The sequence below is a fragment of the Lissotriton vulgaris genome, chromosome 5, assembly GCF_964263255.1.
Source record: "Lissotriton vulgaris chromosome 5, aLisVul1.2, whole genome shotgun sequence".
NCBI lineage: Eukaryota > Metazoa > Chordata > Amphibia > Caudata > Salamandridae > Lissotriton > Lissotriton vulgaris.
In genome coordinates, this window is record NC_141693.1 from 110,898,390 (window position 1) to 110,970,478 (window position 72,089).

A 72,089-nucleotide genomic window follows, 5' to 3' on the forward strand; every position below is an offset into this window, starting at 1 on the left:
GAGCAGAACAAAATACTGGATGGAGGGGGGAATGAGAGAGGGAAAGAGAAGGGGCAGTCAGCATGCCAGGGTCTTTTTTGGTACAGCTCTCTCAGATATGACAGCATGGGAGGAAGCAGTGGCGGCTGATACTGAATAAGGGTGGTGGGCGGGGTGTTGAAAAAAGGAATCTCACTTACCTTTGTAAGGCCACCGACTCTCCACCATCGTCGTATCTCATCCACTTCTCTTTGGGTCCCGAGTCAGGAAGCATACAGGCTCCCCTAAGCCAATGACAACACTGCTGTTAGCAGAGTATTGATTGGTCTGAGCACCGTGGTTCGGCGCTCAGACAGGCAATGAGAGCCTGTGCATGTTTTCCACCCAGGCTGTGTATTACAGCCTGGTGGAGAACATGCTAAGTGCGCATGACTGTTTGGCCGGCCCAAGACGGCTGGCCAAACTGTCATGCGCACTTAAGTGCTCATATTTCCTCCTCTCTTGCTGGTTGTGATGATAGGCAAGCCCTGCACCCAATGATAACATCGTGTTGTTATCATTTTATTTTTCCTTCTTTGCATAGCTAATAAGCAGTGGGGCGACGCTCCTCTGGCTTAGCGGAGGAACAGAGACTGAAAGGAAGTAGGTAATACGCAACTCCAACACCAGGTCGAGGTAATTCTGCACAGTGAAGATAACCAGTTAAAAGGTACAGCAAGAGCTACACAGCCAAATCAGGATCCAAGAATGACGGCCAATGAAATGTGCTAGTAGTCTTATAGCTGAGGGAACTGAAGAGGGAGATGTAGATGAGGGACATGGTGCAACATGGAAAGTGGCCAGGCAGCTTCCTATCACCATTTCTCTGTTTAAGTAGTGCTACTGCGTTCAATAACCCAGAAGTGTCAACCGCTGTGCTTTTTCACTGTAGTAATCATAGCTCTGCTTCCTCAAAACGCCAGTCTGGCTGTCTCATAGCGAAACATTTTTCCCTTAACCCGTCGGCTGCTTCTGCTTTTTTGCGGCAGTGCGGCCGTTTTAAAAAACAGGCGCGGTCGCGTCGGCAATTGGCCGACGGCAGCACCAGCGAGGTAGTGCTACCATCGGCCAATGGCCGACGGCAGCAGCCAACGGGGTAATATCCACTTTCCCTTGGGGTGATTCCAGTTCTTGAAGTTCTTGCCGATTCCTGACAGTAGTTGTCAGTAGCAAAATTCCCACTGCGCTGCTAGAATTGCCCTAATAATGGAGGTCCATCAGTAAAGCCAAAAATAGTAGGAGTGCACAAAAATAGGAACTGACGTCCGTGCGCATGGGTGGTACCTGTATGCTCCCCCCCCGCCATGTCCAGTGGGGGACAGATGCAGGTTGATCGTGCCACCTATCACTGCCTGTAGCGAGTATAAGATTTTTCTTGATCTGGTCTGGCACCTAGGTGGATTAAAGGTGAGGAACCAGTGGGCAGGTAAGTATCCCCCAGGCTATCCATTTACAGAGAACTACCATAATTTGGAGGTGATCTTTGCGGTGATTGTAAAAAAAAATTGAAATCAAGATTTTCACAGGTTATATTAAAGTTGCGATGTGTTGTATTGTATGACAGTGTTTCTTAAATGTTTGACTTCTGTCAACCTCCACTTAATCATTATTAAAGTTCGAGAACCCACACTGAGACATTAATGGAAGCTGGGGACCCCGACTTAAGCAACTTGGATCATTTGAATCTCAAAACAATACAAAAAAATACAGAAAAAAGCTTTTGTCAAACAAATTCCCAATAGCGCAAATGATGATTTTTTTGATTTAATACACAAACATACAAAACAATCAAACATTGTCTAAATACAACTGAGGCCACCCATTGTCCATAGTACATCCTGTTTTCTTCATTCGTCTTAGGAGCTGTGTGATATCCCTTCCAGCAATGTCATCAAGGTGAAGGACATGTGATGTCACGTCTCTTACTCCTAAATGTAGAAGGGAGTATAATACTAGATGGTGCACTGTAACACAGAGGACATGTGTTTATTGTTAATGCAGAGAATGTCGTTTTCAAAGAGAGGTGATCACAGAAGCTTACGGTCAGCATAGGAGATTTTTATATTAAAATGTCTAATTGCATCATTATTATTTCAAAAGTACAAAAAAACAATAAAGAAAAGTTAAAGTGTTTATTTGGGGCTCTTAAAGTTGGCAGCCTCATGAAATATCATCCCCCGTCTGTCAATGTCCTAAGCGGCTGTCTAAGGCGGTAGCAGAAGAAATCACTAAATTGCATGTACAGGAGGTAGCATTTGAAAAAAACCCTCCAAACACATCTTTTCCAAAAATATACACTCCAAAACATAGACCACCAAAGTCTCAATATCGCCTATGCAAACTTCTTGCCCTCCATCTAATCCCACTACCAAACACTAACCGCCAAATATATTAGAACCCATATTAGAATAGTAAATTAACCACTTTCTTTACAATGAAGGAAATACATTTGTCTCAATGTGTGAATTAAAAACATTTTTGTGGCATTGAGATGTTGACGTTCTTTATATTGGCTTTTAGATTCTTGCAACATATATTCTGCAGTTAATTCTCTGATAAAGACATGAACAAAAAGCAAACATTCCCTGTTGTAACTGGAGAGAGGGGCAAAATGCCACTTTACGTAGTGTAGCAAACATTATTGTGATACGTGGGTAAATGGGTGTACAAATTCCTTTTCTTCTGTCCCAGTTCACACCCTCTCGCCATATAATACCTGCTTTGCCCTTTACGAGCGTCCGTCCCCGCCTCACCAAGGCTCCTCCTGGTTTGCACTTTATTGAGCGGTCTGATTTACTTCTTTAAGTGATGAATATTAGTACTCTGACCTTTTATTTCCGGGTCACTGTTGTGTGCCTTCTTGTCATAAATCAAAATGGCCGACAACTAAGGCCAGAAGCTCGCGGGGGACCCGGGCCAGGAGTGCAGCACCTGTGCGGACCATGTACCCTCCACGCATGCGCCTTTGTACCTTTGCCCAAATCTGCGCGCTCCTGGTCGTTTCGAATGTGACTCCTGGCACATGGCGATTTCTCCCGAAGCTTATAAATTTCAGCTGTTGCCCTGATACAGCAGATGTTGGTCCTGTATGTCTGCTCGATTGGTCCCCGGTGACAGGAGCCAATCGACCCGTTTTCCTCCACCGCGGACGGATTACCAGGGTGATAAATGGCGGGGAATTGATTTGCTCTTAATTGACAATTTGGTGAACCTGCTTTAAAATCCCAAGGTTTGGCCGCAGAGCTGCGTATTCATAGGTAATTTATAGCCTGATCAATAGCTTGGCCCAACATCCCGCAGACTTAGCTAAGAAGGCCGGGGAGCTGTCACAACGCAGCCGGCGCGCGCGTGAGATGTGTGTCTGGGCCCGGGCGAGGCCTCGCGCCGGGCAACAGAGGGCAGTGCGGCGCGCGCGGCGCGGCCAAACACTGTTTGACGTCCCTGATCGAGTCGCGTTTGAAAGGAGAAGTCAAACGTGGCAGCAGGGCCTGTTCTGAATGGCACCGCGCGCCGATTGTTAACCGGGTGACATTGAAAGTCGTGCCCCTTGAGGACAGGCAGACATTTCCACTGCTTGGACAATAGGGACTGAACGAACAGGATTTGTCACACTGTACAGTTTTGCAGAGACGGGTGGCAACATATTAAGCAAATTGTTTTTGCAATGCCATTGACTTTGCAGCATGGCTTTAAGTGGGATGAAAAACCTTGGGGGGTGGGGGAGGGGGCCTCTCAAAGGGGCATGGCCAATGTAATTAAGGGGGTTGCTTAAAACACGAAAGCAAAAAACATCTGTGCTTAGCATAGTGTGCCGCCCGACTGGAATTTTGCTACTTTTCTCATTGCATCCAGATATATAATGCAAGTAACATTACCCCTAGAACAATCCAGGACTATTGGCTTTGTCAATGGCTATTAGTTGCATAAGATAAATAACAAACTACAGCTTTGTTATATATAATACTAGCAGCCCGTCCCGACGTTGTCCGGGTATGAATTGCTGCCGGCCAGTAGTATATTGTTTTGTAGGATTTCGTTTTGATAGCATATCTTATCTGCGACAGGCCTGTGAAACGCTCCGATTCACAGTGCACTGCTGATGCACTTAAGAGTGCGCGTTCATTAGTGTGTGAACTCGAGTTTCCCTACTTTATTTTTCCTTGCAATATTATATAGCGCGAACTCGACAACATGGCATGAGCACAATTTACATTACAGAAGAACACATTCATTTGTGGTAGGCACGGGGAGACTAAGCGATTTGCCTGGAATCACAGGATGTTGAGCTGATGCCGAGATTCGAACGTAGCTCCCCAGCTCTAAAGTTCGCAATTCTAGAACTTGTGGCAGAAGGTGTGTCTAAAAGTGTATGTCGGTGCTGGCCATCAATGAGAGAGACCTGTGCATTTTTCAAATGGGTGGTCAAAAAATATGAGTATGTTGCTGGAGATGTGGGCCGCCGTGCCACCAATGTACTTACCGGGGGGGGAGGGTAAACACCCATTATTCCGCAACTTTCTTTCCGCATACCATCACTCCGCATACTTCCATTACGAAAGTATCTGACTCCGCAATGCCATTATAACGCATGGCATTACATTTTATATGCTTTTACCACGCATACCTGTACAACGAAATTCGTTGTAAATGCATGAATGGTAAAAGCATGTTTTTAAAAAAATGTTTGGATAAGGTAAGTATGGGTATAGGGGTATATGTTTTGGGGTACTTAGGTATATGTTTTGGGGTGTTTGGGTATTTTAAAGGTTTAGATATAGTTTTGGGTTAAGGGGTACAGGGTTAGTTTTAGGGTTTAGGGATAGGTATGGGTTTTGGGGTACAGGGGTATTTTTAAGGTTCAGGGCTATGTTTGGGTTTTGGGGTACAGGGGTATTTTTAGGGTTCAGGGGTAGGTTTGGGTTTTGGGGCACAGGGGTATTTTAAGGGTTCAGGGCTAGGTTTGGGTTTTGGGGTACAGGGGTATTTTTAGGGTTCAGGGCTAGGTTTGGGTTTTGTGGTACAGGGGTATTTTAGGGTTCAGGGGTAGGTTTGGGTTTTGGGGTACAGGGTTATTTTTAGGGATCAGGGCTGGGTTTGGGGTACAGGGGTATTTTTAGGGTTCAGGGGTAGGTTTGGGTTTTGGGGTACAGGGGTACAGGGGTGTTTTAAGGGTTCATGGCTAGGTTTGGGTTTTGGGGTACAGGGGTATTTTAGGGTTCAGGGGTAGGTTTGGGTTTTGGGGTACAGTGGTATTTTTAGGGTTCAGGGCTAGGTTTGGGTTTTGGGGTACAGGGGTATTTTAGGGTTCAGGGGTAGGTTTGGGTTTTGGGGTACAGTGTTTTTTTAGGGTTTAGGGCTAGGTTTGGGGTGCAGGGGTATTTTTAGGGTTCAGGGGTAGGTTTGGGTTTTGAGGTACAGGGGTATTTATAGGGTTCAGGGATAGGTTTGGGTTTTGGGGTACAGGTGGTATTTTTAGGGTTTAGGGATAGGTTTGGGTTTTGGGGTACAGGGTATATTTATAGGGTTAAGATGGGTTAGTGTTTAAGGGTGTTGGGGTATTTTAAGGAGTAAGGGTGGGTTATGATTATGGGTGCAGGTGATAGAATTCACTTTTCGATGCCCCAAATGCCCCTTCTCATATGTAAGTTAGCATCATATGGCTAACTAATGAAGTTCGTATATGCACCTGTGTTGAATTATTCTGCTTGCTACTTTTATTATTCAAATGTACGTGTGACCATATTAGTTCCTTAGCTTAGCCTGTGTGCCACCATTTTGTGTATTCCTTTGTGACCACGAGCTTTACTCGCTCATCTACCCCTCCCGCAGGAATAGAGAATTTCCCTAAGACAGCAGTTTTCGTTTCTCGGCTTACTGTGGCCGAAACTAACAAGTCTCTTTATCAGTAATGTTCTCATGCACCAGAGACGCTGAAGCCTAGCTCCATGGCCTTGAGTAAAGATAGCGATGTATCTCTTGCAGGTGCAGATGCCTGCTGTATGATGGCATTGTCCGCTGGTCTGGGTTTCAGTAATTTTCCAGAAGGGGCGTACCCTAATGAACTGTATTGCATTATAATGTATTGCTGTGATGCAGAGAGTCAGTCCTCTCGTTCGCACTCCTAGGAGTGAGGTCGGACAGGGCCCTCTCATATGAGTGTTGTTTGGCCTAATAAAGACTTTTGTTTATTCTTCTCCACTGTCCGGCTGACTTCCTATATAGTGACTATAGGTGAGTGCGGTAAGTCACTCGGGTGGATTTGAGCCACGCTTATCAGATGGCGCCCGAATAGGGACCCCGCGATAAGGATCTTTCTCACCCGTAAGGGGGTAGCAGAAGACCGGGGACCCGCTGGTCGGCACGGTGGGCCCGGGTACCCATCTGATGCCGAGCTTGGTTCTCGCAGCGCTGCCCCACCCTGCTGATCGGGAGAGGTCCCGGTTCGGATCTTACGACGGGGTCCAGAAGGCGGAACTCGAAGCTGACCGTGTTGGTCCTGGCAGCCGGAGGTGGAGAACGGTAGAGGTCGGTGCCGCCTACGGAAGGTGAGTGGTCCACCTGTGATTGTTTCAGGAACTGGAGTGTTCCGGGAGACTAGGGTGTCTCCAGTGGTTTGAGGAGCCAGTGTGCTCCTGGGGCTAGTGTGCTCCGGGGAACTCAGAGTGCGAGCAGGCGCTCTGACAGACTTGACGAGGTTGGGGGAACGTCTAGATATATTGTTTGTAGTGATCCGACCGGGTGGTACTGTGGTGAAGGCGTGGCTCATTGCGGGTGGACTCCGGTGCTTACCCTGAACTCCTAGAGTGGTGGTTCAGTGGAGGTGAGACCTGGGTCTCCCGTGGTAAAGTGCGCAGTGATCCATAGTGCCGCGTGGGGAGCGGATTTGTTTCCCCATCCTCAGAACAGTTAGTGTACTGTTCGGTCTGCGGTAGAGTCCAGGTTCCCCAGGACTTGGTCGACGGGCCTTGTCCCATTTGGTAACACGTGTTTGGAGGTATAGTATATGTGCGTGTGTGATTTCCCAATGCATAATTACATGTGTGTGTGAACGAGCTCGAGCTAAGTGATTCAAGGTAACGAAGTTTGTTGACAGAGAAGTGTTTTAAAAATTCCGTGTTTTAGCAAGTTACGATGTTTTGGATGTTGTTGTCGACCCTCAGATACTAGACTGGCCGAGAGCCAACCTGCACCCCCTGAGGGCACTCCAAGCTTTGATATGTACGTCAAGCATGGATTGGTCCCGCTTTTGTTTGGTACTTTGTGGCACCGGTACACCGCTGACAATGTGGATTTACAATGGCCCTTGACGGGTTCCTTTGATGAAGCAAAGTTGGATTATATACAGGACAAATTGTTTGCTAGGCGTAGCCGTCAAAGCATGTTTGATTCTTTAAGGGTGTGGCAGAAAGAAGCCAGGCAGCGTAAGTTGAGAGACGAGAAAGAGGCTTTTAAAAAGTCCGCGCAGACTATGGCACAGAAAGCGAGAGAACAGGTCGGGAATGAGAACGCGCTGCGTTTAGAGCGCGCAGATAGGCTTTGCAGGTTGAAAGAAAATAAAAGTTATGTAGTACGAGAGGATGACCCAGATGAGATGGAAGACATTTTGAATACCCGACCCCCTCCCCCTTACGCCCCGCAGTCTTTGTATCCCTCCTTGCCAGCTCCGGACCCTACTAGTGGGGTCCCAGGTCCATCAGCGAGTGCCCCTCAACTTAGCGCAGTTTCCTCGCCCCCGACACCTCTTGTCTCTTTACTCCAGGACACTTCACCTGCACCCTCCCAATTCTCTTTAGCACTCCCCACTGTTTCCGCTAGTACCACCCCCAGTCAAGAGATGTTAACGCCGAGCCGAGGCGCAGGGAGCGGATTATTCACACAGGTACGAAAGTTGCTAACGCGTTCTACAGTTGGTTTAGATGAGAAGAGTATAGTGGCTAATCAGGCATGCCAGTGGGCGAGGAATAATATTTACTCGTTTGAAGATATTTGGTCCACAATGAAAGATTTTTAGCCCTTGATGCAACAACACGCTTTGTGGCATATGTCGAATGTATTGATACCGCTATGGGAACAGGGGTATGGAGGTGTGGCTCCGGCGACTTTGCGAGACATACAGAGTGGAGCTTTCAGAACGAATACTGGGGTAAAGGAGGTGATGCGTAGTTTAAAGGCTCTACTACAGTATAGAAATGAATTGCCCTTTGCAGGTACGCACCATTTTCCAGGTATACACCCGATGCGTGAAGTGCACCCTATTTTTCATCCCGAGATCCCCGAGATGGTAGATCCAGTCTCGAGAGCTGTCACCAGAAATAGGGTAGATGCACATTTCCAGGAGCAATGGGTGTATACGCCATGGAAGAGAAGTGAGGTATTATCATTGAAGGCTCAGCTCCCAGATTCTAGGAAGAATCCGACTGCCTACTACAAAGAACTAACGGAAGCCGCGTCTTCCACTGTAATGACTTTGGCAGATGTTGAATTGTTTTTTGGGCTTTTGGTCCCAGTTGATGTGTGGCGACAGGTAAAAGGTACAGATCATTCGGAGGAGTTAGGAGGTACGTGGCAAGAATTACAGGACTGGGATAAGGAACGTAAGCCAGGAGAAAAGCCGAAAGCTGAGATTTTGGCCTTGCCAGGGCGCATAATAAAATACATGCATTCTCTCATTCCCCCGAAGAAGGTAGATTGGGACAAGTTGACGGCTTGTAAGCAGAAAAAGGATGAGGCAGTCTCGGACTTCTTTACGAGGTTTGAAGAAACGTTTATGGACTTTAGTGGGCAAGATGTGTCACAGGATGGAGGGTTGCGGCTTTTTGTCAATAGGTTTGTCATGAACTTGTTGCCCGAAATTGCAACGAGATTGCAAGCGTCGGAGAGCACGTGGACAACGTCCTCTCCTTCAGGTATCCTCAGTATGGCACAGTATTATGAGCACAGAGAAAATGAGAGTAAGGACAAGCAGGAAAAGAAGGCTAAGGATTTAAAGACAAGGGTTTTGTTGCAGCAAGTGGCTAGAGGCAGAGGAAGAGGTGCGGCGCCGAGTCGCGGTGGCGGCTTTGGGAGAGGTGAGAGTAGGGAAAGGCTGGGACCGAATCAGTGCGCGAAGTGCAAGCAGGAGGGGCATTGGTGGAGGGATTGCCCACTGTTTCAGTCGAATGCTGGTCCAGGGCGAGGACGAGGAAGAGGTGGTGGTGATTTTGGGAGACAGACTACACGATCGGAAGGAGGCGGGAGACCGGGAGGCAATTACTTTGACAACAGTGGGGACAGACAACAGTTGCAGAGGGGCGGCGGTCAGTACTACAATGATGATTACTCAGTAGACGATCTGACAGGGTTCTCCCACAACTAGGACAGCGTAGGACAGAGCAAGGGACCAGTACCTGTGGAAGTTGATCAAAGGGGACCCTATGTCGAGGCAGACTTATTGGGGACTCAACAAAAAATTCTAGTGGATACGGGTGCAATGAAAAGTTCGGTGGCTCATTCTCGAGTCCCTGGGGCGGCTCTGTCTGGCAAGAATAACATCTCTGTGGGTTTTGCAGGTACCCCGGTGATTAGCCCCATTTCTAAACCCCTCACGTTAACGATTGGTCCTTTCACTGTTGATTCACCGTTCCTATTGACATCGAATTGTGGAGAAAATTTGCTGGGCTTAGATTTACTGAAGAGGTTGCACGCTACCATCTATTGTTCTCCGGATGGCGTGTACCTCACATTGGGCCCGAATGTCGCTCGCCCATTACAGTGTTTTTCTAAAGATGACCCATTGCCACCTGAATTTCAAGGGATTCCCGACAGTCTCTGGGCTGTAAACGACACAGATGTAGGGAAAATGGATATAGCCCCGGTGACAATAAGAGTAAAGGTGGGAGCGAAATTGCCCAGGGTTCCACAGTACAGGATTCCTAGGGAGGGAGAAAAGGCCCTGTTACAGATAATACAAGATTTGATTCGGTCTGGTGTAGTGGAAGAGACGGATTCGAACATATGTAACAGCCCTATTCTACCTATCCTTAAAAGACGATCGCCAGATGCTACAGATAATACTCCTGATGTATATAGGTTCGTGATTGATTTGCGTCACATGAATAGAGTAGTGGAGCCACAATACCCGGTGGTCTCGGACATCACTACGATATTGACGATGATTCTCCCTTCTGCCCAATATTTCTATGTTCTGGATCTGAAGAATGCTTTCTTCAGTATTCCAGTCCATGAGGACAGCCGTTATCTCTTCGGATTCTCATTGGCTGGCCGAAGTTTCAGGTTTAAGAGAATTCCACAGGGGTACACTGAAAGTCCGAGTATATATAGTCAGGCTCTGAAGGCACAATTGGATGAACTGGAGCTTCCACCTGGCAACGTCATGTTGCAGTATGTGGGCGATATCCTGATAGCGTCAGACGACGAAAAGGGTTGTCGGGATGCTACTGTTAAATTATTACACCATTTGGCAAAAAGGGGGCATAAAGTGTCCCTTCCAAAGTTTCAATACTGTCGAACGGAGGTCACCTACCTCGGTCACCTCCTTTCGAAAGTGGGGAGGAGATTGACGCCAGAACGCATAAAAGCTATCACTAACATGAAGGTACCTAACACGCAGCGAGAGGTGCGCGCGTTTCTAGGCATAACATCGTATTGTCGCCAGTGGATACCTAACTATGCGTTACTAACGAACCCCTATTGTATCTGACTACCAAAGAAGTGCGCGAACCCCTACCCTGGACCCCTGCATGTCAAGAAGCGTTTGATTTACTAAAAGATGCTTTATGTTCTTCGCCCGTTCTTGGAATACCTGATTACCAGAAGCCTTTTGTTCTTTACGTACATGAGGTGGAAGGTTGCGCGTTGTCTGTTTTAACTCAGTGTTTTGGGGGGAAACAGAGACCCTGTGCTTATTTTTCCGCAATGCTTGACAATGTGGCAAGAGCACTGCCGAGTTGTCTGAGAGCCACGGCGGCTGCTGCGGTCTCTATAAGACAATCGGCAGGGCTCGTATTGGGGTCAGATCTCACAGTAATGGTACCGCATGCTGTGGACATTTTGCTAAACAGAACACAGACGCAGCACTTAACTAGTGCTCGTCTTACCGGTTACGAGATGACTTTCTTTGCACCTCATGTGACGATCAAAAGGTGTGCTACATTGAATCCTGCCACATTGTTACCTATCCCCACAGATACAATGGATGATGACATACATGACTGTCTGTTTAGGACAGAAGAGGAGACAAAGGGGAGGGTGGATCTGACAGACAGGCCTTTAGACGAACCGGACGGGGAGTTGTATGTGGATGGGTCTTGTTTTAAATTGCCAGATGGTGCATCGACAGCAGCATATGCAATAACAACGTTACAGACAGTAGTAGAGACATCTAGGATTCCTTACAATTCTGCCCAAGCTGCTGAGATCATAGCCTTATTGAGAGCATGTGAATTGAGTGAGGGACTGGATGTGAATATTTACACTGACAGCCAATACGCCTTTGGCGTGGCTCATAATTATGGGCGACTCTGGGCGGAACGGGGATTTTTGCCTTCACACGGCCAACGCATACAACATGGCCCACTGATACTACGACTGTTAGCGGCACTGACGTTACCCAAAAGATTGGCTGTGATAAAGTGTAGCGCACACAAGACAATAGTGGATGACGTAGGGCGAGGCAATGCCTTTGTAGACGAAACTGCAAAAGAGACTGCTCGGACAAAATTACCACGGATGTTTGTGGCAGGACCAGCTAGATGGGTCCCAGATGTTAATATGTTTTCAGATACTGTACAGAGTGTAAAGAATATACAAGAAAAAGTGACAGAAGATGAATTGAGGGCATGGAAGGACGGGCAGGGGCGATTGGATGCGGATGAATGTTGGACAGATGTGACCGATAAGAGACGATGGCTGCTCCCAAATGCATATGTCCTCCCAGTAGTGACAATGGCTCACGGGCCTGCACATATTAGCGCGAAAGGCATATGCAAATTGTTGGACCCAGTGTGGAGCAATAAAAATATCTCCAAAGTGGCGACCCACCTGGTCCGACAGTGCATGGTGTGTTTGAGGCACAATCCTGGGAAGGGTACCCCTGTCCCAGCTGGAAATTTTGCACCTCCCTCTTTCCCTTTTGAGGTGATTCAGATGGACTATATTGAAATGGAAAGGGTCAACAACTTAAAATATGTTCTTGTGGTTGTATGTGCTTTCAGCAGGTGGGTGGAGGCTTTTCCAACTAAAGACTGCACGGCCATCTCTACGGCAAAAATGTTGATAAAGGAGTATTTTTCTCGCTTTGGATTACCTAGGGTGATCTGGAGTGATAACGGTACGTCCTTTAATGCAGAATTAGTCAAACAAATATGTAAAGGCTTACAGATTTCCCAAAAATTCTACTTAGCCCTACACCCTCAGGCAGCGGGTCTTGTGGAGCGGTTTAATGGAACGCTCAAATTGAAAATGGCCAAAATAAAGGAGAGTACAGGTCTCCGCTGGCCAGATGCCCTTCCCTTAGCCTTGCTTTCTGCGAGAGTCACAGTGAATTCGAAAACGGGTGTCTCCCCCCATGAAGTGATATTCGGCCGTCCGGCCAATATCTGGGGAGTGCCCAGGCCTAAGTGCTTCTCAGAAATTCAGTACCCTTTGTTGACAGATTACTTGTATGCTTTGACTAAAGATCTTCGTTCTATTCATCAGCAGGTAGCAGACACCCTGAAGCCGTTGCCGGAGGGCCCCGGACACTCCATCAACTCAGGCGATTGGGTCGTCGTCCGAAGATATCAACGGAAATCTTGTCTGGAGCCCAGGTGGTCGGAGCCGCGTCAGGTGCTCCTCACGACGCGTACGGCGCTTCGGGTGGAAGGAAGGAAGGCGTGGACCCACCCCTCACACGTGAAGAGGGTCCCGCTGCCGTTACCCTATGATCAATGGGTAAAGGAAGGCATTGCTGACGAGGAACATGCGCAAATACCCAGATATGTTCCCTTCTCGGATGCTTCACTGATTGGAGAAGAGCAAAGCGGAATTGAGAATTCAGTGAGCTCTACTACTCCCGTTGCTACTAGTGAAGAGACACCAGAGAGTCCAGCATCTGCCATTGATACACCTGGTTTGTTCATTGATCCAGAAGTGCCAGGGAGCACTCGCTATAATCTGCGGCCCCGAAGAAAATAAGTGAACGTGACAAATGTGATGGACTAAACACTGGAAGAAGGGCTTAGTGAACTTTCTAAATATGAAGATTTAGTGGTAGGGATGGACTTGTAAGAGCCCTGGTGTTTAGCCGAAGATTGTGTTCTATGAGACTATAGAGTGGTGCGGGGCCCAGATTAAGTGCTCCCCTGTTTTCAATTGCTGTGTGTTAGGCGACGTTGGAATAAGGTATGGACGGTAAAAGCCTGCCTGTGAGGCTTTGAAGGACACAGGGAGAAGATCCCTTTTTAGGGTTGAAGAACCCCTCTGGCCGGTTTTGGCGGACTGTCTGGGACTATTTTTTTAGTAGAAGTGTTTTCTTTTTTTCTTTTTACATTTTGATATATTTTTTTGAACGCTTTTGAGAATGTATCCTTTTGGCCGCCCCATCCCTGATGAGGAGCAGCCCTTTGCGGCTCCTCCGAGACCTGTGCCTGATTCCCCTTGGTTAGCACTTTCCCGGAAAGGAAAGATAGTGGTCATCATCGTTGTTTTAATTGCTTTTATAGTGACACTTGGTATATTGTTTTTCCTGGATAAAGCCTACCCCGTTCATGTGTTTGCACCCACACCTACTGCTGTTCCTGAACATAACATGATTACTGTGGATTATGGTGAACGAATGTTGAGGAAGGGTTACAAAGAAAATGTTTTTATTAAGACTTTGCACCATGCACATGCCACCACCAATTTGACTGACTGCTGGGTCTGTGGGCTTCTCCCTTCTGCTGCCTACAAGAAAGATAGTTTCCTAGCACTTCCTTTGACCCCTGTGAATAGTTGTGTGGGGTGGTATACCCTCATAGGTCTTGTTAAATATTTTCAGCAGCCAGATTTCCTGACTCCTAGGCTACAGAATAGGGGGTCAACTATGACAATGCGAGTGCGACCTCTGCCTCCATCTTCCCTTGGACGTGTATATACTGACGGGCGTTTTGACCAGACATTTATAGAGACGTGTGAGAAAAAGTTGGGCCGGTTTCTGATACCAAATGATACTGACAAGGTTCGAGAGAGTTTCCTGAAATTGAGTTCCTCATTGTCTTACAGACACCCCCCAAAGGGAAATAGCAGTGTTAAGTCTCCGATACCCCTGGCTGTGGTGGGTCCTTCACCATTTTTCTGTATAGAGGGAAGGGGCCCAATAAAGGTTGGTAATAGCTCCTGTAATGTGACTGCATTGATACGTTTGCCCCTTAGCCCCTCTTTGGTTGCACCCCCCAGTATCTATTTTGTATGTGGAGATAATGGATACTTATGGTTACCCGAGGGTTGGGGTGGGGTGTGCTATTTAGCCTATATGATTCCTCCTGTATATGTGGCCCCTTCTGATTATCACAGAACTCATCGTAGATTTCCCAGTCCACAAGAGCAGCGTATAAGGAGGGAGCTTCAGGTAGATGACGTTGACCAGACAGACACTTCGTACCAGCAATGGACTGATTTTTCTAAGGGCCTGCTACCTTTCTGGGGTCCGATATTTAACAGTAGAGCCATTCGACGACTGTCCAGGGTAATGGAAAAGGTAGTCCTTACTGAAGCTGACATTGCTACTAACATGTCCGTTGAGATTCAGGCTATGAGATTATTTACGATTCAAAATAGGATGGTGCTTGACGTCATCCTGGCAGATAGGGGCGGGGCTTGTCGCGTCATCGGGACGTCTTGCTGTGTGTATATTCCTGATTCAGCTCCGACTGTTAACTTGGCAGTACAGAAATTACATAGATTAGCGACTGAACTACATCAAGATAACGGGACATGGTCCTTACAGGGGTGGCTCTGGGGTGCCTTCTCCTCCTGGGGTTGGAAAATATTGATGGGTTTGGTTGGTGTGGTGAGTGTCATACTGACATGTTGCCTCTGTGTATATTGCCTCCCTCCATGTTGCTCAATGTGTGCTACAAATTTGCGTGTCGGCTCAATATGCTACTTCGATGATTACTGAAATTCCTGCTGATGCAAGTTGGTTGATGTTTATTTCAGAGGATGTTTTAGACTAAGAAGAAAATGAAATTATACTGTGTTCTGCCCCTAGAATGGATATGCCGGCACTACCTTTTGGCACATAAATGTGGCCGCAGTTAGCCAATGATGCTAAAAGGAGGGTCTGATAGAATTCACTTTTCGATGCCCCAAATGCCCCTTCTCATATGTAAGTTAGCATCATATGGCTAACTAATGAAGTTCGTATATGCACCTGTGTTGAATTATTCTGCTTGCTACTTTTATTATTCAAATGTACGTGTGACCATATTAGTTCCTTAGCTTAGCCTGTGTGCCACCATTTTGTGTATTCCTTTGTGACCACAAACTTTACTCGCTCATCTACCCCTCCCGCAGGAATAGAGAATTTCCCTAAGACAGCAGTTTTCGTTTCTCGGCTTACTGTGGCCGAAACTAACAAGTCTCTTTATCAGTAATGTTCTCATGCACCAGAGACGCTGAAGCCTAGCTCCATGGCCTTGAGTAAAGATAGCGATGTATCTCTTGCAGGTGCAGATGCCTGCTGTATGATGGCATTGTTCGCTGGTCTGGGTTTCAGTAATTTTCCAGAAGGGGCGTACCCTAATGAACTGTATTGCATTATAATGTATTGCTGTGATGCAGAGAGTCAGTCCTCTCATTCGCACTCCTAGGAGTGAGGTCGGACAGGGCCCTCTCATATGAGTGTTGTTTGGCCTAATAAAGACTTTTGTTTATTCTTCTCCACTGTCCGGCTGACTTCCTATATAGTGACTATAGGTGAGTGCGGTAAGTCACTCGGGTGGATTTGAGCCACGCTTATCACAGGGGTATTTAAAGGGAGCAGGGTGGGATTAGCACACGATATGAGACATGGCATGAAGGGCGGAACGTACCACACACCCCCAGCATTTGTCACGCCCCCCAGCACACGCCCACAGCACAACGCTGACACACCCGCAAGGGACTACTTTGCTGACACTGTTCTTTTACCTTTTAAATGTATATGGTGGACATCTGCATAGCCTATGTCCTTCTGCTGCAACTGCCCTTTCCAACGCTGTATTGGGTGTTGTGATTGGTGCTGTGGTTCCTGAGATTACCCGCCTCAAAGGTTTGGGCTCTCTCTTTATTATATTAGTATGGATATGGATTAAAAATGCTTCAGTTCTGACATGACTAGACTGCGAAAGAACTATAAAGACATGATGAGACTGTGAAAGAACTAAAACGAGTCTCTTTTAAGTTTCCTCAAAGGCGGTGAAGTGTGGTACTGCTGCAGAGTTAAGAATTTTTTTCACCCTGAGGGTGAGGGCAAAAATGGAGAGCCCGATGGAGACCCGTTTTAGCACCTGCTTTTTTTAACTGGCGGTGCTGAGCACCGACAGGACCCAGCCCACTTAAAGCCCTACTAAGCAGCATTTACATAGTAAGGAACATAGCAGCTACGTTTTTTAATCACTTCCAATGCGAAATATGGAGCTAAGTTTCAGATTAGTGGCGTTATGATTACTGTCATCCAGAGAGGTAATGCCAAGGGCTCTGCACCCCCTACCGAAGAACAAATCAGCAGCAGCTTCTCTGCTAAGGTGGAGGAGTGTTTTGCCCACTGCTCTCTGAGCAGTGAAACCCCCCCCCCCAAAAAATGATAATAACACAATGTTATTCCCATTTTATTTTTCCGCTCTAGCTCAGTTTTGTTGCATTTTAGGTGCAGGACTGGGCTGTCATCACAGCCAGCAGGGGAGGAGTGGTGGAAACTTTCAAAGTGCGCATGGCGGTTTGGCCAGCTGTCTTGGGCCGGCGAAACAGTCATGCGCATTTAGCATTTCTTCACCTGGCTGTATTGCACAGCCGGATGGAGAACATGCACAGCCCCCCACTCCCTGTCTGAGCGCCGATCCAGGGTGCTCAGACTAATCACAACGCTGCTGTTATGTTGATGACAGTAGCGTTGGGATTGGCTTGGGGAGTCTGGGAGCCTGTGTGCTTCCTGCTTCGTCAACAGAAGAAGGACGGAGGAGAGGCGGCGGCAGGTAAGTCAAATATATTTTTTTTAATTCTGCCCCCAGCCCCCACAACCTATTCATTAGCAGCTGCCATTGCCTGTCATATTTACAGATCCCTATGTGCCTGGTGGGTTCTAGGTGCTGTAGACTCCGCTCACCGTACTGCAGGTGTCTCAAGTAATTATGAGTGGAAAATCCGTTCCGCTCGCGGAATTTGCGGATTTTCGGCAATTTCGCGATCCGCGAATCTCGCGAAATTGCTGAATAATCCGCTCGCGGGCGTATTTCAGTTAAGGCAGGTGCTCGAGTTGAAGAAAGCTAACTTTGTAACCATTTTAGAATGGCGCCGGCAAGCTGCCAGAGTTGCAACTTGCAAGTAAGCAACTCTGGCAGCTTGCCGGCGCCATTCTAAAATGGTTACAAAGTTAGCTTCAACTCGGGCACCTACCTTAGTTAACTCTGTATGTGCTTCCTGTGGGCCAAAAATTAAACCTCAACAGGAAGCACTTCCAGATATAAATAAAGCAGGTGCCCGAGATGAAGCTCAAATTCAGTAACGTTTTAATCAGCCCAAAACATTAGTGAGCACGGTCGAGGCTGGGCAAGTGTGCTTTAACCCCATATCTGCTGTCGTAAATTAGCTGTAATACTCGAGGAAGGTCTTTGCATCCATGAGTTTCTCGAGTGCAACCCCCGTGTAGTTCCTGTGACCAGAAGGCTGCTTTCTCCTCACCTGCTGCCCGGCTTGCTCTCTGACCCTTTATACACAAGAGGCATGTGAACATACATAGAAGCCCCGCCTGTTTGGCCCCGCACCACACACTAGTGGTATCAAACGTCTTCCCGCCCTTTCCCAACTATGATGGACAGCTCACTCAAGGGACCTCGGCGCCTTTTGGTGCGGTGGCAAAGTTACAGGCACACATGGTCAGTGGAGACAAATCTTCTGGCCCTTTACGCAGCTGCAGTTTAGGAAAAACACTGTGCATTTACCCAACGAGGTAGCACTTACTGATTAGCCAGTAATAGTACTCCAGTTGAGTAGTGGTATTGCACAAAACGGTGGCATCTTCGTGGATAACTATGCAGGGCAGGATTCATTCTGGCACGAGGCTCCTGTCACAAAAATTAAACCTCAACAGGAAGCACTTCATATAAATAAAGCAGGTGCCCGAGTTGAAGCTCAAATTCAGTAACGTTTTAATCAGCCCAAAACATTAGTGAGCACGGTCAAGACTGGGCATGTGTGCTTTAATCCCATATCTGCCGTCAAAAATTAGCTGTAATACTCGAGGGAGGTCTTTGAATCCCTGAGTTTCTCCAGCGCAACCCCCTTGTAGTTCCTGTGACCAGGAGGCTGCTTTCTCCTCACCTGCTGCCCTGCTCGCTCTCTGACCCTTTATACAGAAGAGGCATGTGAAAACACATAGAATCCCCGCCCGTTTGGCCCCGCACCACACACTAGCGGTATCAAACGTCTTCCCGCCCTTTCTGATGGGCAGCTCACTCAAGGGACCTTGGCGCCTTTTGGCGCGGTGGCAAAGTTACAGGCACACATGGTCAGTGGAGACAAATCTTCTGGCCCTTTACGCAGCTGCAGTGTAGGAAAAGCACTGTACATTTACCCAACGAGGTAGCACTTACTGATTAGCCAGTAAAAGTACTCCAGTTGAGTAGAGGTATTGCAAAAAACGGTGGCATCTTTGTCGATAACTATGCAGGGTAGGATTCCTTCTGGCACAAGGCTCCTGTCACAAAAATTAAACCTCAACAAGAAGCACTTCATATAAATAAAGCAGTTGCCCAAGTTGAAGCTCAAATTCAGTAACGTTTTAATCAGCCCAAAACATTAGTGAGCACGGTCGAGGCAGGGCAAGTGTGCTTTAACCCCATATCTGCCGTCGAAAATTAGCTGTAATACTCGAGGGAGGTCTTTGAATCCCTGAGTTTCTCGAGCGCAACCCCCGTGTAGTTCCTGCGACCAGGATGCTGCTTTCTCCTCACCTGCTGCCCTGCTCGCTCTCTGACCCTTTATACTCAAGAGGCATGTGAACACACATAGGATCCCTTCCCATTTGGCCCCGCAGCACACACTAGCGGTATCAAATGTCTTCCCGCCCTTTCTGATGGACAGCTCAGTCAAGGGACCTCAGCGCCTTTTGGAACAGTGGCAAAGTTACAGGCACACATGGTCAGTGGAGACAAATCTTTTGGCCCTTTACGCAGCTGCAGTGTAGGAAAAGCACTCTACATTTACCCAACGAGGTAGCACTTACTGATTAGCCAGTAAAAGTACTCCAGTTGAGTAGAGGTATTGCACAAAACGGTGGCCTCTTCGTGGATAACTATGCAGGGCAGGATTAATTCTGGCACGAGGCTCCTGTCACAAAAATTAAACCTCAACATGAAGCACTTCATATAAATAAAGCAGGTTCCTGAGTTGAAGCTGAAATTCAGTAATGTTTTAATCAGCCCAAAACATTAGTGAGCACGGTCGAGGCTGGGCAAGGGTGCTTTAACCTCATATCTGCCGTCGAAAATTAGCTGTAATACTCGAGGGAGGTTTTTGAATCCCTGAGTTTCTCGAGCGCAACCCCGTGTAGTTCCAATGACCAGAGATGCTGCTTCGCTCTCTGACCCTTTATACACAAGAGGCATGTGAACACACATAGAATTCCTGCCCGTTTGGCACCGCACCACACACTAGCGGTATCAAACATCTTCCCGTCCTTTCTGATGGACAGCTCACTCAAGGGACATCAGCGCCTTTTGGCGCAGTGGCAAAGTTACAGGCACACATGGTCAGTGGAGACAAATCTTCTGGCCCTTTACGCATCTGCAGTGTAGGTAAAGCACTGTACATTTACCCAACGAGGTAGCACTTACTGATTAGCCAGTAAAAGTACTCCAGTTGAGTAGAGGTATTGCACAAAACGGGGGCATCTTCGTGGATAACTATGCAGGGCAGGATTCATTCTGGCACGAGGCTCCTGTCACAAAAATTAAACCTCAACAGGAAGCACTTTCAGATATAGCAGGTGCCCGAGTTAAAGCTCAAATTCAGTAACGTTTTAATCAGCCCAAAACATTAGTGAGCACAGTCATGACTGGGCATGTGTGCTTTAACCCCATATCTGCCGTCAAAAATTAGCTGTAATACTCAAGGGAGGTCTTTGAATCCCTGAGTTTCTCGAGCGCAACCCCCGTGTAGTTCCTGTGACCAGGAGGCTGCTTTCTCCTCACCTGCTGCCCTGCTCGCTCTCTGACCCTTTATACACAAGAGGCTTGTTGACACGCATAGAAGCCCCGCTCGTTTGGCCCCGCACCACACACTAGCATTATCAAACGGCTTCCCGCCCTTTCCCAACTATGATGGACAGCTCACTCAAGGGACCTCGGTGCCTTTTGGCGCGGTGGCAAAGTTACAGGCAGAGATGGTCATTGGAGACAAATCTTCTGGCCCTTTACGCAGTTGCAGTGTAGGAAAAGCACTATACATTTTACCCAACAAGGTAGCACTTACTGATTAGCCAGTAGAAAGTACTCCAGTTGAGTAGAGTGCAAATCGCAAAAAATCAGCGATTTCGCGGGAAAATACTCGAATTCGCAGATTTTTGGGCGATTTCAACATCTACTTGACAAACTTTTTGTGTTTTGAGTAAACAAACTCCCAAATGGTACTGTTGACAAAACAAGAAACACACGCACAACAGTTTCCCCTGTTCATGCCGATCATTCTATATGGCTGTATGACTGAACCCCGCATGCATTTCCCCTTCATGCCTTTATAACGCAGTTGCTACCTGACTGCAACATTGCCAAGCATTACTTTACCAAACAAGTTGTTACAACTACTTGCTTTAGGGGGTGCTGGACTTTGGAATAGTATAAATTACTATTCCAGCTCCAATCTATGCAGCAGTAGGGAAGGTATTGGACTTAAAATTCCATTACAGGTACAACAACGCACCCCCTACAGCAAGTCCTTGTAACAACTTGTGGGTTAAAGTAATACGTGATTAACACGTGGTAATGTTGCAGTCGGGGTAGTGACTGCATTGAAAAGGCTGGTCATTGTTGAGACTGCGGGGTAAAGGATGTTTCCCATACTACATTTTCAAGGCCTTCTGGTGGACATGCAAAAGTGAAAATGTCCAGTGGCCATCCTGCCCTAAAAATCCAGCACCTCATAAGTCGATCGATTTTTCAAAGACTAACATCTTGCGGACAGTTCTAAGCACTCAGAGCAATACAATGATACTTTGGCGTTCTTCCCGGGACAATTACGTGCTTGAAAGGAATGATAGTGCTAAATGCAAGAGAAGCACAAATACATGGTTATCTGAAGAATGTAGGATGCTAAAGCTCCATACAGACAAACATACCAAGCATGGCAAAAAACACTCTATAGAGTCAAATGTGGCAAAAATAATTACTACCACAATGAATGTAGAAAAGTCCTCCAGTGGTCTCGTGCAAGATGGAAGCCTTTTCCACAGACTCTGGATTTCGTAAGAAATGTGACGAATCCTGCAGCTTTCTCTTATGTCGTAGCAGTGGTACCAGTAGCGGCCCGTGGTGGGAGTGCTGCCGGGCGGTGACGTGGGGCGGGGGAGGGGCAGGGTCTGGGGTAGTAAAATCCGGAATACAGCCGCACAGAGGTAAGTAAACAAACAATTAAATAAAATGAATTTCGTAGCGCGCTAGCCATGGCACTGAAAGTTTGATGCACCAGTCAGCTTGGGGAGTACTTGAGCCCAGGAAGGACTAGTGCACCAGGAGAGCAAGAGGTAAAGTAAGGGACTGATGGATCTCATGGTGGATATGGCAGCTGATTCCACTGGTAATGGGAGGACCAGAGGCCTGAAGGGCAATGAGGCGGGTGGAATAGGAGGAGAAAGACACAGCATTTTGGATCAAAAACAGAACCAGTATGTATAAAGAAGATAGCACAGTGCTAAACCTGGGATGGTAGGAAGCTAACACTCAATGTAAGGACATAATTTGACCAAGAAGGGATGCCAATTCTGGTGATAGTGATTAAGGGTGGGCGTAAAATCCGTTTCGCGGGCGAATTTGCGGATTTTCCGCGATTTCGCGATCCGCGAAATCGCGGTAAAATCCGCGAATCAGCGGGGACGAATTTTCAGCCAAGCAAGGGTTACAGCAGCAGGTGCAAAAGTTGAACCTAATTTCTTTGTAACCTTTTACAAAAGGGTTACAAACAAATTAACTTCAACTTGGGCACCTGCTGCTAATTGCTTCCTGGCGCCTCGTTGCCTACTTGCAACTATTCTCTGACCCTGCTCTGACCCTTGAAGCAGGGTCAGAGAATAGTTACAAGTAGGCAACGAGGCACCTGTCCAAGGAATTAAACCTCACCAGGAAGCACTTACAGATATAAAAAACAGGAAGAAGGGAGAGGATGGCAAATACACCCATTTTGAGTTGTCAGGAGGGGTTAAACTAAAAGAGACCTTTACAGCACAATTTTCATATGCATTTTGCAAAAAATAAAAAGCTGTATGTTCTGTAGGGGCAACTCAGGAATCTGGCCCTTCAGAGATCCGGCCTCTCTTTCTTTCTCTCGTTCTCTCTCTCCCTCTCTCTTTCCCTCTCTTTCTATCTATCTATCTATCTATCTATCTATCTATCTATCTATCTATCTATCTATCTATCTATCTATCTCTCCCTCTCCCATAAACGACTGCATGGGTAACTTCGCTATGCAAGCGGCTCGCGAAGACGCAAAAAGCCCTGCGAACACGCAAAAAACCCCGCGAACACGCAAAAACCCCCACGAACACGCACAAAAACAAAAATCTGCAAATTCGCACAAATTCGCAAATTTTGCGGATCGCGAATTCTCAAATCCACAAATTCGCGGATCGCGAATTCGCACATGCTTAATAGTGATATGCAGTCCACTTTGTGAGGAGCCCCAGAAAATTAGGAGGCCCATAAAAAGGATTTGGGACCAATACTCCTTATTGAGAGAAGGGCGATTAATCTGGGGGCATCAGAGAGGTGTGGAAATATTGCTGTGAGGAAGTGTGCGCTTTACAAAATGAAGAAGCTTGGTGCCCTAGCCTGATGACAGCAACATTATGCTTGTTTGAAAAAAATAAATAGGTACCTTCAAGAAGCATAAATTTGGCTGTATGAGATAGAATTCGAATATTATTGATATATCTGAATTACCAGAAACAATGAGGCACGCCAATACATAATGGAAGACTGAAATAGGTCCATATGAAGAATAAAAAATAGAGAAATAGAAGTGTTAGGGAGACAATTCTACCTGAAAGAAAGAAAGACGTGGCACACTGAAGATCTGGAAATGGCTTGGGCATCTGAACAACTAATATTTGATAAGGCCCTGACCTGAGTAGGCAGTTATTTCGAATGTCCTTTACCATAATACAACAATACTGTCCATCATGAGTGAAAGGACTGTGGAAATCTGGAACAATTCTCGGTTCGAAGAACCGCAAACGCTACATAAACAAGATAAGCAGCGAAAGCTGGTTGACTATTCAAATCCGAAGAATTGATCGCACATAAAGAGCAACATCAGCATGGCTGTCATAAAAGCTGACTTCCCTGATAGAGTGTCCTCATTTAAGACAGAACGGCAAGCAGAACTAGAGGAAGACCACCTAGGGGTCTACAAGATCAAAGATCAGATCTAGGTGCAAAAAATGAGAGTCTAAAAACGAACTAGAAAGCCCTGGAAGTAGACGGTTGGAGCTGGAAACTAGAGTAGATCAGAAGAAGACTGTCCAAAAAGTAGATGTGGAAACACTTGCTGACCTCGGAACGACAGCCAAATTAGGTATTTTGAAATGTAAAGAGTTTATATCGAGAGAATATATGACTTGGAGGCTTGAGAGGTAGAGGAGTAAGAGCTTACATTTTCCGTTGTGGGCATGTTTTCTACACTTCTAGGCAATGAACATCCACCAATTACATTGGACGTCTGGGCATACCCTGCCAACTTAGGATGAACAAAGAAAACACAAGGTATAATTGTCACCCCGAGTGGGATGGGTATGCCCAGATGTTGGTCCTGTGCTCTGCATGCCACTGGACTCAAGCTATCCTGGCTGATGAGAGGTGAAACCCCAAAACCGATCCTAGGAAGCTTGTTTCCAGTCCAGGGAGGTCCTGGCCTGGCAGTTTGGGCTAGACTGTTCCCATTGGGTGCAGGGTCAAGACTGATTTGCATATGGCTGGGTTCAAACTGGAATGCCATGGGGAGCAAAAAAATGATGGATTTATACCCAGATCTCTGTACTGGGGTGAATGTATGACATTGTTCTGCATTCTGTCCATCAATTTTTCTTTTTGCATTAGTTACGTTCCGCAGCTTGGATAACAATAACACCCTCCGCATGCTCCGCAGGATCTACAAGTGGATCCGGACCGAAACAAAAAGAACGGTGACACAGGCCCTCGTCAGCAGCAGACTGGACTACGGAAACGCACTCTACGCAGGAATACCAGCCAAACACCTACGATGACTACAACGCATCCAAAACGCCTCCGTCCGACTGATCGTCAGCATCCCCTGCCTCAGCCACATCACCCCCACCTGAGAAACCTACACTGGCTCCTTGTCTACAAGAGGATCACCTTCAAGCTCCTCACCCATGCACACAAAGCACTTCACAACACTGGAGCACCCTACCTGAACAGCAGACTCAGCTTCCACACCCCCACCCGCCAGCTCCGCTCCGCCAGCCTCGCCCTCGCAGTTGTCCCCCGCATCCAACGAACGACCTTCGGCGGCAAATCCTTCTTCTACCTCACCGCCAAGACCTGGAACACCCTCCCCACCCACATACTGCAGACCCAAGACCTACCCACCTTCAGAAGACTCCTCAAGACCTGGCTCTTCGAGCTGTAGCAGCACACCCCCCCTCCCTTCAGCGCCTTGGGACCCTCACGGGTAAGTAGCACACTTTACAAGTACTCTGATTGATTGATTGATTTACCCCATTTACTCTTTAGTATATCATGCCTTCAACACAATAGTGTGATTTCTTTTCTAGATCTTAGTTCTTTAACATGTTTATAATCAACTGCAGAATTCAGAGGTAGAAGGTATGTCATAAATAGATGTCCGGAGATTTGCATTTTGACTTCACTGGTCTTTGCAGTGTAAGTCCAGGTGATGCGAGGTTTCTCCCGACAGCAGTGTGGCGGTTCCTAGAACATTATTAACTATTACTGTAGGGTACGCCTCAGGTGACACTACTGGAAAGCCTGCTGAAAGTGAACATACTGCCACAGACCTGCATAACACTCTACTGGAGGAAATTAATATTATCTACAAGGGGGTGAAAACTAAGGTTTAAGCTGATCAGCTAATTCGAGCACAACCACCCACTTCTCCCTTACAGGCGAGAATGGAATATATGGAATTTAATAGCCATGGTCACACGTTATCAGAGAGGTCTAGAGGAATTGGGGCATGAATTGTGCATCTGGTTAATAATGCACCACCTGGTATTGGCATTCCTCATGTTGCCAAGGCCTGGAATTTGCACACAGAACTGCAGGATGCTCAGACTGAGCTCCTCCCTCATCGTTTGCGTCTCTCGTGCGTTGCAAGTTCTATTACTTGACAATGGCAATGAAAAACCTCATTGGTGACTTTTTCTTGTTTCTTTTAAAAATGTTAGTTTTTTTCACTGAATTATTTTATGTTTCATTTAAATTCCCCATACGTTGTTCTTTTAACTTGAAATGATGAACTGTAACCCTTATGCGTACCCTTTCCTAGAGGACCCTGCTTATTTTAGCTTTCCATGTAGGTGCCCCTTTGCACACATAGGGCTCCATTACGAGTTTTACTTTATCCCCAAGGTGAGATACTAGGGCTGGAATTGACAATACTGGGTGGAAACTCCTCTTAAGACAACGGGGATCTTAAGTGCTTTATCCTGAAATGAAGGATAACAGGTGGACCTGTGCATACCGGGTCCAATTCTGCTGCATCCCCCATGGTACTGGCAGCTGGGAGGGCCCTGCGAGGGGCCACTGGTTACGGTGTGTGTCGCACGTGCTGGAGCCTCTTTTGTTCTGGGTCTGACTGCTGGTCGGTGCCCGATGCAGACTGCATAGGCCACGTGCAATGCAGCAATAAATGGGAGGCACTCAATGGTGGCTCACACAGGTAACAATGTTGGCGATGCAGCGAGTGCAAAGTAAGTGGTTTTATTTATTTATTTATTTATTTTCCACTTTCCCGTTGTATATCGAACTTCACTTCCCCGCCAACCAGCCCTGCCCCCCCTCACAGCGTTACCTGTGCAAGCTGCCACTGGAGGTGCTCATTCAGTTTACGATCTGCTGTGGGGACTACCTCTGCCCAGCCCCACCGTTTATTTATGCCAAGGGTCATATGGCCGAGAGTTAAACCAAACCGTTAATCTCCAGTCAAAGTGTGAACTCCAACACCCCTTCATGGCTGGCCATATTACATCCCTTCTTTATTATAAACAAAAGAAACCTGTTAACTGAATCAACCGGAAACTGTGCAAACGACCCACTGAAAGTCACAGAAGCATTTCCCTGTGAGGGGCGAGGCACAGTTTCTGATTGACAAACATGTTGTTGGCAAATGGATAATGATGGTGGATGGTGGGACTCCTTCAGTTGGTATTCTCCAAATAGACCGCTATGCTCGGCCAATGCCTACCTGATGCCCACCTCCAGATTTAAAAGGACGAACTGGGGGGGAGGAGCTTCAGTTACAATACTATTAAGGAATGGAACTCCCTTCCACTTTCTCTTAGGAAGACTTCCTCCCTGCTTGAGTTTAGGAAACTACTAAAGACATGGCTTTTGAGAAACTAGCTTTTCTTGACACAGCATGGAAGACCGGAAGCGCCTAGACACCCACGTGTATTAGTGCACTAAACAAATTGTTATAACATAACATAACAGAACATCTCTACGATCATAGCTGCTGGCTGCACCTAAATTGCATAGTCCTGGAACTGTTGGGATTGCGTTGGATTCTGCCGGAGGTTGTACCTTGGGACGCCTCAGTCATATTCAGTTCGTTCAGTACCGGGTGCTTCAGTTTCCACCTCCTTGTCTGCGGCAGATAGACCTGGGGGCAGGCAATGTCTGAGAAGGTAGTGCAGAGAGCAAACTCTCTGGCAGATGAGTCATGTGTTGGTCAGCCAAAGATCCTTGCAGATATACGCTTAGAAGCTCTGGTGGATCTCTTTGGTTCCCCTTGAACATCATGAAGTGTGATACGTTTCGTGTTACAGTCTCTCGGACTCTAGAGGCTGTTGCCATGATCCTGCAGATCTTGGAGATTTTCTACGGCCTTAACACGAATGGGAGCCTGAATTTGCTTCTGGAGTGCCAGTCCTTGATGAGCACCCAGTCTCCGATGGAGAGCTTCGGGACTTATGCACACCTGCGTCGAGACCCCTGGTGGTTCTGGTCTTCTCTGTGAGCTTCATTGCAGTTCGCTGTCACCAGAGCTTGTTCCCACGTCGAATGTTGCGGGATGACATCCTTAACCTTTCGACCAAAACAGAGGGTGCTTGGTGCCACTCCAGTGGTGGAGTGCAGAGTCAGACAGTAGTTTTTTCCAAACATATAGATAGCACTACTGCTTGGCCTGTGCAATGCGGATGGCCTGCGTGATGGTCCTCATGAAACGTACAACCTCGCTGTTGGTTTGAGGGCAATGGGGGGGGGGGGTGATCCAGAGGTGCTTGATTCCTCAGCATACCAGGTATTTCGCCATATCCTGGCCATTGAACAGAGGGCCATTATCCGTGCGGAGTTCCCAGATAAGGCCGTGGTTAGCCATAACCTTCACCAGTTTAGGGATTGTTTCCTCGGCTGGGGTGGTCCTCCCGATTCCGACCTCTGGATAATGAGAATAGCATCAGTGATCAATAGGAGGTTCCTGCCATTAGGTAGGTTCCCAAAATCCGCACTTGTATGGAGCCCGGGGGCATCTGGTGATTGTTCGTGATGATAGGGGGAGGTGGGTTACCTCCAGGGGTGGCTCCTCCACTTGTGCGGTGGAGCATCACCCGCTGCTTTCTCACAGTGCGAGAAGCAGAAACATAAAATGGTATAAATACCATTTTATGTTTCTGCTTCTCGCACTGCGAGAAAGCAGAAGTAGGGTTTGGTTGGGCGCAGACGGGTGGGCAGGCGGGTCGGGGAGGAGTGGCTTGCCCAATGTTATGTGCACTGACTGACTGTTTGGTTAGCTCCAAAGCCAACTAAACCAGTCATGAGCCCTCTCCTGTTTTCTCCATGTAGGCTGCTTGCAGCCTGCATTGAGGAAACGGCCTCCCATAGACGCCTGTACGGACAGCGTCCTAGCCAATCTCAACGCTGCCATTGCAGCATTGTGATTGGCTTAGGGGACGAGAGGGAGGCTGCCTGCTTCTGCTTCCTGTGAGCAAAGAGAGAGCAGGAGACTCGACACGGGACCAGAGGCGAAGGTACGTTTTATTTTAATTTTAAATTTTATTAAATTAACCCCCCTCCCCACGCGACAGTCCATTCAACTTTCTCATTGAGGTTAAGGAACCACACCTTGCTCCTCAGTCTGTGTTTTGTCTTAACAACTCCTTGGTGTGATCTGTGTGCGAGGTCTATCATCCGTTGGGTCAGACTGACTGGCACCACAAGTCGGGGTCTACTGAGCAGGCATCTGTCTGCAGAGATGGTGAGCTCCTCTCTTACGTAACTTAGTAGCTGCAGGATGCTCTGGGCTTCCGACGTCTTTTGGGGCAGGGTTGACATGACAGTATCCCATCTTCCTGATTTAGTGGCTGCCATGACTTACTGGAGTCAGTTGTCAGCTTGGGTGTCTTCAATGTTAGCCAGCGAGATGGGAATATGGCGTGACCTTTCCACGATGATCCTCATATACTCCCTGCATCCTCTGCCTCTTGTTCTTCTTGAAGGGTGACTGCCTGGGTATGTCTGAAGAGGTAATCCTCTGAGTTGTGGGCTCTGGGCGATTATCCCATAGAGAAATAATACTCCTGTAACTAGAGTATCCGCTTTTCAATCCGCGATGAGGCTAGGATGTGGAACCTTTAAAAAGCGGTATTAGGGGTTTGTGGTCAGTACTGATGACAAACAGGTGTTCATACAAGTAGATGTGGAAATGCCTGCAGCCCCAGTGAATTGCAATTGCCTCTTTCTCGATAGGAGAATATCACTGCTTGGTGGGGTTTAGAGTGATGGCTCCCAGACCAATTGGGCTGGCATCCACTGACAGCTCAGTGTCTTTTCTGGGGTCAAAATAGGCAAGTGTGGTGTTAGCGGATAAAGCCAGTTTCTTGTCTTGGAAAGACTTTTCTTGTTGAGGACTCCACTGCCAGGTGGGTAATGACTTTGTGAGGCCGTGCATTGGTCCTGTGAGTTAGGTCAGGTTTTACATGAAATGGCCACAGTATGTGACCATACCTAAGAAACTTTTCACATCGGTGATGGTGGAAGGTGCAGGCGCATTCTGGATGTCCTGAACCTTGGCAGGGTCAGGAGTGATTCCATTTGAGGAGAAGCGGTACCCAAAAAAACGTATTCTGTCTTTTAGGAATTCGCACATTTCCTTGTGCAGAGTGAGGACACATTTTTGCAGCTGGTGGAACACTGCCCGCAGTTTGTGGAGATGTTCTTCCAGGGAGGGGCGTGAATCAGAATGTCATCACGGATGTTCAGGACGCCAGTGAGGCCTGCCAGCACTCCCCTGATAATGTCCTGAAACACCTCCGCTGCACTGGGAATGCCGAAGTTGAGACATTTCTATTGTTGCAAACTAAGATGAGTGGGAAAAGTGGTGACATGCGTAAGAGGACTAGTTGGAGCAGTTCTGCTGTGTGGCAGCTGAGCAACATTTTTGCCCCTCCTTCTGTAATTTAGACCTTCGTTTTGGTGGCTTGCCCTTGGTGGCTGATGGTGATGATGAAATGGCCTGCCAGTGGGAGGCACGTGGAAGTGATGTAGGCATGTACCCTGGTGGTGGTGGGGCGCGGTTCTGAGAGTGAAACCATCCCTTTGTGCAGCGAGAAGAGTAGAATGTTGATTGAGGCCCCTGTGTCGATAAGCACCACTAGTGGTTGTCCGTCAACATTTACTTGACACCAGGGGACACAACGGATGCGACCTGGGCTCGGCTCCACAATGTGAATGACGTGAACTGTTCCTTCTGACTCGTCATCATCCATGTCATCATCATCTGCTAGTATTGACTCTGTGTCTACCCTGAAGGCTGCTTTCTTCTTGGGTCCTTTCGTTATTGGCGTTGATATGCAGACTTTGGCTTATTGGTTCATTTTACTGCACGCTGAGCACTTTCGTCCTTTTGCTGGGCAGTCTCCCACAAGCGTGATTGGGACCTTCACAACACCATCAGGGTCTGGCAGCTTGCGGTGTCTTGGAGTGGTCTTTCTTGCTTCGAGGCGAGGCGGTGGTACCCACTTGGTTGACTAGTTTCACCCTTGATGGCTCACTCGAATGTAGCTTCCATACTTGTGCTTTCGACAGCTCCTTCTACCTGCCCATGGTGAAGATGTCGTCTATCTTCATGCTGGATACCTGCAAGATATGTTCACATAGTTTTGCTGATGCACAGTCCCAGACTAATTGAGTGCAGATTTCATCTTGCTCATCAGGGAGGGTTGGCTCAGTGAGAAAGGCTCGCCACTGTCTTTTACGGCAAATCTCTGGCCATCAGTTTAAATCCTGGAAATGTAGTACTATTACATTTTGTACCAGCAGCGCTCGGTATTACAGTACTTAGAAGTGGCCAAAATGGGGGCCGAAGATTTATATAAAAAACAAAAAATTTACTGTTTTGTTACAAAATAAAGTATTTCTAATTATTATTAATTTAATGTTTTGGATTGTTTTTGCTCTCGATCTTTTAATCTCCTCAGCTGTAACTGTAAATGAATGGGAGGTGTGCTAGTTAGTAGCAGTGCCTTTTATTTCCCATTACATTTTTGACAAAAGTCCAGTGTCCCTTTCAGTCTTTTCTTGCTGTGAGAATTTGGCAGTAATGCTAGTAGAAACAATGTTCTCAATTAACCATCCCTCAAAACTTCAGGAAACGTTTGAAAAATCCCGAAAAGTTCTACCTGGTAATCATAAAACAGGACTGGGCTTTCCCTGTGTATTTTCCACCATATTTGGCTCTGGACACATAATCTTCTATAAAACCCGGATTTTGACCTAGTTGAGCCTTACCAATAACTATAAACAAATCCATGCTCAGTACTCCAGGATTAGAGGCACTCGTTTGTTTACCACAACAGAATTAGGCAGACTTCACCATACAATGTTCAGCCATCAACACATTACTTCTAGGACGATGGAACAAAATGGCCGAAGAACAATGATGGGGCAGAAGGTTAAAGGTGCGTGCGGATTTAGAAAGTACAAATTGTTCCTGCGCCGCGTCTCCCTGCACGTCTCCAAGGCTCTCTCCTGCGCCCTTTCCCCGCCTGCCCACCCCACCTGATTTATTACATATTTCATTTGCGCGTTTAGCGCCCGCCCCTGGCAGCCTGAATCAATCCAGGCCGCACTAAATTTACGCGAGTGGGAACTCATATGTTCGAGTCCCGGCTCCGCGTGGCTTTTGCTCCTGTCCACCTTTTTAATCAAATCTACCGACCGTATATTTGGACGCGGGGCCGTAGAGTGCTCGCGGAGTGCAGCGGGTGAGGACATTGAATAAGGGCTGATATACGGCCATAAGGCAGCCAAGTGTTGGTAGGCTGTCAACGTCACCGTAAAGCGCCCGCAATCACTCACCCAAGGCCACGCGCACGCGCCTGATTGCTCTGACCCCGGCCAGAGATCAAAAGGAGACTCAGCTTTGAGTACAGTTTATTTCAAATTTAGCAAAATATATATCCGCTTTCCCCCTGAAAAGAAATTGTTCTTTTTTTTTGTACTGAGATCCACAGACCGGCAACAACTAGCTGGAGGCAATAAATCATTTATTCTAGCTTGACCTAGAGCGCCAGTTTTAGCAAAATTAATTTGAGCCAACCACGTAATCCCCTTGCCCCTGGCACGCCCCTTTCACCACTGCTTTCCGAAGCCATGTTCCAGCACTATAAAACACATAAACTACAATATTGTATATGGGAAATAACGTGTTCCTCCTCCCAAAATCAAGTTACATTTTCAAAATGGACCCGTAGTCAAGTGACCTTCGTGTAGTTCGACACGTGCAATTTTTATATGAAAATGTTTTATGGCTATCCTATCCAGAAAAATGTAGATTTTACTGAGTAGTTACGAACAACTTCAGTCAGTGGTCTTGAAATCCGTTTCAGCACGACTGGGTCATGAAATGAGAGACACGGCAGGATTTTAATTTTCCTGAAAAGAAATTTCTCGTATATGTCTGTGTCTACAGTGCCTTTGGTTTTCGGGTGTTGAAATAGAGCAGCAAATCTACACTACGCTGAACACTAAATTGAATTTTAATCTTTTTGGGTCTCGTGTGAAAACCCAGATTATCTTTAAATGTCCTGAAATCGTTTGGATTCAATTAGGAGTTTGCTGCAGTGAAAAAATATGATTTGTCATAAAAAGAAAATGAATAAGTATATCGGCTTGACCTTACTTTCAACTGTTCCATTGAGATTGTCAGCGAAGACATGTGCATTCTGGGACAGCAGAAAGCTTTCCAGTATGAACTTGTAAAATATATTTTTATTGAATTTTAGTTACATGAAGGAAACGCCAACTGGATCCCTCTTAAGAAGACATATCTAAACACTACTTAATCGCATAATTGTTCCCAAATAAAACTAGGGCTGGAATGTGCATGTATGTCCATGCCACAGAGGGGTTGTGAAATATGAAAATATTTCTAGGTCTTCATCAGCTAGAATCGCTGATGGTACTTTTCTGGAATGCCAACACCGGTCAGAATAAATGCACGTTTCTCTTACTCCACTTTTAGCTAAACGTCCTCCAAATGCACTGTGATCTATAGCGGAATATTACCGTTGAATTTACTCTAATCACTGTCATGGATTAAACCCCCCTCCCCCACCCAATCCTCAACCTGCGCTCTAATTCAGATGCGCATTCGTCTTCTCTCCAGTGCTGTTATTTGTAAAACAATAGGTAACAGGAGGCCTCTGCAGACTGCAACACCCAATGCCCACGCCAGGCTGCCAACAACAAGGAACATAACTCTTTTTAAGTTCAAGTAGAATTTTATTAGGAGAAACAAAGTTAATATTACAAAGAGCAAGAATGAAGACAACATCATCAAAACGGATATTAAACTAGGTTACCACAATAAATATCATATAATAAAGAATGCAGGGGAGGGAAAAGAAAAAGCTACCCTTTATCTAGATGTCTGCGCCAAACGATCCTCTCACTTACCCCCATTTCAGCAAGAAGTTTCAAAACCCCCTTGAATAACCTTTTGTTCCTTCTATTTCTTTAGCATTTAACTCCCCGCACGTTTTGTTTTATATCCCACGTTACATTGCCTCTGTGAGTGTACACTTTAAGGAACATAACTCTTAACCATCACATTGCGCAAGAAATCACTGTCCACAACTTCTTTCAAGAGCAAGAAAGGCCACTTTATTTAAGACAGGTGTGTAAATCATTATCTGTTGAACACATTTATTTAATAAATTCCAATCTTCACAGCATGCCTAAACATCCCTACCTAACTAAAACTAGAACAACTAACCCTTGAAGAATACCCCCTGAATTTCCCAATAAACTACCCTTTCAGGATGGCCAACCCGCTCCAGGCTGCCCACCCCCACTAGAAGAACCGCCTATTAAAAGAACTAAGACACCTGTCCTAAAAGTGGCAAGGCCCGAAGGCCGGAGCAGCGCCTAAAGCACTGCAAAGTATAAAACCTAGCTAGAAAAAAGGGGGAAGGGTGGGTGGGGCAAAACGAACCTCCCTTCCTAGCCTCCCCCTACGCACTTCCCTTCCGCCTGCCTCCAGCCCTTTTTATCACCTCCCCTCCAATTAGCAACACCTGCCCTGTCCAGCTCGTGCCTCACGCGAACGCACCCAGGGAGAGACCGGCTTGCGCCTGGCTCTCCCTGGGTCCCCCCTTCCTAGAAGTGTGATAATTCAGACAATTCCAGCCTGCCAAAACTATAAGAATGGCTTGTGAGGCAGATATTAATCGTTTTCAATGTATGTTGAATTAATGAACACTTGTTGTCCTGCTCATCTCTAGATTACTCAAACAGTACCACCATGTGGCAGGCTACCACAAGTGCCTTTTTTTAACAATTAAGTGCCAGTGCCGAGCACCGGAAACCACAGGTACAAATTAAGCACTGCTTCTTTCAGCTCTGAAAAGGTGCTCTCTCCTTCCATGACAACTCAGCATGTTGTGAGAGCCCAGCCTTGAACCCTCTTCTCAATATACCGCTTCTTGACCCATTGCGTTTTTTCCGCCTCTACAGTGTTTTCGGGTCTAGGGCTGGAAAAGTAGGCCCTGCATTTCCCAAAGCGCCATATTCCATTATTTATGACAACCTTCAGCTTCCTGTACTTCCTGCACCTACCTGGCCCCCTAAATATTAATATAAGTCCCATCCCCTCTTCTTAAGTGTTTTTCCTCGCTGGTGTTTTAGTCTGATGACATTTGCAAACAAAAGGGGAGTTTTCCTGGGTTTGCCTTCCAGGACTGTGATCTACTGATCAACAAAGCTCACTGCCTGCTTCCTATCCACCCAAGTGGTAACGCAACACTTGTATTGGTTTACCATAAGGACTGAGTGAAGTTATAACTTCGCCCAGAAAGTCAGTGTCATGTGAAAACTTAACCTCAGCAAAGGAAGGTGGAGTTTCCCTACTTACCTCAGGCAAAGTTCACCCACCCATGGAAAGCAAGACTGGGCTGGTTATGGTAGGAAAATGACTTTGCAAGAAAGACAGCGAGTCTGTCGCCTGAGCTAGAGACACTGTGCTCAACTACCTGAATTTTATATTTAAAAAAATCTAAAATAATTAATGACTTCACCTCAAGATATCTCCTCTTGAAAGGCCAAATCTTGCGAGGTTAAAACAGAAACAGGAATTAAAATGTGAGAGAGTGATTTGGCAAACTTAAGACCAGTTATGATGGTTCAATGGTTTCTCAAGGCTCTAGACTCCGGTGACACTGAACCTGCTGCACCACTCGTAGCTACGCCCTGGTAGCAAGGTGACCACAAGCTGAAGCAGCGGTTTTCATTAATTGGGGCCAATTAAATCATCTTGAACATTGATTTCTTTTAAGATTGCTTTATTCGAGCTGAAATAGCTCGTAATTAACTTCTGGTTAAATAATTTCGCTGCCCAAGGGAAAGTGGGCGGGGCCTCTGAGGAGGAAGATTTATCAAGCAGCCCAGCAATTACTGAATCTTGAAGCAATTAATAAGCTCATAATGAAAAACACCCAAAGCCAGGATTCTAATTGATGTCGTCTTATTACTAGCAAATAAAGGACTAGTGGAACATGTCTTGCCCAGAGAGAAAAATCGAAAGCATGTTTCACAGTGAGGGGATCAGTGCACTGAGCTGCCCTAGTCTACAACCAATACCAAATCCAAACAAGCATGGCCAAGGCCAGTAGGCTCGCTTTTGTGATCTGTTGGCTTTGTCAATGTTTTTTAGCCATGCTTCGCAGTATGCCCGATGCTGTGCAGCATGACTTAAGATTGTTTGTAATCCTTTTATGTGGCTGACGCGTTGTTTTGTAGGTGTGTGCACCAACTACACAATGAGGCAGGCGCTTTTTTTATTTTCAGTTATGGACCCAAGTTGGCTCGGCAACTAAAAAGAAAAAAAAACTGTGAAAGTGTTTTTTTTTAAAGTGAGTTGGGCGAAGCAACACAGAGGTGGTGGAGAAAGTAACATCAGGCTGTGGTGGAGGAGTTAAAGCAACATTGGAGTGGAGGTGGGTTGTGGAGGCAACACAGGGCCTTGGGTGGATAGGAAGAAACATGGATGGTGTGGGTGCGGGGAAACAGATGACACAGAAAGAGAGAGAGCAAAGTGGAGTCACGAGGAGAACAAAATGGGAAAGAGAGCAACTTTGAACAGGCAGTGGGAAAGCACATAGGAGTGAAAGCAATCTGGAAGTGGTGTGCAAGGGGGCCAGGGTGAAGCGCACAGGCAGCGGAGAGCAACACAGTGTGCAGGAGGAGAGAAGTACACAAGGAAGACAGCTAGAAAACACATGCAGTCCCAAGGAGCTCTTTACCCAAAAGAAAAAAGTATTGTTTGAAATGCAAGCAATAGAAGCACATAAGCTATCCAATCGAAAGAGATAGAATAAGTACTCTACTTTATGGGAGGGGCAAAAACAAGATTGACAAGCTGGGACATGAGTAAGAAGCAGGCAAATGAGAGTGACAGGAAAGCCAACCAGTAGTATACAATGGGTGTGATCCAAGCACCTGTAGTTTACTGGTAGACCCACAATAATATGTCTTGCAACCGACAGTGCATGCACTGTCTAGTAGTTGAGACCTAAAAAGCCTGGGGTAGACAGTGGTAGGTGAGAACAATGTTAGCAGAAAGACAGACCTGTGGACAAAACAGATTATAAAGTTTTCCATTAGACAAGAAAATTGAGAGAGGAAAAAGGAGTGACATATATCTGCTGTCAGAACTGATTGATCTGCTACCTAAAAGAACTCTAATTCCCCTAGTGCAATTTTGTTAAAATATTCTGCAATTTCATGAAATTTCACCTTTTGGTGATATTCCCCTGTTTTTTTGCTGAGAAAAAAAATCTCTTGCAAGGGCAATTTAATTTGTGAGCTTTTTGCTGAAAACCCGATTTAGCAAAATAGTTTTATTCATATTTGCTTTCAGCATACTACTACATAGAGAACTTTTTCTCCAGCACATTGAAAAACAACTTTCATAAAATGTCATGGAATTAGCATCCTCACAATTTAGCACACAACTTTTTGAAAAGCTAGTCTGAGTCCAAAGAACACAAACTTCCAGTGAACTACTAACAAAAGCCAATAAAGGAAAGATTCGATCACACACTGTCTACTATCAAACATGCAGGGAAAAATGTCTAGTAAGTGGGTGATCAGATACTTTCCCCATTTCACAATATGAAAAATAACCAACACTTCGAGGGTTTACTCATTTGAAGTAATAAAGCAACGAATATCCTGACACAAGCTGCCATCTACATAAAGTCATTTAAATACACAGGTCAAGTTGTAAAAATAGTTCAATGTTGTTAGCTTGAAAACTAGGAGACTGGGGCTTCTTAATCACTAAACACGCAGGTTGCCTTCAAGTACATTTCCGCTTAAAATGGTACAATGAAAAGGTACATTTCTACAAAGATATTCAGATTGACACTCATAATATTGAAAGCTTGGCTTATAGTGGAAACTTTAGGCATTCCAAATGAGACACTGACTGTGGCTAGGAGATACAGCAGAGCCCTTCCCCCACCCTCCTTCTGAAGTTCTGTGAAACCATTTACTGGGCACAGTGCACATTATTGGTAAAAAGTTATTATTATTCAGCAAACTATTTCAATGTTTCGATGGGCGCATAAAGAAAGGGGAGACATTACCCACTAACCCGCGTCACTGCACTGAATCTGGATGTGACCCCTGCTTAATGTTTGTGGTGTTTACAGGAGGTGGGAAAAGCACTCTTGTTTTGGGTCCTAAATTTGTTTTTCACCATCAGACCTTTACCCAGAGCATGAAAGAACAAGCATTTCCAATGCAATGGTCACAGCATTCTTAAAGTTAGAGCTATTGGCATTGCTCATGACATTTATTTTTATTTTTTATAAAACATAAAGAAATGGCATTGTCATTTAATATGCCAATAGCAGGGCAGTAGAGCAAGCACAGCGAACGAGGGGGCAGGACAGTAAGCACAAGCAACGAGGGGGTCAGGAGAGCAAGCACAAGCAACAAGGGGGCAGGACAGCAAGCACAAGCAACGAGGGGGCAGGACAGCAAGCACGAGCAAGAGGGGGCAGGACAGCAAGCACAAGCAACGAGGGGGGGCAGGAGAGCAAACACAAGCAACCAGGGGGCAGGACAGCAAGCACAAGCAACGAGGGGGCAGGACAGCTAGCACGAGCAACAAGGGGGCAAGACAGCAAGCACAAGCAACGAGGGGGGGGGCAGGAGAGCAAGCACAAGCAACGAGGGGGCAGGACAGCAAGCACAAGCAATGAGGGGGCAGGACAGCAAGCACAAGCAACGAGGGGGCAGAACATCAAGCACGAGCAACGAGGGGGGGCAGGAGAGCAAGCACGAACAACGTGGGGGCAGGACAGCAAGCACAAGCAATGAGGGGGCAGGACAGCAAGCAAAAGCAACAAGAGAGGGCAGGACAGCAAGCACGAGGTGGCAGGAGAGCAAGCACAAGCAACGAGGGGGGGGGGGCAGGAGAGCAAGCACAACACGCGAGGGGGGCGCAGGAGAGCAAGCACAAACAGCGAGGGGGGGCAGGAGAGCCAGCACAACCAGCGAGGGGGGAGGCAGGAGAGCAAGTACAACCAACAAGGGGCAAGAGAGCAAGCACAACCAACGAGGTGGGGGGGGGGCAGGAGAGCAAGCACAACCAGCGAGGGGGCAGGAGAGCAAGCACAACCAGTGAGGGGGTGCAGGAGAGCAAGCACAACCAACGAGGTGGGGGCGGAGAGCAAGTACAACCAACAAGGGGCAAGAGAGCAAGCACAACCAACAAGGGGGGGCAGGAGAGCAAGCACAACCAACATGGGGGGGCAGGAGAGGAAGCAGGAGAGCAAGCACAACCAACGAGGGGGGGCAGGAGAGCAAGCACAACCAGCGAGGGGGGGCAGGAGAGCAAGCACAACCAACATGGGGGGGCAGGAGAGCAAGCACAACCAACGAGGGGGGGCAGGAGAGCAAGCACAACTAACGAGGGAAGCAGGAAAGCAAGCACAACCAACGAGGGTGGCAGGAGAGCAAGCACAAGCAACGAGGGGGGGCAGGAGAGCAAGCACAACCAATGAGGGGGGGCAGGAGAGCAAGCACAACCAACGAGGGGGGCATGAGAGCAAGCACAACCAAAGAGGGGGGCAGGAGAGCAAGCACAACCAACGAGGGGGCAGGACAGCAAGCACGAGCAACGGGGGGCAGGACAGCAAGCACAAGCAACGAGGGGGGTTAGGAGGGCAAGCACAAGCAACGAGGGGGGCAGCAGAGCAAGCACAAGCAACGAGGGGGCAGGAGAGCAAGCACAAGCAACGAGGGGGGCAGGAGAGCAAGCACGAGCAACGAAGGAGCAGGACAGCAAGCACAAGCAACGAGGGGGCAGGACAGCAAGCACAAGCAATGAGGGGGCAGGACAGCAAGCACAAGCAACAAGAGGGCAGGGGCAGGAGAGCAAGCACAAACAATGAAGGGGCAGGACAGCAAGCGCTAACAACCAGGGGGCAGGACAGCAAGCGCAAGCAAGGAGGGGGGCAGGAGAGCAAGCACAAGCAATGAAGGGTGGCAGGAGAGCAAGCACAAGCAACGAGGGGGCAGGACAGCAAGCACAAGCAAAGAGAGGGCAGGAGAGCAAGCACAAGCAACGAGGGGCCAGGGGCAGGAGAGCAAGCACAAGCAATGAAGGGGCAGGGGTAGGAGAGCAAGCACAAGCAACGAGGGGGCAGGACAGCAAGCACAAGCAACTAGGGGGCAGGACAGCAAGCACAAGCAACGAGGGGGGTAGGAGAGCAAGCACAAGCAACGAGGGGGGCAGGACAGCAAGCACAAGCAACAAGGGGGCAGGACAGGAAGCACAAGCAACGAGGGGGCAGGACAGCAAGCACAAGCAACAAGGTGGCCAAACAGCAAGCACAAGCAACGAGGAGGCAGGACAGCAAGCACAAGCAACGAGGGGGGGCAGGAGAGCAAGCACAACCAGCGAGGGGGGGCAGGAGAGCAAGCACAACCAACGAGGTGGGGGCGGAGAGCAAGTACAACCAACAAGGGGCAAGAGAGCAAGCACAACCAACGAGGGGGGGCAGGAGAGCAAGCACAACCAACATGGGGGGGCAGGAGAGGAAGCAGGAGAGCAAGCACAACCAACGAGCGGGGGCAGGAGAGCAAGCACAGCCAGCGAGGGGGGGCAGGAGAGCAAGCACAACCAACATTGGGGGGCAGGAGAGCAAGCAGGAGAGCAAGCACAACCAACGAGGGGGGGCAGGAGAGCAAGCACAACTAACGAGGGGGGCAGGAAAGCAAGCACAACCAACGAGGGGGGCAGGAGAGCAAGCACAAGAAACGAGGGGGGCAGGAGAGCAAGCACAACCAATGAGGGGGGGCAGGAGAGCAAGCACAACCAACGAGGGGGGCATGAGAGCAAGCACAACCAAAGAGGGGGCAGAAGGGCAAGCACAACCAACGAGGGGGCAGGACAGCAAGCACGAGCAACGGGGGGCAGGACAGCAAGCGCAAGCATCGAGGGGGGTAGGAGGGCAAGCACAAGCAACGAGGGGGGCAGGAGAGCAAGCACAAGCAACGAGGGGGGCAGGAGAGCAAGCACGCGCAACGAAGGAGCAGGACAGCAAGCACAAGCAATGAGGGGGCAGGACAGCAAGCACAAGCAATGAGGGGGCAGGAGAGCAAGCACAAGCAACAAGGGGGCAGGACAGCAAGCACAAGCAACGAGGGGGCAGGGGCAGGAGAGCAAGCACAAGCAATGAGGGGGCAGGACAGCAAGCACTAACAACGAGGGGACAGGACAGCAAGCGCAAGCAAGGAGGGAGGCAGGAGAGCAAGCACAAGCAATGAGGGGTGGCAGGACAGCAAGCACAAGCAACGAGGGGGCAGGACAGCAAGCACAAGCAAAGAGAGGGCAGGAGAGCAAGCACAAGCAACGAGGGGCCAGGGGCAGGAGAGCAAGCACAAGCAACGAGGGGGCAGGAGTAGGAGAGCAAGCATAAGCAACGAGGGGGAAGGACAGCAAGCACAAGCAACGAGGGGGGTAGGAGAGCAAGCACAAGCAACGAGGGGGGGCAGGACACCAAGCACAAGCAACAAGGGGGCAGGACAGGAAGCACAAGCAACGAGCGGGGGCAGGAGAGCAAGCACAGGCAGCGAGGGGGGGCAGGAGAGCAAGCACAACCAACATTGGGGGGCAGGAGAGCAAGCAGGAGAGCAAGCACAACCAACGAGGGGGGGCATGAGAGCAAGCACAACCAGCGAGGGGGGGCAGGAGAGCAAGCACAACCAACATTGGGGGGCAGGAGAGCAAGCAGGAGAGCAAGCACAACCAACGAGGGGGGGCAGGAGAGCAAGCACAACTAACGAGGGGGGCAGGAAAGCAAGCACAACCAAGGAGGGGGGCAGGAGAGCAAGCACAAGAAACGAGGGGGGCAGGAGAGCAAGCACCACCAATGAGGGGGGCAGGAGAGCAAGCACAACCAACGAGGGGGGCATGAGAGCAAGCACAACCAAAGAGGGGGCAGGAGGGCAAGCACAACCAACGAGGGGGCAGGACAGCAAGCACGAGCAACGGGGGGCAGGACAGCAAGCACAAGCAACGAGGGGGTAGGAGGGCAAGCACAAGCAACGAGGGGGGCAGGAGAGCAAGCACAAGCAACGAGGGGGGCAGGAGAGCAAGCACGAGCAACGAAGGAGCAGGACAGCAAGCACGAGCAATGAGGGGGCAGGACAGCAAGCACAAGCAATGAGGGGGCAGGAGAGCAAGCACAAGCAACAAGGGGGCAGGACAGCAAGCACAAGCAACGAGGGGGCAGGGGCAGGAGAGCAAGCACAAGCAATGAGGGGGCAGGACAGCAAGCACTAACAACGAGGGGACAGGACAGCAAGCGCAAGCAAGGAATGAGGCAGGAGAGCAAGCACAAGCAATGAGGGGTGGCAGGACAGCAAGCACAAGCAACGAGGGGGCAGGACAGCAAGCACAAGCAAAGAGAGGGCAGGAGTAGGAGAGCAAGCACAAGCAACGAGGGGGCAGGACAGCAAGCACAAGCAACTAGGGGGCAGGACAGCAAGCACAAGCAACGAGGGGGGTAGGAGAGCAAGCACAAGCAACGAGGGGGGGCAGGACACCAAGCACAAGCAACAAGGGGGCAGGACAGGAAGCACAAGCAACGAGGGGGCAGGACAGCAAGCACAAGCAACAAGGTGGCCAAACAGCAAGCACAAGCAACGAGGAGGCAGGACAGCAAGCACAAGCAACGAGGAGGCAGGACAGCAAGCACAAGCAACGAGGGGGGGCAGGAGAGCAAGCACAACCAGCGAGGGGGAGCAGGAGAGCAAGCACAACCAACGAGGGGGCACAGGAGCAAGCACAAGCAACAAGGGGGCAGGGGAGCAAGCACAAGCAACGAGGGGGCAGGACAGCAAGCACAAGCAATGAGGGGGCAGGAGAGCAAGCAAAAGCCACGAGTGGGCAGGACAGCAAGCACAAGCAACGAGGGGGGACACGACAGCAAGCACAAGCAACGAGGGGGCAGGACAGCAAGCATGAGCAATGAGGGGGTGGGATAGAAAGCGCAAGCAACGAGGGGGGGCAGGAGAGCAAGCACAACCAGCGAGGGGGGCAGGAGAGCAAGCACAACCAACGAGGGGGCAGGGGAGCAAGCACGAGCAACGAGGGTGCAGGGGAGCAAGCACAAGGAACGAGGGGGCAGGATAGCAAGCACAAGCAATGAGGGGGCAGGACAGCAAGCGCAAGCAAGGAGGGGGGCAGGAGAGCAAGCACAAGCAATGAGGGGTGGCAGGACAGCAAGCACAAGCAGCGAGGGGGCAGGACATCGAGCACAAGCAAAGAGAGGGCAGGAGAGCAAGCACAAGCAATGAGGGGGCAGGAGAGCAAGCACAAGCAACGAGGGGGCAGGGGTAGGAAAGCAAGCACAAGCAACGAGGGGGCAGGACAGCAAGCACAAGCATCTAGGGGCAGGAGAGCAAGCACACCAACGACCGGGGGCAGGACAGCAAGCACAAGCAACGAGGGGGCAGGACAGCTAGCACGAGCAACAAGGGGGCAAGACAGCAAGCACAAGCAACGAGGGGGGGGGGCAGGAGAGCAAGCACAAGCAACGAGGGGGCAGGACAGCAAGCACAAGCAATGAGGGGGCAGGACAGCAAGCACAAGCAACTAGGGGGCAGGACATCAAGCACAAGCAACGAGGGGGCAGAACATCAAGCACGAGCAACGAGGGGGGGCAGGAGAGCAAGCACGAACAACGTGGGGGCAGGACAGCAAGCACAAGCAATGAGGGGGCAGGACAGCAAGCAAAAGCAACAAGAGAGGGCAGGACAGCAAGCACGAGGTGGCAGGAGAGCAAGCACAAGCAACGAGGGGGGGGGGGCAGGAGAGCAAGCACAAACAGCGAGGGGGGGGCAGGAGAGCCAGCACAACCAGCGAGGGGGGAGGCAGGAGAGCAAGTACAACCAACAAGGGGCAAGAGAGCAAGCACAACCAACGAGGTGGGGGGGGGCAGGAGAGCAAGCACAACCAGCGAGGGGGCAGGAGAGCAAGCACAACCAGTGAGGGGGTGCAGGAGAGCAAGCACAACCAACGAGGTGGGGGCGGAGAGCAAGTACAACCAACAAGGGGCAAGAGAGCAAGCACAACCAACAAGGGGGGGGGGCAGGAGAGCAAGCACAACCAACATGGGGGGGCAGGAGAGGAAGCAGGAGAGCAAGCACAACCAACGAGGGGGGGCAGGAGAGCAAGCACAACCAGCGAGGGGGGGCAGGAGAGCAAGCACAACCAACATGGGGGGGCAGGAGAGCAAGCACAACCAACGAGGGGGGGCAGGAGAGCAAGCACAACTAACGAGGGGGGCAGGAAAGCAAGCACAACCAACGAGGGTGGCAGGAGAGCAAGCACAAGCAACGAGGGGGGGCAGGAGAGCAAGCACAACCAATGAGGGGGGGCAGGAGAGCAAGCACAACCAACGAGGGGGGCATGAGAGCAAGCACAACCAAAGAGGGGGGCAGGAGAGCAAGCACAACCAACGAGGGGGCAGGACAGCAAGCACGAGCAACGGGGGGCAGGACAGCAAGCACAAGCAACGAGGGGGGTTAGGAGGGCAAGCACAAGCAACGAGGGGGGCAGCAGAGCAAGCACAAGCAACGAGGGGGCAGGAGAGCAAGCACAAGCAACGAGGGGGGCAGGAGAGCAAGCACGAGCTACGAAGGAGCAGGACAGCAAGCACAAGCAACGAGGGGGCAGGACAGCAAGCACAAGCAATGAGGGGGCAGGACAGCAAGCACAAGCAACAAGAGGGCAGGGGCAGGAGAGCAAGCACAAGCAATGAAGGGGCAGGACAGCAAGCGCTAACAACCAGGGGGCAGGACAGCAAGCGCAAGCAAGGAGGGGGGCAGGAGAGCAAGCACAAGTAATGAAGGGTGGCAGGAGAGCAAGCACAAGCAACGAGGGGGCAGGACAGCAAGCACAAGCAAAGAGAGGGCAGGAGAGCAAGCACAAGCAACGAGGGGCCAGGGGCAGGAGAGCAAGCACAAGCAATGAAGGGGCAGGGGTAGGAGAGCAAGCACAAGCAACGAGGGGGCAGGACAGCAAGCACAAGCAACTAGGGGGCAGGACAGCAAGCACAAGCAACGAGGGGGGTAGGAGAGCAAGCACAAGCAACGAGGGGGGCAGGACAGCAAGCACAAGCAACAAGGGGGCAGGACAGGAAGCACAAGCAACGAGGGGGCAGGACAGCAAGCACAAGCAACAAGGTGGCCAAACAGCAAGCACAAGCAACGAGGAGGCCGGACAGCAAGCACAAGCAACGAGGAGGCAGGACAGCAAGCACAAGCAACGAGGGGGGGCAGGATAGCAAGCACAACCAGCGAGGGGGGGCAGGAGAGCAAGCACAACCAACGAGGTGGGGGCGGAGAGCAAGCACAACCAACATGGGGGGGCAGGAGAGGAAGCAGGAGAGCAAGCACAACCAACGAGCGGGGGCAGGAGAGCAAGCACAGCCAGCGAGGGGGGGCAGGAGAGCAAGCACAACCAACATTGGGGGGCAGGAGAGCAAGCAGGAGAGCAAGCACAACCAACGAGGGGGGGCAGGAGAGCAAGCACAACTAACGAGGGGGGCAGGAAAGCAAGCACAACCAACGAGGGGGGCAGGAGAGCAAGCACAAGAAACGAGGGGGGCAGGAGAGCAAGCACAACCAATGAGGGGGGGCAGGAGAGCAAGCACAACCAACGAGGGGGGCATGAGAGCAAGCACAACCAAAGAGGGGGCAGAAGGGCAAGCACAACCAACGAGGGGGCAGGACAGCAAGCACGAGCAACGGGGGGCAGGACAGCAAGCGCAAGCATCGAGGGGGGTAGGAGGGCAAGCACAAGCAACGAGGGGGGCAGGAGAGCAAGCACAAGCAACGAGGGGGGCAGGAGAGCAAGCACGCGCAACGAAGGAGCAGGACAGCAAGCACAAGCAATGAGGGGGCAGGACAGCAAGCACAAGCAATGAGGGGGCAGGAGAGCAAGCACAAGCAACAAGGGGGCAGGACAGCAAGCACAAGCAACGAGGGGGCAGGGGCAGGAGAGCAAGCACAAGCAATGAGGGGGCAGGACAGCAAGCACTAACAACGAGGGGACAGGACAGCAAGCGCAAGCAAGGAGGGAGGCAGGAGAGCAAGCACAAGCAATGAGGGGTGGCAGGACAGCAAGCACAAGCAACGAGGGGGCAGGACAGCAAGCACAAGCAAAGAGAGGGCAGGAGAGCAAGCACAAGCAACGAGGGGCCAGGGGCAGGAGAGCAAGCACAAGCAACGAGGGGGCAGGAGTAGGAGAGCAAGCATAAGCAACGAGGGGGAAGGACAGCAAGCACAAGCAACGAGGGGGGTAGGAGAGCAAGCACAAGCAACGAGGGGGGGCAGGACACCAAGCACAAGCAACAAGGGGGCAGGACAGGAAGCACAAGCAACGAGCGGGGGCAGGAGAGCAAGCACAGCCAGCGAGGGTGGGCAGGAGAGCAAGCACAACCAACATTGGGGGGCAGGAGAGCAAGCAGGAGAGCAAGCACAACCAACGAGGGGGGGCATGAGAGCAAGCACAACCAGCGAGGGGGGGCAGGAGAGCAAGCACAACCAACATTGGGGGGCAGGAGAGCAAGCAGGAGAGCAAGCACAACCAACGAGGGGGGGCAGGAGAGCAAGCACAACTAACGAGGGGGGCAGGAAAGCAAGCACAACCAACGAGGGGGGCAGGAGAGCAAGCACAAGAAACGAGGGGGGCAGGAGAGCAAGCACAACCAATGAGGGGGGCAGGAGAGCAAGCACAACCAACGAGGGGGGCATGAGAGCAAGCACAACCAAAGAGGGGGCAGGAGGGCAAGCACAACCAACGAGGGGGCAGGACAGCAAGCACGAGCAACGGGGGGCAGGACAGCAAGCACAAGCAACGAGGGGGGTAGGAGGGCAAGCACAAGCAACGAGGGGGGCAGGAGAGCAAGCACAAGCAACGAGGGGGGCAGGAGAGCAAGCACGAGCAACGAAGGAGCAGGACAGCAAGCACGAGCAATGAGGGGGCAGGACAGCAAGCACAAGCAATGAGGGGGCAGGAGAGCAAGCACAAGCAACAAGGGGGCAGGACAGCAAGCACAAGCAACGAGGGGGCAGGGGCAGGAGAGCAAGCACAAGCAATGAGGGGGCAGGACAGCAAGCACTAACAACGAGGGGACAGGACAGCAAGCGCAAGCAAGGAGGGAGGCAGGAGAGCAAGCACAAGCAATGAGGGGTGGCAGGACAGCAAGCACAAGCAACGAGGGGGCAGGACAGCAAGCACAAGCAAAGAGAGGGCAGGAGTAGGAGAGCAAGCACAAGCAACGAGGGGCAGGACAGCAAGCACAAGCAACTAGGGGGCAGGACAGCAAGCACAAGCAACGAGGGGGGTAGGAGAGCAAGCACAAGCAACGAGGGGGGGCAGGACACCAAGCACAAGCAACAAGGGGGCAGGACAGGAAGCACAAGCAACGAGGGGGCAGGACAGCAAGCACAAGCAACAAGGTGGCCAAACAGCAAGCACAAGCAACGAGGAGGCAGGACAGCAAGCACAAGCAACGAGGAGGCAGGACAGCAAGCACAAGCAACGAGGGGGGGCAGGAGAGCAAGCACAACCAGCGAGGGGGAGCAGGAGAGCAAGCACAACCAACGAGGGGGCACAGGAGCAAGCACAAGCAACAAGGGGGCAGGGGAGCAAGCACAAGCAACGAGGGGGCAGGACAGCAAGCACAAGCAATGAGGGGGCAGGAGAGCAAGCAAAAGCCACGAGTGGGCAGGACAGCAAGCACAAGCAACGAGGGGGGACACGACAGCAAGCACAAGCAACGAGGGGGCAGGACAGCAAGCATGAGCAATGAGGGGGTGGGATAGAAAGCGCAAGCAACGAGGGGGGGCAGGAGAGCAAGCACAACCAGCGAGGGGGGCAGGAGAGCAAGCACAACCAACGAGGGGGCAGGGGAGCAAGCACGAGCAACGAGGGTGCAGGGGAGCAAGCACAAGGAACGAGGGGGCAGGATAGCAAGCACAAGCAATGAGGGGGCAGGACAGCAAGCGCAAGCAAGGAGGGGGGCAGGAGAGCAAGCACAAGCAATGAGGGGTGGCAGGACAGCAAGCACAAGCAGCGAGGGGGCAGGACATCGAGCACAAGCAAAGAGAGGGCAGGAGAGCAAGCACAAGCAATGAGGGGGCAGGAGAGCAAGCACAAGCAACGAGGGGGCAGGGGTAGGAAAGCAAGCACAAGCAACGAGGGGGCAGGACAGCAAGCACAAGCATCTAGGGGCAGGAGAGCAAGCACACCAACGACCGGGGGCAGGACAGCAAGCACAAGCAACGAGGGGGCAGGACAGCAAGCACAAGTAACAAGGTGGCAAGGCAGCAAGCACAAGCAACGAGGAGGCAGGACAGCAAGCACAAGCAACGAGGGGGGGCAGGAGAGCAAGCACAACCAGCGAGGGGGGGGCAGGAGAGCAAGCACAACCAACGAGGGGGCACAGGAGCAAGCACAAGCAACAAGGGGGCAGGGGAGCAAGCACAAGCAACGAGGGGGCAGGAGAGCAAGCAAAAGCCACAAGTGGGCAGGACAGCAAGCATGAGCAACGAGGGGGGCCAGGACAGCAAGCACAAGCAACGAGGGGGCAGGACAGCAAGCATGAGCAACGAGGGGACAGGACAGAAAGCACAAGCAACAAGGGGGGCAGGAGAGCAAGCACAACCAGCGAGGGGGGCAGGAGAGCAAGCACAACCAACGAGGAGGCAGGGGAGCAAGCACGAGCAACGAGGGGGCAGGGGAGCAAGCACAAGCAATGAGGGGGGGCAGGAGAGCAAGCACAACCAGCGAGGGGGGGCAGGAGAGCAAGCACAACCAACGAGGGGGCAGTAGAGCAAGCACAAGCAACGAGGGGGCAGGGGAGCAAGCACGAGCAACGAGGGGGCAGGGGGGCAAGCACAAGCAACCGAGGGGGCAAGAGAGCAAGCACAAGCAACGAGGGGGTAGGACAGCAAGCACAAGCAATGAGGGGGGGCAGCACAGCAAGCACAAGCAACGAGGGGGCAGGACAGCAAGCACGAGCAACAAGGTGGCAGGACAGCAAGCACGAGCAATGAGGGGGCAGGACAGCAAGCACAAGCAATGAGGGGCAGGAGAGCAAGCACAAGCAACGAGGGGGGGCAGGACAGCAAGCACAAGCAGCCAGGGGGCAGGAGAGCAAGCACAGGCAACGAGGGGGACAGGAGAGCAAGCACGAGCAACAAGGGGGGAGGACAGCAAGCACAAGCAACGAGGGGGGGGCAGGACAGCAAGCATAAGCAACGAGGGGGCAGGACAGCAAGCACGAGCAACGAGGGAGCAGGACAGCAAGCACTCACCGGAGGACTCAGCAGCTTCTCGACTTCTTGCGGCGGCGGTCGGGCAGAAATGGCGTCAGAAAAGCGCCGACATTTTCGCATTCGGGAGCGCGGTTTTTGCTGTTGAGTGACGGATGACGTCACAAAGTTAAAAACTGCAAAAAAACACGCCCCCGAATTCGAAAAAGACGGGGCTTGAATGGAATGACGCCCCTCTCCTCCAATAACTGGCCTCCGTTCAGGAAGCCAGCCAATGGAGAAGAGGGGTGGGTTAAAGCCTCCCTTACTAAGAAACGTTAACTCTCGGAGCGAGACTGCGCAAGCGCAGCCTACGGTCCGAGACCTAAAAAGGCAGAAAAGGGAGAATCAATGCCGGGGGAGGGTGTGTGTGTGTGTGTGTGTGTGTGTGCATGTGTGCGTGTGTGTGTGTTTACACATCAATTACAAGGTGGTGGAAGAAAGAGGCAGGAGGTTGAATCAAGCCTGTGCAACGTTGGTATTCAGTACACAACATGTTTGCTAACATTGCCTGGATTGGGTGTTTACAGACCTGCATCCTTCTTTGCAGTACCTAGGGATTCCACCTCACTAGTGACTTCCAGTGAGACAGAATGTTCTCAGATGGTGTATGCGTTGCAATGCAAGCTGTAGTCTCATACACAAACAAAGCTACTTCCAAACAAGGCCTTGTATCTCTAGAGGATTTAATTTAATTTGAAGTACTAACCACTGGGACCCGGGATCAGCACCTACATTTTTGGGTGGTAGATTATGAGATTGAGCCAGAGGAAGAACCTAAACAGCAAGAGTCCAGTCATACTACTGGCAATCAATCACCCCAAAAGATGATGGAATGAATGCTTGTAAATAGTCTAACCTATGGCAATCACTCAGGGTAGCATTCCAACCCACTGTTTTTCACCCATTGTGCCACCCTTGACAGACAACCATCTAATGCAGATCAGTACTGAGCCGGTCCCTCATGGAAACAGTCCATCTCACACCTTGGTCATCTCACCCCTACACCCTGTGGCCTACTGCTTTTCAAGTTGTTAAATTTGATATTCCCACCAACCCAAATCTCACTAAGCTATTCCCCTGTCCTTCTACCTATACTGCAGACAGTAATTGTACAGTCCAACAGTTCTGGGCAGTTCTATTCCTTTTGCTCATTTTACTGAGATTGGCCCAGACATGGTCTTTGTGGTATTGCACCGTTACAACACAATTTTTACAACGCACTACCATTACATCGCAACTTTTACAACACAGGATCCATTACAATGCATGCCTTTACAACGCATGTCATTACATAGCAGATGCTTTTACAACGCATGCCATTACAACGTAAGTATAGGTAAGTTTATATTTTTATTTTATATTTTATTTTACATTATTTAATTAATTTATTTAATATTATAAATAAATAAATATATTAATTTATGTATTTTTATAAAATAAATTAAATATATTAATTTAAGTAATTTAAAAAATAATTATGAGTATAGGAGTATATGTTTTGGGGTGTTTGGGTATTTTTAGTGTTTTAGGGCTGGGTTTGGTTTTTGGGGTACAGGGGTATTTTTAGGGTTCAGGGCTAGGTTTGGGTTATGGGGTACAGGGGAATTTTTAGGTTTTAGGGCTGGGTTTGGTTTTTGGGGTACAGGGGTATTTTTAGGTTTTAGGGCTGGGTTTGGTTTTTGGGGTACAGGGGTATTTTTAGGTTTTAGGGCTGGGTTTGGTTTTGGGGTAAAGGGGTATTTTTAGGTTTTAGGGCTAGGTTTGGGTTATGGGGTACAGGGGTATTTTTAGGTTTTAGGGCTAGGTTTGGTTTTTGGGGTACAGGGGTATTTTTAGGTTTTAGGGCTAGGTTTGTGTTTTGGGGTACAGGGGTATTTTTAGGTTTTAGGGCTAGGTTTGGTTTTTGGGGTACAGGGGTATTTTTAGGTTTTAGGGCTGGGTTTGGTTTTTGGGGTACAGGGGTATTTTTAGGTTTTAGGGCTGGGTTCGGTTTTTGGGGTACAGGGGTATTTTTAGGTTTTAGGGCTGGGTTTGGTTTTTGGGGTACAGGGGTATTTTTAGGTTTTAGGGCTGGGTTTGGTTTTTGGGGTACAGGGGTATTTTTAGGTTTTAGGGCTAGGTTTGTGTTTTGGGGTACAGGGGTATTTTTAGGTTTTAGGGCTAGGTTTGGTTTTTGGGGTACAGGGGTATTTTTAGGTTTTAGGGCTGGGTTTGGTTTTTGGGGTACAGGGGTATTTTTAGGTTTTAGGGCTGGGTTCGGTTTTTGGGGTACAGGGGTATTTTTAGGTTTTAGGGCTGGGTTTGGTTTTTGGGGTACAGGGGTATTTTTAGGTTTTAGGGCTGGGTTTGGTTTTTGGGGTACAGGGGTATTTTTAGTGTTCACTTTTTTTAAAAACACGACTTTAAATAAATTAAATTAATTAAATTAATTAAATTAAATTAAATGTATTTAATTATATTATTTACAATTAATAAATTAATTAAATTACATTACTTAAATTAAATTAAATTATTTACATTTTTTAAATTAATTAAATTAATAAAATTAAATTAAGTGTGTAAGGAAACTTGAACCCTTCCTTGACTTGGTAACTAAGCCTCTAGACAGGGCCCACTTTTTAAAATTAAGGTACGGTACCCTCCCGGTACGCGAATTTACTTCAAAATGGTCCAACCAGGGCGGCCCCTTGCGATCTTGTCCTGGCTGTGCGGCCCCTAAAGAGTCCGTGGCCCATCTTCTTTTTGCCTGCCCCGCGTATAAAGTGGCGCGGAAAAACTGGTTGAAACCAGTATGTAAAGGTTTGGGGATGAGGTGCCATCGCTCGGCCTTACGAGTGATTACATCGGATCTATCATCTACCCCATTGATATGCGGGGTGGCAAAGTTTTTAGGTAGTGCCTGGATTATTAGATCAAGATCTCTGGGAATGATTGCAAGGCCTCTACCTATCCAGAGTGGAGTTGTTTGAAGCTGCTAATTCTGAGTGCCTGGAGTATTTTTTTTTGTCCGTGGTTTTATCAATTATGTCAGTGCTCAGTCGTATTTTAAGGATGGTCAACCCTTGTTGTTGCTAGTATAACTTGATGGAATGTATTTTAAAATGTATATTGTTGTCTTTTATGGTGATCAATTTACCGAATAAAGATTTATACACTTTTAAAATTAAATTATATTATTTACGATTTATTAATTAATTAAATTACATTAATTAAATTAAATTAAATTATATTAATTATTATTTTAAAATTATTTAAATTAAATTTATTATAATAAATTAAATTATATTATTTACAATTTATAAATTAATAATTTACATTAGTTAAATTAAATTAAATAAATTAAATTAATTACAATTTTAATATTAATTAAATTACAATAATTAAATTAAATTAAATTAATTACTTTTTTTACATTTATAAAATTAAATTAATTAAATTAAATTTATAAAATTAACTAAATTACATTATTTAAAAAAAGATATACTTACCTATACTTACGTTGTAATGGCATGCGTTGTAATAGTATCTGCTATGTAATGACATGCGTTGTAAAGGCATGCATTGTAATGGATCCTGCGTTGTAAAAATTGCGATGTAACGGTCTGCGTTGTAAAATAACGCGCTGTAACGTCATAGATCCGGTCTTTGTTGTCACGGGCAAACAGGAAGGTGGAGTGGAGCTGGAATCTTCTGTCAGCAGTGACCCAAACAAGGAAACAAACACAGACAAGACAGCTCCACTGCACTACCAGGCATTTTGTGGGGGATAACCCTTTTAAATGCACGAGGGGACAGGAAAGGGTAGCGGAAACTCCCTTAGCTTCAGGGGGACTCTCTTAGGCATGAGCAAAATTTCAGTTATGCAGATTAATCCGAGTAATTTTGGTAATTCCCAATTACTCTTTGATGCAGATTTACCGATAATTACGCAATTGCTTTTCACATAATTAAGAGTCATTTGGGGGAAAATCCTACAGTGAGAGCACATTTAGCGAGCATGAGTGGCTGCTCACGGTTGCTATTGTGTTCTGCTGCATTTTGAACAAGAGAATGGCACTAAATTTCCAGTACTAAACTGGGGAAAATCCTACCCCCAAGAGCATATTTAGGGAACATGAGCGGCTGCCCGGGCTTGCTATTCATGTTCTGTTGCATTTAGCGCTATATCCTACCACAAAATGTATCCTCTTGTCATTTTCTACATAAGGGGGCATTTTTGTGGTAATAAATAGAACTAAACACTGAACTACTCTGCTCATGTAATTCAAGAGAAATCTTGAGAATTCTTAGGTAATTCCATGTGATTATGTTACACAGAATAACGTGAGTTATGCCCACCCCTGTCCACACCTAAAGGTTTGACCCGTGACAAAGCATCACTGGAGGAGCCCTGCAGCTCACATTACTATCTGGAGCTCCCTCCAGACCTCCATTTTAGGTACCTTACAGGTGTGGGAAAAACAAAATGGATTCCAGTGTGACTGCAGCCAGACTGTAGCTCAACACACATCCTCCAAAAACAGAAGGAATTTACACACAAACAAGAATGTGTGAAGAACTGGGTTGCAGCATACTGGAAAACCAATTTAAAACTGCAGGAAAGACCAGAAAAAGTGTCTCTAACTGGCAGAGATAGGTAACAAGTCCTGCCATTCCACTATAATCTTATCTATGCCAACACTGTCAGTCTTTTATGGCTCTGTGGGCTTAAACTAGTCACGCTGTAAGGAGGATGCACATTGTGTGCCCCTCCTGGTCACAGGGAGCAACTCTGGAGAACAACTGTGTCACTAAAAGAGTCTAGTGCGCATGCATGGTTTTCTGTGTGTGGTGAGGTGGGGGGGTCAAAAGTCTTCAGAGCTTGCAATGATGTAAGCGAGGCATGGGCACACACTCTCCAGAGCCATGTAGGGGCCCTCTCTAGGCCCCATACAGCATATTATGCCTCATTTTGAGCCCAAAAACTCATGATTATGTTGGAATACCACACACTGTAATTACCGCACTCTGTAGTATATTTATTTATCAGACGCAGTATTACCCACACCAATCAGTAGGACTCATAACAATTCCCTGTACTGCATCACTCCCATATTTCGTTATTAGTGGACAGCGGGGTTGCAATGCAGAGGGGGAATATATCTGTCTTTGCCCGCATAACGCCTTACCCTGCAGAAAGGGATGCTGTTCCTTGCTGCTGTAGTGGGAGGGGGCATGTGGCTGTTCTAAATCAAAGTGCATTTCCCTGTGAATGAGGTATGTGCTGCTTTCTACACCTGCCACACCTCAATACACCGCTTCCTAAGTGGGGCCATAGTTGTTGAATGTGCAATAGGTGCAGCTTACAGGCTCAGGGGTGCATGTGAAGCCCATTGCATCCCGATTAAAGCTGTCATTTGCTACCAACCCAATGGATGGGGGCCCATTTTTCTTTCTTACATTAAGACCTAAGGCACCCTTGCTATGCCACTGACCCCAGTCACCTCCCACAGCTCAAGCATTTCACAAGGGCCAGAAGCGTGTGTCCACTTTTGTGCTGTTGTGCAAATTATTTTTGTGAGTTACTTTACAAATGGAGTGCTTTTCACAAGTCTGCCCTAGTGCAGATCTGGAAATAATGTCTGTGAATCTGGTCCAAGAGTGTGTCCAGTATGCAGCGTGGCTAGTGCCAGGAGAGCACCTGATGAGGAGACACCTTAGTTCGTGAGGCTTGCTGCCCAAAAAAATGAAGCCGCAGATTACATGATTGCACCAGTCACGGCCGGTGCAGGTCAGAGGCGGGGCGGGGTGGGGGGTAGTGGAGTTCAACATACAACAGGGAAAGTGGAGACTAAAGAAATAAATAAATAAACAGCCTTGGCCTGTGGAGGAAGTTTCGGTGGGGCGGAGAGGCGGGGCGGGGGTGCTAAAAACTGGAGTATGGATAATTGAAGGTAAGTAAGCAATTTACTTAATAGAACGAATTTCGTAGCGCGCCCTGCATTGCAAAATGCGATGCAGGGCGCGCTACAAAATTTGTTGTATTTATTACATTGTTTACTTACCTGCAATTATCCATACTCCAGTTTTTAGCACCCCCCACCCTGCCCCTCCCCCGCCCCGCCTCTCCACCCCACCGAAACTCCCTCCACGGGCCGTGGCTGTAAATAAAACCACTTGCCTTGCACTCGCCACATCGCCGACTCGGCGATACGGAGAGCTCAAGGTAAGTGGTTTTATTATTATAGTATTTTATTTTCCTTATTCTAGGTAGGTGGTTTTATTATTATAGTATTTTATTTTCCTTATTCTGTCTTCTGCTGACTCCTCCCCTACCACGCCCCACCACTTTTACAAGCATCGGCCGCAACAGGATTGCGTTATTGGAAATGACAATCGAAGTACACAGAACTAGGGGTGGGCCTAACTCGTTTTTTTCTGTTTAGCGTAATTACGCTGAATTACCTAAGCAATCCACAAGATTGAAGTTGAATTACATGAAAAGAGTAATTCTGCATTTAGTGCTATTTCTTAGCAAAAAATACAGATGCGTTGTGCACTAAGAAATAGAGCTAAATGTAACAGAACGCGGATAGCTAGTGTGAACAGTGCGCGCCGAAGCATCTGCTCACACCAGCTTGTGCTCTTGGAGTAGGATTTCACCCCAACCTACTACCATCATTTGATGCTATTTTCTTAGCACAAATTGCACCCTCACGTCTAAAAGTTATTCTTATTATTTCTGTTATACTAAGTCTAATAAGTTATTGTTATTATCATTGTTAGCAATACGTTTGCATAATCTACTAATAAGAGACTATTAGTAGTGTTATTTTTTTCTTGGTAGTAATACTTGTGTTATTGCTGCTAAACATAATAATAATAATAATAATAATAATAATAATAATAATAATAATAATAATAATAATAATAAACATTCTTATTGTTATTTGATCTTTTAAATAACAGAATAATAGAAGTATAATAAAGTATTGCTGGTATTATTATAACTATTAATATTAGTGGTAAAGGTGGTATTTGTGGTACTACTAGTTGCAGTGGTAGTAGTACTATTACTATTAGTAGTAGTTGTGTTGCATTTTTCTCATATTCTTTTGCATTTGTATAATGCTCCATACCCTTGATGAGGTGCAGAGGTGCATTTAGCAGGGCCGGACTGGGAACTACAACCGACCCCGGCAAAGTGCTTGGCCGGACCCCCCTCCCCACTCGGGGGGTGTTGGAGGGGCCGCCGAGCTCTTTGCCGGGCCGGTTGTTGGCCGATTTTGTTACAGGGCCGATTTTACGGCTATGCTGCAAAAGCGGCCCTGTAACAAAAACGGCCCCAAGGGCCCAAAACCGGCCCCCACCCATGCGGCGCACCCGCTATGGCCAGTCTGGTCCTGATTATTATACGGGTAGCAGGTTACAATGTGAGGGAATGCTTGGCTGGAAGCGGATGTATTGCAGTGTGCTCAGCGGAGGAAGTGTTTTAGTTTTGGGTATGAGTGACTAGAGGTCGGCCTTTACCTGTCTTATGACTCAGCGCTTAGGAGTGCGGAGGTGGGAAGAATAATGTGGAGTAGTGTGGCTCACTGGTTAGAGGCGGGAGACCCGAGAGCAGAGGTCGGCCCGGGACCAGGGTTCGATTCCCGGCGCGACAGGTTTCTGGACCAGGGTCAGCGGACTCGATAATTCTCTCGCCTCGGTGCCCACTCTGATCAGCGATCACACTCGGCAACTCTGGGCATTAGCTTGCCTCATCTTCACTAACGGCCCCACCAGACCGCCGGGGATGCCTGGTCTCACCCTGGAGATACCCATTAAGGGACCATCTCTCAGGGAAGCCAGGAAGGGTTTCGCAGCGGTCGAAGCGCCTTGGGACCCTCCGGGTAAGTAGTGCACTATATAAATGCCTATACAGTTACATACAAGAAGAGTGAGATTATGGCCATGATTACAAGTATAGGTGGTATTAATCACACCTGATAAATAATGATACCGTGTTTATCGGGTTCGACCAATTTTAAATTTGATTAAAAAAATTTACAGAGCGCATGAATCACCCCATAAGGGTTAAAACTTTGTAAATAAATAAATAAAAAAATCTCTGCGCTAAGACTCAATGACACTCCGACAGACAGATCAGAAGAGCAGAGTTTTCAGTTGTCTTCTGAATGTCAGGAGGTCAGGGCACTGTCGCAGGCAAATGGGGAGACTGTTCCAAAGCCGCGGGCCAAGATGGAAAAAGGCTTTGCCTGCTAGTCGTGATTCCTAATACGTGGAACCTTGATCAGGGCCTTATCTCTAGATCGAAGCAATCTACTGGGCACATAGTTTATACATTTCTCATCCAGGTAGCTAGGACCTAGTTTGTAGACAGCTTTAAAAGCCATAGAACAGATTTTGAAATGGATCCTTTTACGTATGGGCAGCCAATGTAGCTCCTTAAGCAAAGGGAGAGAGGCTGTTCTACGTGGGGCATCTGCTACGAGGCGAGCCGAAGTGTTTTGAACTACCTGCAATCTATTAATGTCCTTGTCAGTGGCTGAAATTAGGAGCGTGTTACAATAGTCCAAGCGACTAAGAATTAGTGCCTGTAGTAAGGTTTTTCTAGAAGACAAGGGAAGAAAAGGAAATACTCTTCTAAGCATCCTGGGAGCATGAAAGCAGGCACCGATGCTCATCGAGACGTGCTCTCTCAAAGTAAGTTTTTGGTCTAGGCAAACTCCAAGATTTTTCACCACTGATTTAGGGGAGGGAGTAGGGCCCAGTTCCTCTGGCCACCAAGTGGGTGGCCAAACCAAAGTGGCCTCTCCAAAAAGCATTATCTCTGATTTGGTGGCATTCAGCTGGAGATAATTGTCTTTCATCCACTGTGGTATAGATTTCATGCCATTGCCAAAGATGGTTTGGCAATAAGGGTCAGATTTGTCTATTGACAGGAGTAGCAGGGTATCATCGGCATAAGATATGGAGATGAATCCCAGTTTCCTCAATGGTCTCGCCAAGGGTGCCAAATAAACGTTGAACAAAGTAGGGCTCAGTCATGAGCCCTGGGGGATGCCCTTGGAGACTGTTGAGGTTTTGGAGTGGTAAGAACCTAAGGTAACGGTCTGAGTTCTATCTGTGAGAAAGTCGGTTAGCCATTCTAGAGCAAGCCCAGTAACACCTATATCACTCAGTCTTCTGAGCAAGATTTGATGTGATATGGTGTCGAATGCTGCTGAAAGGTCAAGCAGCAAATAGCACCTATTGTGAGTTTGTGGGAATAACATGTGGATTTTGCTATTTAATGTCCCAAAATCCACATGGTATGGTAAAATATGTACATATTTCCCTTGTTAAATTTCAGCAGGTTTGCCCTGTTAACATTTAATGAAGCTTGAGGTATTCAACTCATAAGATAATTATAGGATGTTTTAACTACCTGCAAACTTGTAAATCTGACCAATGTGTAAACAGAGGTTTACGCATGGGTCAGAATTAACTAACTAACTCATAACCAGGCCTATAAAGTACATGCACTTTACATTAATTGGCTGGTATGATTTATTTTGCACGTTTCTTTTTCAATTTTTGAGCAGCAGCCAAAATCACTCATGTACGTCCTGTGTAAGCCTGGGCAAACATTTTTATTACTCCAGAAATATCCCCAAATTTGTTTTACGCAAAACTCAATACTTTTACCAAAATTATGCATTTTGAATTTCACATCATTTTGTTTACAGTAGCATGCCCTCGTGTTTAACCTTGTTAGGTGGACAATCCCATTGTCTGTCCTGATTACAGGTTTCCACATTATGAATTTTCTAAAGGTCTCCCCGGTTGACAGAAAAGCCTCCCTCATTCTGCACTGGTTACAGGTATTTGTGAAAATATATTATTGAGACAATCAAATTAAGTATATGTGTAGTTCAAGCATTCATTGATTAATCAGCCGCGGCCGGGCACTAATTCAGTGGCTTCTGTTCTGTAGCTTTCTTTTGCCTCAGAAGTTGTTCAATTTTGCGGAGCGCACACAGCAGTTTGGTTCTGCATCCTAGGTTGGGAAAAGCCAACTCTTCACTTCCTTCCTGCATTTCAAATGTTATTTTATGTTTGTTGTCTTTGCTGGTAAGGATTTTCAAAGGTTTGCAAACTGTACTGAGAATGATTTTACACCAGTGGACTACTTTCTAGAAGAGGGGATGGTTGGACAGGCTGCTTGTCTGGAATGGAGTGTTCTGGGAGCAGCTCTGGTATTTAGTTTGGAGGAAGCATGAGTTTTTCATATGGATGAGCCTGTGGGCGGTGTAGAGTGGCTTGAAGACAGAGCGTCTGGCTGATGGTACCCAGTGGAGCACATGGAGCACCAGTAGGATGGCTTCTCGTTGACAAAGGTGGAGTTGCTGTCTTGCTGTGGTGTTTTGAATCCTTTGCAATTTGCAAATTCAGAAGGCATGTGCCTGTAGGTACTAGCCATTGGTGTAATCCACCGGTGGCACCAGGAGTGTGGCAATGATCTGTAGTTTCTGTGGATAGGTGTGGGATGATGTGATAACGTGTTTGCATGGTGTAGAAAGCATTTCGTGTTTGTTTGAGGAACATGCTGGATTAGGGTTAGGGGGTCACCCTGGGATTTTTTATCTCCCTTGATGTCGTTGGTGGTGTCTCCAGTTCTTTAGGCCAGATAGTTGTAGGTTGATAGTTATTCCATTGTCCACAGGGCATTATCTCACTTCTGGAGAAATTGAGTTTAATGTGACTGATCAGCATCGTCCGTCAGTGGCACAGAGGGACCATCAGATCTAGTCTTGCCTAGCTGCGCAGCATTCTCCAGTTCTGGGATAATCTGTGTGCCATCGACATAGATGCAGCATGCTAGGCTGAAACAGCTGGTCAAGTCTGGTAAGGGTCTTAGGTAGAAGATAAACTGGAGTGGGAAGGTCACTGGGACATTGCAGTGTCAGAAGGGAGGAGGAGGCGTGAATGGTAGCAGTGATAACATAATCTGATTACTCTAGTGGTAAGTATGTTGTAGTGTTAGAAGTGTTTCATATGGTGTTTATACATCGCCACATCCGCCCTAGTGCTTCAAGTCTCTTACACAGCACAGCAGCACCATATGTTTGGCCAAAATGTAATTCTATTTGTATTTATATAGCGCTTACTACCCCTGACGAGGAGTCAAAGCGCTTTACGCTGAGTAGCACGCTGCTCTGGAACCCAAGGTTAATGGTTGGCCGAGTGTCATTGGCTACTGTTCGTTACTGGGATTAGCCTGTGCACTTAAAGCACACCGTTCCATGCAGCCATTTCAGTTTTTATGGTGGACTAAAGTATTAGTGGTTGGTTCTGATCATTAGTGGGGGGGGGAGCTCAAGCACTTGGCTGGTGGGATTAATACAGGCGTTAGAGGAGATTAGGTATTGTTAGGATGCTTGGGTATGACTCGGGGAAGGAGGAGAGATTGTGATCTTGTAAAAGAGTCGTGGGAAATTTGCTGAGGTGTGTGTCAGAGTAGGTTGTGCTCATCGAGATGAGGCTGCAGAGGATGGAATGGAAGCAGAGGGGCATTTGAAAGGGAGAAGAAAAAAGGAGAGGTGACAAACAGTAGTTTTGATTAAAGGCCAGTTTTTAAATGCCGGATTGGTGGAATGTGGTGAATATTTTTGAGGCAGCATACAGAGTGAGGATGCAAGAATGCGTGTGGAAAAAACATGATCTACTTGTGAAGATTGGGCTATATTGGACAATTTTAATGGATACTATAATCATGTAAACCATCTTTCCGTTGAAAGAATGTAGAAATAAATTACTTGATGTAAAGGGCTGACAGCAGAAGCTGCAGAACTATTAAAGCTGGTTATGGCCCGCCATTAATGCATTGGCTGCACTGAAATTCACACAAGAAATGTTTTAATCGCTTGGGCTCTCAGGTGAATTAAGATTTTGAGCAACAACTACCAACTCTGTAAGAGTGGCTTGTGAAGGTTCACACACCAAACGCCAGCAATGCTTTCACGAGTATTATTTCAAATACAGGGTGTGATAACAAGCAAACTAGTCTTTGAAATTCGCATTTTCTGTTGAGGTTTTTAAAACAAAGCACTTCTGAATCGGAAATAACTTTTTTTTGCTAGAAAACCCAACCCACTGATTTTTTCAATGGCATATTTTGTAGACCGATTTTTGCGGACCTGCTACATCGTTTCCATAAATTAACGCCACCCTCGAATAGGGAATATATTTCAGCCAGCCTGGAAGCACTTTGCCTGCACTCTGACATGCACTTTGACCTTGAGCTGATTCAGCTGAGCATGCGGTACCCTTGGGGACCCTGGAGACAAACTGTGGCCGCCAAACAGGAAGCGAGTGAGAGAAGCCTGGCAGCGCTATAAAGAGGGGGGCGTGGGGGAGGGGCTCACATGACTACATTCTATTTATACATAAAGCTTCCCTGACTTTAGAGATTCTCTGCCCTCGCGCCCGCGGGCGGCTTTAGTAGACTTAGGACCTGGCGTCTCTCTCAGGCTCGGCGGGAACTTAGAATTGCTTCAGCCCAACCAATGTCATAATTCTCCGCAGATCCAGATTTCGACCAGTAAATCTCATATTTTAAACACAGGATTAATAAATGTTATTACTACAGTCGGGATTAGTGGACAAAGCCTCGTCTTCCAAAGTTCATACAATATAAAACACGGAATAAAGTGAATTTTGAAATTGAAAATGACCTGCCCGCGTGCCTCGGGAGGCACACTGGGGATGGTGCGCGAGGCTTTTACTGAGATGAAGGCGGCAGGGCGTGGGGTCACGTGACCCACCAATGCCAGCCCGGCCAGCTCCACAGGATGGCAAGAGAACTTGGCAGAAAGCCGTCCAGTGAAAATGGGAACTATAATGTCTGTGCCAACATCAGGGCAGTGGTCCAGGGTTGGAAATGATGCTTCTACTGAACTGTTTGTAAGGAGCTGGCAACAATGGGGGTTGTTATTTACTTAGGACTTCTGTGTCACTCAGAAACACACATGAAACAAACCCCAACTTGTTAGCATGCTGTGTATGAGCTTTACCATCAGCGTGCAGCTGTGGAAGGAGTTACAGATCATGGGGCCACCTGACACCTTCCCAGGTGTGCTTCATGCTTTCTGTCGCCCTTGACAGGTGAGTAGTTATGTGTGAGTAACTGAGTGGGTGTGTGTTTAACTGTATGGGTGAGTAAGTGGTTGTGTGATTCACTGTATGCATGAGTGAGTAGGTGTGTGAATAGCTTTATGGGTGACTGACTCAGTGTGTGGGTGGCTGTTTAGGTGTATGAGTAGATATGTCAGTGGCTGTATGAACGGGTGAGAGGCTGTATGAGTGGCTGTAAGGGTGAACAAGTGGATGTCTGTGTAAACCTATGAATACATGAGTGCATGTGTCAGCACTGGTATGGGTGTGTGAATAAGTCTGAGAATGGTAGTGTGGAAGTTGGTGTGGGTGTATGAAAGGTTATATGGGGTGTGAGGTGTGTGTCAGTCATTCTGTGGATGATGTCATCAGTGATGTCATTTGAGATGTCATCAGTGATATCACTGGCCATGTCATGAGTGAAGTAATATGTGAGGTCATAAGCAGTGCATTGTGGGGACACAAGTCATAGTTAGCTCAGCTCACAGAAAAATTTCAGTTTCAGCTTCCATTATCCAACAAGATGCACCTTTTGGGAAACATGTAAACAAAAAGGGTACACGGGGAGGGGTGAGCCTACATTAACACGCTGGCAGATATGGCAATGGCCAAAGAGACCTCCCCTGATTGCACACAATGACTTCTAATGATTTGCAAATCCTGTGATGGATTTGCAAATCCGAGATCCTTCTTGGATCTGGCAGACCATACAATGGTCTCACGGTCTGCAAGTAGGTGGCCATCTTTTGCTGTGCATGTCCAGCAGGGATCGGGTGCTATTTGTAGATTTGGTGTAGAGCTTGGCTCACAGGAGGCTGTGGAGAGAGACTGCAGCAAGTATGCACTGCAGGTAAGATTACCCCACTCGTGCGGTAATAATGCTTAGCAAAAGGACACTCCTCTATCATCTGATGACCTTTTTGTTGTCCTATGGATCACATGCTCTATTGTTTGTGACTCAATAATCCAGCCTTCCAAATCCTAGGTACCATAAAAGTGTCCACAAACCTAGCTAAGACTTCATCTAACTCTGAAGGATCAATCACAGTTCGAATAGTCCAGTAATCCACCAGATGGTATGTCCCGTATCAAGAGCTTCTGAATTCAGACCGTGAAGCCCACTGTCTGAACTTTTAACCCATCTAGACTAGAAAATTTGAAGCAAGTTCCAGCAGCTACCATCATTGAGAGGGTTGTCCCCTGAATTAGGATCATTGAACCCACCACCTTAGAGCCAGAGTTATATATTCCTAAAATCCAACAAGCCCCTAATCCCAACAGGGAGATAATGAGGCCTACTTGTTTCAAAACCAAAATGTACATTTTGTGACAGTGGCCGGGAGTTCCAAACACGCAGTCATGCAAAGTTTTGGTGCTGGAAATCAATAGCAGGAGAGCATCATGGTGGATCAATGCCTCAGGGCACTAGAATAATTTGACTGCAGATGGTACATGCCAAGATAGGGAAACATCGGTTATTTTGCCACCTGCACTGTATAGACAATCATGGTGGCGATATAGGTGGTGAAATGAGGGCTAGGCTCAGTAACAAAAACGACAAACAAGATGGGCTGAGGAAGTTCAGAAACCCATCCAGGTTTTAGCCGCCACCCACGCGACCCCCCCTCCCCCCAAAAAAACGGACACTCGGACACTACTCTTCGACAACAACATTAAAGAGCAGCAAAACAAGAAGTGTATGGGGCAAGGTAGGCAGAAAAAATGAAAATACACTAATGGGTAAACACCCATTCTCATACTGCGTCGGTGTAAATATCCGTAAACTGCACATACCCATCGACAATGTGTGTCACATTTGCTTCCTTGGTATGAGAGACCTCTGCTAATGTAGGGTTTTGAAGTAAGCATCACAAATTTACAGCCATGCAGGATCTACGTTACAGAAGTGTAGGTGCGAGACATGGGGACTAAACTGGTAACCGCATTTTTGCTGCTAAAATATTAACACGTAGATAAATCACATTTCCTGGACTTTTCAAATGCGAAATCCGCTCCTATGTTTCAGGGAAAAGAATATTGTTCCATTTTTTTATTGCATAATTTGCAAAGTAAATTATATTTTAGATTTCTTTGTGGAAAGAAGCAGGTTAGGATTTCTAAACAACTCATTTAAAATGTTTTCTAGGGAGTACACATTTTGCGTATGAACTCACACTCCGTTTTCTTCATTGCTGCTGAAAATATTATGAGAAAACGACTTGAACAAGCTCTATATGCTCCATTTCACATTAAAGATGCTGAATAAATGGTGCATGTGGACTTGCCTTATTTGCTACACCAGTGGTTCTTAACATTTTGACTTCTTTGGACCCCTACTGAATCATTACTGAAACCAGGGACCACCACTGAATCCTTTTTGGAATCCACGACTCCCACCTAGTCAGTACTCAAAGCCGGGAACCCCAGCCTAAGCCGGGAACCCCAGCCTAGGCCGGGAACCCCAGCCTAAGCATTTTCAATTATTTGGATTGCAAAACAATACACAAAAAATAAAAAACAAGTATTAATCAAACAAATTACACACATGATGAAATATTGTATTTAATTCACAAACAAATATTTAAAAACTGCATTTGAATTTTAACGGGAAGGTTGGTAGTTTTCTAAATTCAACTGAGGCCACTCATTGTCCGTGTTCTGTTTGATGCACTTGCATTGATCACACAAATTAATCTGAGGCTGTTCAAGTATTTTGAAGCCTCCAATTTCAAACGTCTTCACATTTACAGAAGGTTTCAAAATTGTCATTCTTACATTTTTCTTCTTTATTTATAGACACTTTAATAATCTGCTAATATTATTTTATTTAAAAGCACTTGTGGACCTATTGGGTAGGCTTTGCAGCACCCAAGGGGCCTCAAGACCACAGAATAAGAACCACCTTCCACACTATGACACATGTTCTCTTAAATGGTCCCAGGAGTTTTATTCAACGAAGATCAACATTGTTTTAGCTAAACCCGGGCTATGTATCCTAATACAGCAGGGACAAATTTTCCGAGGTACCCCCGGGGCACTCTAGTAGACTCCAATTTTAACCACTTTAACACTCTGGACAGTTCCTGAGCTATCCATGGTGCTGAACTTTCCCGAGACAAAGTGTCATTAATTATCAAGGCATAACCTTGATCAGAAATCATAATTACTGTGTGTATCTGACATTACATTCACAGTACTCCACCTCCATCCAGCTTATCCAGAGTATTTGGGCAAATTCCAATAGCACATTTTATTCTAAGCAGTGTACCTTGGGATGTACCATTCCTAGATACAATCCTCCTCTCTTGCTCCCCCCATCACTGATCCCAGAATGGGTTCTACCAACCTCGACATTACTCTATGGATGAATTTATGGCACGCCCAGGACAACATATCGTCAAACTTCCAGATTTACGCTCTACCGGATCAAATTTGTCCAAACAAGACTCCCCGCCTTTGTGGCTCGCTGCCCATCTCCTAATAAAGTCAGAAATGTGAAATATGCATACACACATGCAGAGCCGCCCCAATCTGAATGATATGCAAAGCGCACCATTCGTTTATGGATGCGGATCACACGTGACTAGCCGTAATTTCATTACATAAGTAGACACGTGGAGACCTTTTAGGCCAACAGTTGAACATTTATGATTTAAATGATAAAAAGCAGCGAACAAGAGGGAATGAGAGTGCCTTTCGGATATGCAAAGGCGCCAGGGCGCAAAGAGTGCCCTGGTTTTACGAGGGTCTGAGTGCGCTCTTAGCATAGGGTGGGAAGCAGAAAAAAGCCACAGGGCTATTTTAATTCAGGAAGAAATATTCCTCGTTGAAGTCACCGGCGCTTCGCATCTGTTAAGAGGTCTTCCAAGATACCATATTTTTTTTTAGTGGATGCACACACTTTTCTTTAATGAAACCTGGCACTGCTATAATGGATTAACAACACAATGCAAGAATCATTGAAATAATGTCTATTATTTTATACATTACATTACAAAACAAAGTTCAAAAAGTACAATGAACTGTCTGAATCATTACTCGGTGGAAGTAGGGAATTCTCTCAATTGTCAGTTTTTCAATTTGGTTAGTAGTAACTAATTGTTCACTGCCAGCAACCTCAATGGAATACACCAATTACCAATGCGGTTAGGAGTACTAGCAGAAAGGGACTTCAACTCACCAGATCATTTGTCTTCCCAAGCATTTCCGGTTTAACAGTTTGAAATGCTAATTTCTGAGTTGTTTTCTTTTGTGTTGTTTCTGATAATATCAATCTTTGACACCAAACTCTCACTCAAAGTCAATATTAATAACCTAACTGTTAACTGTTTCTTCATGAAATGATGCCTCTTTTGCCTAGCTTATCTCAGGAAACAAATCCCAGTCTCTTATCACCAGCAGGTTAGACTATTACACCTCCCTGTGTGTAAGACATTCTGCCAGTCTTGTCAGTAGGTTACAACTTGTACAGAGTGCAGATGCAGACTTATCTTACACCTTCGTAAATTCATCAGGATTTCTTCCCAATTCTCCACACTTCATTGGCTGCCTTTATGGGGAAACAAACAAAGCCTTTTTAGCGCTCTGTGATTCTGTCGTATAGCTGTGCATGTTGAACAACGGCTGTATGACCTCCCTCTTTTACCAATATCTACCTTCTAGACCTCTTTGTTCTAGCTTTTTACGTGATGTAAATATTCTGGAAGTTACCAAGACGCGTAAAGGCAGCTGTGCCTTTGCTATAGTGCCTGCCGAGGCATTGAATCAATCTTCCTCTAGTCATTCATGCAAAATAAAAGCTGCTAACTTTATGCCAAATGCTAAAAACTCATTTATGCCAGATATAAATGTTATGACTTATTTTACCTTTCTACCACCTGGACGCTCTGGGGTAATTGTGTGCTTTCTAAAATAAATTGCAATAATTTAATATCAAAATCAAACCAAATTGCCCTCAATTTGACACTATTTGAAACAATTGTACCACTGCTCAGTCCTTTTACAATCATGCTTTGTGATAACCTTGTCAATCCGGGCAGGACTACAAAAATGGCATCTCTGACCAGTGAAAAATGTACATGCATAGTCATGAATGTATAAACAACATTATGTACCAGTACGCCAGCGCAAATGCCCATGCAAGAATTGTGTAAATTTGTCTGGGACAAAGGAAGACATTGTGTTAGCCTCCTCATAAACTGCAACAGTTCAGTTTTACAGTGATATGTTCACAATGCATGGATTATTACACATAATGCGGGCACCCTTTTGCACCAACATTTACATAAACTGAGAACTGTAATCATTTTCACTGAATGACCAGTTCAAAAACTTTACTTTGCATGAATCAATCAGTTCAAATACGGATGCAGATATTGTTGCAAAATTGCGCCAGAACCAGAGTAAAATGGAAAATGTTGCTGCAAAACTGACTGGGTGCAAATCAATGCCCGAAAGCTCTTGGGAATTTTAGTGTTCATTAACCTGAGTGTGCTCTAATGGATTATATTTCGAGTACATTGGGTGCTTGTTTTGTAAGCGTTGAAATCTGAATAATTTTCTATTTCTTTAAATTGTTGCGCAGAACAGTTATCCTGGAAGGTTCACTTACAAAAGTGAAGATTTCCTTCGAGATATTACTTCTTGGGCACGTTTCCTTTATTTCTTGAATCCAAAAAAACTCACTATTTTCACTGTACCTTCCTGTTAAAAGCAATTGCTACCGTTTTGTACTTCACCCTCTTTTAATAAAAGAAAAACAGCTTTAGTTAAAGACTTTCTAAAGTAGGCTATTAAACAGGAATCTACCACGCGCTTCCCTCTTATGAGTAATGATGGGTGGAGTCAACATTCCAGCGTTGAAGCTTTGTGAACTTGAAAAAAATGCAATGTCATGACGTTGTAATGGTGGCATCTCCACACATCTTAAGAAGTAGACCAAACTTCCAGAGATATTTACAAATAAAACATTTTTGCCGAAGAATCCTCACGCACATTTTGTGGAAGCATTCTCTCACAAAATGTAGGTTTTTCAGGGTTTTCTCCTACAAGTCTACTTTCTAATGAATTTTTCACCTCTAATTTGTTTTGAAACTTCATGAAATTAGCAGAATTCACATTTTTTCAAAAACAACCTCCATGCAGTCGGGGTAACTATATAGCACCCCAATATGTATGTCCAAAGCACTTGCAATGTAAAATCTAAAGTTCTAAAGCAATTATTTTATACTCAATATCACCATTGGGAAAGCATTCAGGCCTTGAAATAACTGTTCTGAATATTGCACCACGGTTACCAATAAGGATGACCCCCAGTAAGTGGTGTAGTGGCATTTATGTAAACTGTCTGCAGATAAATGCTGCTCTGATTTTTCTGGGATGCAAAGCTGCCACGAAGCTGGAGCAACATATTAGATACATTAAAGCCAATTTAGGCGACAGAGTCAAGATTTAGGGCAGTGAAATCCACATGTTACTGATCCTGGAAATTGTTGTTGGAGAGGATCGTGGCACCTCTCAAAGCTTTGCTGCTCACAGCTACCGGAAATTGTACAAATTCAGCATACTAACATACTGCCCCTGTGACAAACCAGCTTCCCTGGCTGCCCTTTGAGGCCAGAGCTCAATGTAGGTTCTAGAACAGTTCTTCACAATCACCCACCCGCATCTCTTCTCTACCCATTAAAATCACAAGAACTGACAAAAATAGCAGGATCAGAGTTTCATCAAGACTCGAAGCACAGAAATTTCAATCTCACTTGTCTGCTACCCTGTCTTTCTCAGGTGCGGCCCCCTCTCTTTGAGACTCCTTACCCGAAGACCTCGAATTTCAAGAAGTACTACAAAAAATGTAAACTTCTCTGTGCAACCATTAACTGTGCCTGTAACCATCTCATCTTAATCTCTATTTTCTTCCTGCAATCTATCGGCCACATGCATCATTGTTGCCGTTTGCGATTCCTAAATTGCGAAAATTAAGGAATCGCAATTTAGAAATCGCAAACGGCAATGCATGAAAAATTCGCTTTTTTTTTGAGATTCGGTATTTTTCCTTAATTGCGATTCACAATTTGCGAATCGCAATTAAGGAAACCCTTCCCATTGATGCCTATGGGACAAAAAGGCCCATAGGAATGAATGGGAAGGCATTCACATTTTGCGAATTTCAAATTGCGATTTGCAAAATGTGAATGCAATTTCAAGGGTGCAGGGGGGGTCCAAAGAACCCCTCCCTGCACCCCTGAAATGTAACTTTAAATGCAATTTACACACACACATGCCCCAAGGGCATGTGTGTGTAAAAATTAAAACTTTCAAAAATGCAATTTGTGCATATTTGAAAGTATTCGGTAAATTAGCATGAAGTTCAACTTCATGCTAATTTACCACTTCCAAATTGCGAATTCGCAAATAAAAAATGATCATGCATTGCATTTAAGAAATCTGAAATTGCAATTTCTTAAATGCAATCGCCATTTTAGAAATCGCAACATGGATGCGATTCCTAAAATTGCGAAATGCATTCCAAGTTGATCAATTGCATTAGCAAACGGCCGAAAATTGCGATTCGCACCGTTTGCGAATGCAATTGACTTTGATGCATGTGGGCATATGTTCCTTGTATTTGTAGGTTTTGCAGTCAGGTTGTGGGTAATCATGCCACACAGAGGCTTTCAGTGCTGCCCAGTAATAGTGCTGCCACGCCTCGCACCATTATCCCAAAAAAGTGTCTCAATAGGTCCAAGATCTATGGGTAGCACTCAGGGACCCATTTACAAAGAATTAACGTAGGGCCGCACCACAAGTGTTTTTTCCGCACTGCCCTACATCAATTCGAAAGGGCAGGAATGCACTGTATTTACAAGATACCGTGCATTCCTGTTCTTTCGACCAGCGCTGGTGCACATTTCACAGCCGAACACCAAAGCAGGTGCCCTTGCACCATGGTGCAATGGTGTCTGCGTTGTTAGCATGACTCTGCTTGTGCAGGAATGGACAACTTCCTGCACAGAAACCATCCACTGAGGCCTTTTCCTCGCTCTGTGTGCTGCAGGATGCAGCACACAAGGAAAGAGGAAAAATCGAGGTGAAATGAAAACATTTCTTATTGTTGCGTCTGCTCTGGGTATGCGTCAGGTTTTGGCGTCGCCCCAGGTTTACGTGATTTTGTAAATCTGAGGCAGTGCCAAAATCCATGGGTGTTGCGTGGAAACACCCACCACAACGCCAATTCCCTGACACAGTGCAAGGCAACGCAGCGACTTGTGCTGCGTTGCCTTGCATCATATCTATGAGGTCATAAAAAGCTGCACAAAATGGCTTAGTGTGGCCTCATAGATCCGGGTCTGCAATATGCGCCACTGGAGGACCACAAAAGTGATGCTCGTGCGGTGCTAAAGTGGCTTGTAAATGAGCCCCTCAGTTTCCAGTTTACCAAGGCCAAGTTGCCAACTCAGTGTTTCATCAATCTGATCAATGTTCCACTTATTTAAATAATATATTCACCAAGAGTCAAATGCTAATGTCGTTTCTGGTTGATCACAGGCAGATAAAATTTGGTCTCTTTCCATTTTTTGGTTTGAACAGAAATTATCTTATTTTCTTTTGCCACTGCAGATTTAATTTATTAGAAGAATGACCACAATAAATGAAATCGAGCAAGAGAAACGGGAACGGGAATTCAGCCCACCAACGGAGTAACCAGGGAATAATGCATGGATCCCACCCAAAAAATCTCAGGAGAGTAATATTGATGATAGAGCCTTCAATTCAGAAGGGCTTTTGCAGGCCGTGGAATAAAGAAAAAGGATACAGACAAAGAAGCATAGCTGGTATAAGGGCCAAGGTAGATGGAACAGAGGGTCAAGGAGAGGTTGTGGAACAATCAGCAAACATATGAATATGCTGAATGTCCTCTTGAAATGCAATTCATGGGCGCCATCTTGGTTTGGGTTATGCATGTTATTTTCACGTCATGTAGACCATCTTGGATTTGAGAAAAGAAATCGGTCGAGCTTGGTGATGACCTTGTTGGAAATTTAACATCCAGCCATAAATGGAGAGGCCACTGTGTCATCAGTCTCCACAGAGGAGCCATGAGAGGTGAGTGCATGATGCAGGAAAGGATCCTTAGTTGAGTACTTATCGCTGTCAGTGTTCCTCCTGAAGCCACAAGGCTTGAGCATTGTACCAATGTGGGTGTCATTCCTGCCGCTGTTGCCTTAACACCTTGGTTGCGGCTGGAATTCCGCGCCGGTGCTGGACATTCAGATTGCGGGCGTGGTCATGCCGGCTCCCAGCCGTCATGAGCACCGAATGGGTTAAGTGGACCAACCCCCACGTCTTCTAGAACAGGAACCGCGGGTAAAGGCGTGAGTGTGGTTGCTGCACGGGCTGTAAATGCTTGAACCACTGGGAGGAGCTGTGAGCTGTAACTGGTTTGTGCTAAACAAACATTCACTGATATATCAATGCTCGATGCTATTAGTATTTTATTTCTAAAAGCTGCCATGCTTGAGTGGTGTTTATACCCCAAAGATACTTTTGAAGAAGTGCTCTTGAATAAAGGTAAACTAGGCAATGTGGGAAAGCCAGATTTGCTCGGATGTATGTCGTTACAACGCATGCTTTTTCCACGCATGCCTTTACAACGCAGGTTTTACAACGCAAGTCGTTACAACGACTTGCGTTAGGGGGGCGCTGGATAATGAATAGTTTAATTTACTATTCCAACTCCAGTCCCCGTGGATGGTAGGTAAGGTTTTGGATAGTAAATTAAACTATTACCTATCCTACAGCGCCCTCCAGCGCAAGTCATTGTAACGACTTGCATTGTAATTCCTGCGTTGTAAAGGTACTGCGTGGAAAAAAGTTTTGTTGTAAAGGATGTTTCCTGATTTGCTC